The 70026-nt window shown below is 41.2% G+C and overlaps 6 protein-coding genes across 8 annotated transcripts in view; 3 read left to right on the top strand and 3 right to left on the bottom strand.

Annotated features, from left to right (window-relative positions):
* LOC146713254 (uncharacterized) overlaps positions 1 to 6022 on the bottom strand; it is a 7896-nt gene extending 1874 nt beyond the window's left edge. The window contains exons 1-4 of the mRNA XM_085437763.1: positions 5982 to 6022; positions 1974 to 2087; positions 1300 to 1381; positions 1014 to 1160 (exon numbers count right to left, since the gene is read on the bottom strand). Of these exons, the coding sequence (XP_085293889.1) occupies positions 1014 to 1160; positions 1300 to 1381; positions 1974 to 2073 (329 nt within the window). The 5' untranslated portion in view covers positions 2074 to 2087; positions 5982 to 6022. The remainder of the gene's footprint in view (positions 1 to 1013; positions 1161 to 1299; positions 1382 to 1973; positions 2088 to 5981) is intronic.
* An 18766-nt stretch (positions 6023 to 24788) lies between these two features.
* Positions 24789 to 35462, bottom strand: LOC146713253 (uncharacterized). Its single transcript, XM_085452308.1, has 10 exons — positions 35355 to 35462; positions 34681 to 34728; positions 33997 to 34257; positions 33672 to 33917; positions 33420 to 33593; positions 32613 to 32699; positions 31520 to 31591; positions 31024 to 31107; positions 29035 to 29127; positions 24789 to 25001 (listed from the first exon to the last, which is right to left on the bottom strand). The coding sequence occupies exons 1-10, from the start codon at positions 35383 to 35385 to the stop codon at positions 24913 to 24915; spliced, it is 1185 nt and encodes a 394-aa protein (XP_085308434.1). The 5' UTR covers positions 35386 to 35462; the 3' UTR covers positions 24789 to 24912.
* A 3740-nt stretch (positions 35463 to 39202) lies between these two features.
* Positions 39203 to 43972, top strand: LOC146713252 (uncharacterized). The gene is made up of 3 exons (XM_085452355.1): positions 39203 to 39356; positions 41390 to 41731; positions 43120 to 43972. Exons 1-3 carry the CDS (start codon positions 39278 to 39280, stop codon positions 43353 to 43355), a joined length of 657 nt encoding a protein of 218 aa, XP_085308481.1. The 5' UTR covers positions 39203 to 39277; the 3' UTR covers positions 43356 to 43972.
* Positions 43973 to 46123: 2151 nt separating this feature from the next.
* On the bottom strand, positions 46124 to 51533 carry LOC146713251 (sialoadhesin-like). Of its 3 annotated transcripts, none has more exons than XM_085452320.1 (8): positions 51152 to 51533; positions 50638 to 50673; positions 49008 to 49271; positions 48683 to 48928; positions 48434 to 48607; positions 47432 to 47509; positions 46717 to 46809; positions 46124 to 46347 (listed from the first exon to the last, which is right to left on the bottom strand). In XM_085452320.1, the coding sequence occupies exons 1-8, from the start codon at positions 51180 to 51182 to the stop codon at positions 46262 to 46264; spliced, it is 1008 nt and encodes a 335-aa protein (XP_085308446.1). In that variant the 5' UTR covers positions 51183 to 51533; the 3' UTR covers positions 46124 to 46261. The 3 variants fall into 3 exon arrangements, with proteins under 3 accessions (XP_085308446.1, XP_085308447.1, XP_085308448.1); XM_085452321.1 differs by having other exon boundaries at positions 48434 to 48604; XM_085452322.1 differs by lacking the exon at positions 50638 to 50673 and having other exon boundaries at positions 51152 to 51532.
* Positions 51534 to 52174: 641 nt separating this feature from the next.
* Positions 52175 to 55559, top strand: LOC146713250 (uncharacterized). Its single transcript, XM_085452364.1, has 3 exons — positions 52175 to 52515; positions 53862 to 54209; positions 54677 to 55559. The coding sequence occupies exons 1-3, from the start codon at positions 52362 to 52364 to the stop codon at positions 54883 to 54885; spliced, it is 711 nt and encodes a 236-aa protein (XP_085308490.1). The 5' UTR covers positions 52175 to 52361; the 3' UTR covers positions 54886 to 55559.
* A 2657-nt stretch (positions 55560 to 58216) lies between these two features.
* On the top strand, positions 58217 to 66224 carry LOC146713249 (uncharacterized). Its single transcript, XM_085452336.1, has 4 exons — positions 58217 to 58484; positions 59447 to 59794; positions 62605 to 62967; positions 63206 to 66224. Exons 1-4 carry the CDS (start codon positions 58427 to 58429, stop codon positions 63316 to 63318), a joined length of 882 nt encoding a protein of 293 aa, XP_085308462.1. The 5' UTR covers positions 58217 to 58426; the 3' UTR covers positions 63319 to 66224.
* The last annotated feature ends 3802 nt before the right edge of the window (positions 66225 to 70026 follow it).

Raw genomic sequence — 70026 nt, 5'->3', positions numbered from 1 at the left:
TGTATAGAGAGTGACAGCACTGATTGGTGAGTGATGATAATTTGTGCACCAATTCCTCTGACATCGTCTTATTAATTGTTAGCTTACTACGCAAACATGACAAGTGAAATCTCCCGCAGCAAGCTTAAACATGTGAGAGGTTGATCGCGCAGAGAATCGCTGAGCTTATGTGAGTGCGTGTGTAAAAGCAGCAGGATTTATATTTGACTACAATGACCTGGATGACTGAGAACCTTCACAGACAGATATATATTTTAGTTCTGCTGAGCCAAATAAGACAGGTCAGGGTGAAGAAGTGACAGCCAAAGAAAAGCTTACCACAAAACGGAGAAGTTATGACAAATCAGACTATAAGGCGAAAAGAAAGTGCAGCTTTATGGTTTCATGGACAAAATTATTTCTGTGGCTGCAATATGACGAGCTAAATAACCAGGGCTGCACATAAGTGGTCCGCAGGTGCGCATTCGCTGTCAAAATAAAAAACACGCACAAGGGTTAGGGTTAAATTTAAAAACTGTACTTTTGAGTTAAAATATATATTTATAATTTTAATAAATGACCAATTAAAAAGGCATGAACATTTTTTTTGTATCGAAAAAATATCGAACCATGACACCAAAGTATCGAACCGAACCGTGAATTTTGTGTATCGTTGCACCCCTAATATTCATGTGGCACACCACATAAAATCAGGGGCAAAAAAGACTAAAAGCTCTGCATTCATACAGAGATACTTAAAGATAAAATCTGCATGTCCAGCTTAGAGGAGACCCCATTATCAACTAAAATTAAACTACATGACTCTCCATGTTAAACCATGTTAAAGTAATGAATGTTGCTGTAAATATACTGTTGTTGTCTTCAGAGACTGTATCAAAGAGCATAATTTTCTTGACTATTAACAATGCTGAAGGTTTTCTGCAGGCAGAATCTGATTAGCTCTACATTGTTTGCACACATCAGACATAAAATGAGAGGTTTAAGAGCATTTACACTGTTGTAGTTGTACGTACTTGAACTCCTTAAAAAAATGCACATTTTTTTCTCGTTGAAGTTCTAGAGCAAAGTTCAGGTCCTTGATTTCAAACTGGAGACCAATGTTTTGCTGAAATTTTAAATCCACCTGAGTAGGATCAACTTGTAGTTTAGTAAGGGTCACGCTGTGAGGAGGATAAAAATATATTGTACTATAAAATACTTAATAACATGTATTAACCGTAAATTAACACATTTACATTTTCAAATTAAAATGAAGAAACAAAATAATAATAACCCATAGAAACAATAACTTATTTTTACCTTTTGATTAGCAAATCTTTTTTTTCTATTTGGAACTGCTGGTTAACCAGCCCCTTTAAGTACATCAGACCAAGATCCTTCACTGCAAAACACAGTAAATGTACTACAACTTCATATGCTGGTGATACAGCAAAGACATATTAAATAGTAAAATAGTCTTTTCTACATATTAAAAAATGATAAAGGAAACCTACCAAAGATTGAAGGGCCAGAATCTGATGAAGCTAACATCATAAATTAAAGTGCTAATCGCAAAAAAATTACTAGTATTTATTTTAATAATAAATAATAGTATAATAACAAAGCAATTGATAATCAATGGCATTCCACTGCTGATGGTTGACTCGCCAAGTATATCATATCTGATATATCAGTTTTGTGGGTTTTTTAAACTTCTACGTCATCAGTGTGACTCACCGAAATAGCACAATACAGTTTTTAGCATGAACATTTGCAATAAATTGTATTTGTAATGCCAGATGTAGCAAATATGATACAAATGAAAATTCATATATACAAAATAATATTTAATTATTTTCTTAATTCTTAAAATTCTCAATAAAGTCTATTTTCAAAAAAATTGAACTTTTCTGGCAAGTATTTCACAGTTCAGGCTTTAAATGGTTAAAAGGTATAAGTGTTTATTGTGTTAGTGCAGCTCTTACAGACCTTACCTTTTTCCGTGATTCGTACTTTGATGCCGGGGGGAGGGGCAGCAGTGTCAGAGGAAATCAAAGACACCAAGAAGAAGAAGTAAACCAAACTGGACTTCATCCTGTGCCAAAAACCTGAATCATCAGAAGCAAAATGGAGCCAGGTTATTCTGACAGAATTATGTGTTCAGCGCTGAGAACAGCCATAAAAAGTAAGCTAAAGTATGCCCAAAGTCAAATCATCCAGTTAAACTTTCAGTAAAACTTTATCTAAATAGAACCAACTGAAAACAATATTTTCAGATAGTTATATATTTATTATTGGAGAAAAGATTCAATATCCTGCCTGAATTAATCATTTGTTTTTTTTGTTTTTTTACTTAATCTAAACAGCCACAAACACAACATCCTGAAGGCTTTGTTTGTTAATTATTCATAATCCAACGTCACTGCTCAGGTAGTAGCCCATGTGGTGCAGATTTGAAGATATAAACATGCTTAATAACTCATCATTCAGGATGACTGAAACATTTCACCTGGTACAACTAATGAAAAAAAATGTGGGGAGTTTCAGCTTTAATTCAGTGAGCTGAACAAAAAGATTGCATGTAAGTGTGAGGAACTAAAGCATTTTCAACACAGTCTGTGACCCAGCATTTTGAGTTTATTTTATATTTTTGATTTTCCTATATTAAGTTTGTGATAATATTAAGTTCCTGTCTTATTATTTAGTAAGCGTTTAGATGAGTTTTATTCTTGTTTTTGTTTCGTCGATTTCTCCTGTTTATGAGTCTTTCCTGTCTTCTGTTAAAGTCTGTCTTGTCCTCTGTTTCAACCGTTCATTCAATTTCAACATGGATATCTCAAGCCCTGCTTAGAGCTGGGCGATATGAGATTTTTTCATATCACGATATGTTTTTTTCATTTCAGGCGATAACGATATCTATTACGATATAAGCCACATAACTATATTTGTAAGATTTAAATGTGCCGTTGCTCACAAGTAAAATGTGAAATAATCAGCAGCTTGTTTTTAAAATATTTATTTCCCATAATAAGTTCAACAGGGTAGATGTACTTAAGGAACATGAGACTTTTTCAGATAAATAAAGGCAAATATTGCAAACTACACAAAAGGCAGCCGCTAAAGCGTTTAAGTTTCAAAATAGAACAAACGAAACAGACTAAATTGTCAATTCCACTTAGAAACAAAATATTAATTCTAAAAATAAATCTTAGTTTGTTTTACAGAAGAACAGACAAAACTGACTAACTTTTGTCAATATCAAATAAACTGAGAACTAAAAGGAAATTCTCAATCTCTCCTTGTTGTATAGCTTAGCTTTTCAAACAGTTTTAACAGTTACTTTAGTCTGACAAAAGCCGAATGACGAATTAGCGCTTCCAGTCAGAGACTGAGGCTACGTCCACACGTACACGGGTATTTTTGAAAACGGAGATTTTCCGTTTTCGTTTTAAAAAATAATCCCGTCCACACATAAAGGCAGAAATGAAGGAAAACGCTGCTATGAACATGCCAAAGCAGCAGGTGGCGCTAGATTCCTAACCGTGCAGAAATGTTGGCCAATCAGAAGTCTAGAAGCCTCGGTGGGAAAAAGTAAACAAAGCTGCGGCATAGAAGCAGAACCGAGTCGTATGTGTGGAGGGACAGTAACGTTGTGTATATGTAAGCATTTAAACACTGCAGAGAGTAGAATTAACAGTAACAGTATTGTAGAAATTCATTTCACCGAAACAATAACGTGGCACACAGTGTGACGCATGCACCAGTTTATTGTATTTCCAGACTTGCTTTCGGCACAATTTACAGTGCACGCTACTCTGTTTTTTGTCAGACTTGAAATAGCCGAAATACCTTCACACTACGGAACTTCTATGGCTCTTCCATTCGACAATCTCTCCGGCATTGGAACCATCATCTGTTTTCTCTTCGGTCACGCTCGGTTGATTTTTCTAGTCGGCACACTCATTTCCTCCATTACGCGCTGGCTCCATTACCAGCTGGCTGCTTCCCAAACAAACACACGTGCGGCTTGGCACTTGTGCTGTACGTAACAAGTCATGCGACGTGACGCTGCGGCTGTGATTAGTTCGGCTCTGCGCTACTTAATTTGGATTGGCTGGCCTTTTTTTTTTTTTTTAAGAGGACAAGAGCGGCGAGGTCTATCGCGATAGCTTAATTTCTCTATCGAGTAAAAGTTATATCGCGATACATATCATTATCGTTCTATCGCCCAGCTCTAGCCCTGCTGCAGGTACATCCACCGAGGGCTCAGGCGAAACTTCAATACCGACGACACTAACTCAATAGTGTCCATCTGGTCAAGAACTCGTCGTCCTTCAGGGAAGACTGACCGGGCTGTTGACCACAATGTGCTGGCCCACCTAGTTAGGTCAGCTCTCATAACTGGTATTACCCACTCTTACCTTAACACTGGAATTGCTCATTCGTCTTTGAAAACTGCTTATGTTATTTCAATTCTCAAAAAGCCTGGTGCAGATCCCAATAATTTTGATAACCTTCGCCTTATATCAAATCTCCCCTTTATTTTGAAAATCCTTAAGAAAGTTCTTGCCTGCCAGCTTCACTCATACCTCAATGACCATCTCTATGAACAATTTCAATATGAATCCCCCCCCCCCCCCCCCCCCCATTCTAGTACAGAAACTGCTTTGTTAAGGATTACTAATGACCTTCTGATGGCAGCTGATTGTGGTCTTTCAACCATTCTCATTGCTCTCCCCAACAAGCCCCATATTACCCAATTTCTTCAACAGCTCCACTAATTGCCCATAGAAGCTAGGATAAATTTTAAAAATGTATTTCTCACATTTAAGTGCATCCATAACCTTGCCCCTGCTTATCTGTGTGATCTTCTTCATATCACCACTGTTTCCCGCTCTCTCAGATCTTCATCTGCCATTAATCTTGTTGTTCCTTCTGCTCATCTTATCACAATGGGGAACAGAGCCTTCGGTCACTTTGCTCCTCGGCTTTGGAAATCACTTCATTCAGTCATAAGAAATATAGACTCGCTTACTTTATTTAAATCACAGCTCAAAACACATCTGTTCAAAACACTCTGGAAGGCACACAGAGTCTTTGCAGACTACTAAGGATCAGACATCCTATCAATACTCAGTCGATTATACAGTATACCTCTAAGCATATATGAGTATATGTATCTAAGCATAAATGACAATCCAACAATATAAACCTAACAAGCTCTTTTCTGACAGAGAATCTGGACTCTGACTGAGATATGGACCTAACAGTATCCTTTTCTCTCAATGGAAATGCAGTAAAAGGCAATTATTTCATGTAAGAATGAAGAAAAGAGTTCAACTGATGCTGAGTGTTACATTTTGACTTTCACAGCTGGTGTTACCTAACATCATGACAAAGCTTAATTTTATCATTATGTCATAGAAAGAATGAATATGGGTACATTTATATGGAACAATAACAGAAGTGTAAATGTAGCAGCTCTAGAAATTCCTGGTCTTCAAGAAGTTTGACACTCACAGAGTGTATTTTAATACACGTAATATATAGTTTTTAAATATATATTTTTTACCTCAAATTGTCTGAAAAAGCCAAAGCAGGTCAAGATGAAACAAAAACATGTAAATTAAAAAACATCTCTTAAAGTTTAATGGTACTTTATTTCAGCTTGTTTTATTTCTCATTATTATAGGTGTTGTGTCTCTATGAGTGGTCTAGAGTTTGAAGTTGTGTGTGTGTCCACATCAGGTTTTAAAAACTGATCTGATTTAGCTTTTACATAACACATAGTACATTGAGCAATTTTTTTTTTTTTTACAGAAGTCTTGATCAACAAAACTCATATGGTTTTACTATTTCTAGTATTTTTTTACTATGTTTTTAAAGTAATTTTAACTATATTAAAAAAAAACAACCTTGCTTTATTCTTAGAGACAAGTTAAAAATAAAGCCACCTCCATTAATTCTTCAAACAGAATAGAAAAAAGAGCAAGAAGTGTTACCTGTTGCTGTCGTTTGCAGAGTCTCCAGCAGCTGATCAGAAATTCCCCAAACCCCCTGATACTTATACAGGCATTTTCCTGTGCATACTAGAGTAAGCACCTGCAGCTTTATGACCCTCAACAGTTTGACTAAAGAAAGATATGATGTCTGTGGGATCACTGCATCATTCCAGTACATTCAAATTCCAGCTGCTGCTACTCTGGCTGTAGTTCAACAATTTACATACTGGATATGCGATATCGCTTACTACTTTAACTGTTCAGTTACACAGCTGGTGTTAGCTAACTAACACTAATATGGAAGTTCCTCCATACCAAAGTATACAAGCATTCTGCTTAGTTAGAGCCATGAAACAATTTGGTTTTAAGCAATTAATGAGTAATGTATGTAATGAAGTATGGTTATTTAAAATAAGACATGAACCCACGCATTTTCATTTCATACAGCCATAATGACAGTTGCAGGTATATTACTTTTTGTAGTAAAGCTGTTTGTAATTGTAATTGTCCAGAACTGAAGAAGTTTCTCTGATGAGAAGTCCAGTCACTTTTCTTTCCAAGCTCCTTAGACTACGATGACCTGGATGACAGAACCTTCACAGACATAGTCATTTTAGTATCTCCCTTTTACCATATCACCAGTCTCCTGCACTATTATACAAATTAAAAACTTTAGCACTCTTAGTGACAAGCTTATCTTCATGCTGACATGCCAATAAATTACTATAGGAGATACCATGTATTTGTCTATTCAAATGTGAAGATAGCTGCATTCTGCAACAGTTAGTAAGTAATTTATTTCATTACAAGATATTTAGGTATTTTACATTAGTTGAATGTATTTTGTCCAGAGAAAGTTGAAAGATGTCACCATGTCAATCGGAAAAAATAAACCTTAACTGTTTGTATTTTCACACAAATCATGATCTTTTTCTAAACCCATCTATACAAAAAATAAATACTACCGGTAACATAAATAATAAGAATAAATAAATGAAATACATTTCTATTCAATGACATTTAAAAAAAAATGTATGTGTAAGTCTGATATGATCCTCCCCTCCTCCAACTATTCACTACACATGACCGATGCAGAAGTGCAGAAACATGTGTCAACACATGAAAAGTCACGACTATATTTCACAAAATCCTATAAAATGGCTTTTCTTTCTGATTATATATTTTATTCAAACTGACCAGCCAGACTGCATCTCCAGTCCTAAAAATTCTTTTGAATCCAGGCAGTACACAGGTTGGTCAGTCTGGTCTTACAATCTCGGCCAACTGCTGTACCAGTAGCTGGTGTTTCGCTCCTTCCCTCCCCCTCCTTCCTGCTCCTGAACAGCTGGGTCCACTGTTTCATTCACACTTTGTTTTTTATCCATTTGTATGTCACTTATAATGTCCTGGACATTTTTTTTTTTTTTTGCCTGTCCCATTTGGTTCTTTAGCCATCAGAATTGTTGTCTGAAGACCAACAAGGATACCCAATGGATTTACTTTGCCAAATGGATCATCGTGGCATTGCCGTATTGGTCCATTTGGTCGATCTTTGTTTTTATTATTTATTATATTTTATTTTCAGATGTTACAGACGGGACAGACATGAGTGAGGGATAGGAAAGGAAGAAAGAAAGAGGAAGGAAAGGAAAAACAGAAGGGGAGAGGGACAGTGAGACGGGGGGAGAAAAAAAATCTCCTGGATCACCTGTTGAGAGAAAAATAGAAAACAAGCAAAAAAAACAAAGCAACATACTAAACACAACACCATCGCATTAATCTAGCTAAGTGTAAACAGCAGTAAATACTAAATATTCAATGTTGTTGTGCAGCACGCAGGACAGATGTGCTTCGAAGTAGCGGCCAAGAAAGGTGTAATTTGGGTCTACGAGCAGTGAACACCCGTGTGCATACCTGTGTGGATCAGCGCGCTTGTATTCCAAAGGTTTCTCCATGTAACGATCTGCTAGGGAGTGTGGGGGGGCCACAGCCCCGTCCTCCAGGGTGTGAAGCGGGTATGGAGGAGATCAAAACTCCAGACATCCAGAGGCCCCCAGAACACAAGAGACCATGGAAGACCAACAGAGGGGCAGCCGCGCCACTGTTCCAGTAAGAGCTGAGGAGAGTCCCAGATGAGGGTTCACTCAGCAGCCGCGGAGCAGAAGCCAGGGGGAGTTGCAGTGACGCGCCCATGAGCTCCGCCGGCCCCCAGCTGTGCCTGAGTGACCGAGCCCCAGGCCGAGAGGCCGGGGGCACCCCACCTCCGAAGGGGCCCGAGCGAGCCCCAGGCCCCAGGCCCCGATAAGCGGCCGCCAAGGAGTGAGCCGGTGTGTACCTGGACACCCACCCCCAGACACAAAGAACCACCAACGCACCGACACCTTGGAGGGCCTGAGGTGTCCCCAGAGAGGTGGCGTCTGATACCCAACCTGACATATAGACACAGACATACAGGCACACACAGACACAAACATTCATTCCCACCCTCATGCTCTCATGTGCACTTACTCCACACTCAACCAACGTGGAGACAGACATAAAGAGACGCTGTACACACGATCACACTCCCCAAGCGTACTCTACAAACCGGGTCTAGGTACCCTTGCCCCTGGAGGGGGGAACTGCACCCAGACCCAGGTGGTGTTACCCTTTTCCCTGCGGTGGGGAGAGGCAGACCACCCCGACTCCGTAGCAGCAGGGAGGCCCCACACCCCAGACCGCAGTCGGACGGCCAACTCCTCCTAGCCCTCCCGCTCCAGCAGGCCGCAGAGAACGGGGGTGGGAGAAGACTCCAAACCTCCCTCCACCCGCTCATTGTAGTGTTGATGCATGTGTGTTCTAAGGTGCAATTAAAACCCAGGAGGGCAAGGAGCTACCTGCCAAGGAGCAGCAGGTAAGCGCATAGTCCCTCCTGATAGCCCTTAATGTCTAAGTGTATTTAAAATTGAGAGGTGGGCAACGACGCCAGGGGTGAGGTGTACACCCTGATGGTAATTTGGACTCCGTGATTGTTCCCACCCCCAAGATCCTAAATGTATGTGTAATGAGAGTGTGAATAATGTGAATGTCTAAGTTGTGGGATAAAATTGAGGCAGAGGCAGCCAGAAGGGGACAGAAGGGGGGGTAGCCTCCTCTGCACCCTGGTGACATACCCCTACTCCAAGGCCCTGCATGTGTGGGTGGTTGTGGTGGAGCGGGAAGAGGGAGGCAGCTGGAGATGGGGAGGGAAGGAAGGGAGGGGCAGGTAACCCCTCCCTGGGGCCAGCTCCCCCGCTGACCCCAGTAGGCACTCCCATACTCCGCGACCCGCCAGGGAAAGGGGGCCCAGGCCCAACCAGACCGGGGCCCAGTGCAGCAGCGCCCCCCGGCCCCACAGAGCCCGGGACAGTCCACCCAACCCCACCACAGAGAAAACTGCACCCACCCCACCATCCACTCATCTTCCAGACTACATAAGACAGTAAACGCCCAGGCTGAGATCTTCCTCCACCTCTCCTGTATCTCCCCCTCCTGCAGAGAGAGTTCCTGAAGAGAGGAGAGCTCCTGCAAGATGTGACCATCTCCCCCACCAGTTGAAGAGCCCCCCATGCACCCACCCGCCCACAACCCCGGCAACACACCAACCAGGACCCAAGCCCCCAAGGCCCGGCCCGGGCCCCAGCCCAGAGACGGAGCACCCCCAGAACCTCACGCCCATCCCGGACCCACCCAGGGCCAGCCAGGCTACCAGGTCAGTAACCCACGTCCATCAGCACAGACCCTCCCCTAGCCCCGCTGCACGCAGCCGCGAGGAAACAGTCACCTGAGAGCCAACAGAGCCCCCAACCGGACATGACCGCTAACCCGGGTTGAGCCCCCCAAGGAAGTTGCCTCCGGGGAACGCCCCGACGCCCTAAGCCTGTCCCTACCCCCACACCAATCACAACAGTGAAGGCGGGACCAAACTATGACCCCCCACCCCCACTAGGTGATGGAGCTGATAAAAGGAGCCCAGAGCAACATGCCTTCGTCCTCTGTGCGCTCAAGGTGCTTAACTAAACGTGAGACTAACTGACTGCGCGTTTTATTAATCACAAACTCTTTTCCTGGTCCTGAGATTTGAAGTACATCACATAATTTAATCAGCTGCTCTAAAGTCAGTTGATACAGTGTTCCTTTAATCTCCAGCTGTAGCTTTTCTAATTCAGACTCCATGTTGTCAGAGGAGTTAGCACAAGCAGTTAACTGAGATATTATCAGACTTAGTTGAATTTTACTGCCCCCTAGTGGTCACTTTTTCACTTCAGGCTACAAACGCCAATGTAGGTCTAGCGATGCCTCTGCTGCTTTGCTATGCTCCTTTCTGATGCCTGGGTCGTCTGGGGGGGATGACCAACGAGAGGGTTTCTCTTACAGGTCAGGGATGGTCCTCAAATCAATCATCCCAGTGGTGCCTCCAAATGTTGTGCCCTTAAACAGGGGAAATAGTGAGGAGAGGTGAAAGAATGGCACCGACACGCAGCTCTCACTTTCACTCGTCTGTATTGAGTTTTAGAAGCAATACAACCAAAACAATATTCTTATGGATGCACTCAGTCTCAGGACAACTGTATCCAAACTAAGTCACTATTGTTCTCTGTATGAGCTTATCAGAATACGTTAGATAAGATTAACTTTAACATTAGACAAAAACATCTTTTTAACTCGCAGCTGTTAGCTGACACAGTCACTAACTTTCCACATCAACTAAATCATACTTAAAGTACTGTCTGTCGTTCAGTAGTTAACCCTATCCGGTTGTTCAGTGATGACGCGATGAATCCTACTTCCGGGCCTAAAGTAGTCTGCGTTTAATATGGCTTTTGTGTTGTTAACATGTTTGATGTTTTGTATTTTCTTTTATTTGATCTCAAAAAGCTCCTAAAACAGTCAGTGATCACTGTTGACCTCCCTCGGCTTTTATTACTTCTAATCATTTATTTAAGCTCAGTTTTTAAAACCTTAGGATGTAGCTACAGCCCAGCCCATGCAGCAGTATACAGTGGGGCAAAAAAGTATTTAGTCAGCCACCGATTGTGCAAGTTCCCCCACCTAAAATGATGACAGAGGTCAGTAATTTGCACCAGAGGTACACTTCAACTGTGAGAGACAGAATGTGAAAAAAAAATCCATGAATCCACATGGTAGGATTTGTAAAGAATTTATTCGTAAATCAGGGTGGAAAATAAGTATTTGGTCAATAACAAAAATACAACTCAATACTTTGTAACATAACCTTTGTTGGCAATAACAGAGGTCAAACGTTTACTATAGGTCTTTACCAGGTTTGCACACACAGTAGCTGGTATTTTGGCCCATTCCTCCATGCTGATCTTCTCGAGAGCAGTGATGTTTTGGGGCTGTCGCCGAGCAACACGGACTTTCAACTCCCGCCACAGATTTTCTATGGGGTTGAGGTCTGGAGACTGGCTAGGCCACTCCAGGACTTTCAAATGCTTCTTACGGAGCCACTCCTTTGTTGCCCGGGCGGTGTGTTTTGGATCATTGTCATGTTGGAAGACCCAGCCTCATTTCATCTTCAAAGTTCTCACTGATGGAAGGAGGTTTTGGCTCAAAATCTCACGATACATGGCCCCATTCATTCTGTCCTTAACACGGATCAGTCGTCCTGTCCCCTTGGCAGAAAAACAGCCCCATAGCATGATGTTTCCACCCCCATGCTTCACAGTAGGTATGGTGTTCTTGGGATGCAACTCAGTATTCTTCTTCCTCCAAACACGACAAGTTGAGTTTATACCAAAAAGTTCTACTTTGGTTTCATCTGACTACATGACATTCTCCCAATCCTCTGCTGTATCATCCATGTGCTCTCTGGCAAACTTCAGACGGGCCTGGACATGCGCTGGCTTCAGCAGCGGAACACGTCTGGCACTGCGGGATTTGATTCCCTGCCGTTGTAGTGTGTTACTGATGGTGACCTTTGTTACTTTGGTCCCAGCTCTCTGCAGGTCATTCACCAGGTCCCCCCGTGTGGTTCTGGGATCTTTGCTCACCGTTCTCATGATCATTTTGACCCCACGGGATGAGATCTTGCGTGGAGCCCCAGATCGAGGGAGATTATCAGTGGTCTTGTATGTCTTCCATTTTCTGATGATTGCTCCTACAGTTGGTTTTTTCACACCAAGCTGCTTGCCTATTGTAGATTCACTCTTCCCAGTGTGGTGCAGGTCTACAATACTTTTCCTGGTGTCCTTCGAAAGCTCTCTGGTCTTGGCCATGGCGGAGTTTGGAGTCTGACTGTTTGAGGCTGTGGACAGGTGTCTTTTATACAGATGATGAGTTCAAACAGGTGCCATTCATACAGGTAACGAGTGGGGGGCAGAAAAGCTTCTTACAGAAGACGTTACAGGTCTGTGAGAGCCAGAGATTTTCCTTGTTTGAGGTGACCAAATACTTATTTTCCACCCTGATTTACGAATAAATTCTTTACAAATCCTACCATGTGGATTCATGGATTTTTTTTTCACATTCTGTCTCTCACAGTTGAAGTGTACCTCTGGTGCAAATTACTGACCTCTGTCATCATTTTAAGTGGGGGAACTTGCACAATCGGTGGCTGACTAAATACTTTTTTGCCCCACTGTATGAATGACTAACCTCGTATTGTGGATGGATTATCTCAGTTGTTCTCCTGGCTGAAGTTTGGTCCTTTTACAGCATCCTGCCATGCGATTACATTTGTTCCTGACCACCGAGAACACTCACGGTAACTTTTATCGAGTGGAAAAAAAAGTTAGCTTGTTTATATTATGCTAACATAGCTGTGTCGCTAGCGGTCACGTAGCACATCATTATATACCAGCTAGCCAAACTTCAGTAACCCTACAAATGTCACTGCTGTTTAGTTTTGTCTTCATTTATGCTGGAAGTGATAACAGAGCTATACGTTTTAATTTGTTTCCAAAACCCCACAGTCAGGACATGCTATATTGTATTTAGATGGAAGCTAGCGAGCTAACTCCCTGCTAACTTCTAACTCCGTTAAATGTCATAAATTCCCTTTTCATGGATGCCTGGATGTTAAACTCAATTGTTACACCTGGTAGAGCAGAACGCTGATCATTTTATTAAAGATGAAAGACTTTAGACAGTTTTTCAACTCTCAGTAATGCCATAGTGATCGTTTGATATATGGACCTGCAGCAGAGTTTAGACCCAGACACGGCTAGTGACGTCAGACTGAACAATCGGATACAGACAGTAACTGAAAAATCATGACACAACGTGACGGAGTACTAGCGAAAACTAGCATACACAGCAACGGCGTTTAACTGGAACTTCTCAGGAAAAACAGTGCACAATTCACCTCTTTCGTTGCAATGAACAATGATAATGGCTAATAATCAACAGTAACACACATTTGTACAGTTCTGTGCATGGCAGTTAACTTAAACAGGGGAAATAGTGAGGAGAGGCGAAAGAATGGCACGGACATGCAGCTCTCGCTCTCACTCGTCTGTATTGAGTGAAGAATAGTGATGTGTCGGTCGGAAACGAAATGGCTCTTTGAAGTGAGCGAAGCGAGGCGTGTTTTTTTTTGTTTTGTTTTGTTTCTCTCACCCTTTCTCTTTCTCGCACTTTTTTTCGCTTCACTACGCACGTGGGAGGGGTGGGGTAGTTACACTCGCAGTGGCACAGGAACAGAGCGGGAGGGAGAGAGAGGGAAAGACAGCCAGGGGCAACAATGAGTTGCAACACATTTTCAGTTGCAGATGATAAATGATTCAGAAAGTGTATTCATGCAGTGAATCCTATGTATGCAATTCCAAGCAGGAAAACACTCTCCCAAAAAATCATCCCAGGCCTATATGACAGAGAATGTACATTTTCTTTTTGTTTTGCATATTTTAATTTAAATTGACTTCTGTTGTGGTTTGCAGTGTTTTCTGTTGTTTCACTTTAAATTTGTTTAAAAGGAAAAAGCTGAAAATTTAAATAGTTATTAGTTGAAATGTAAATAGTTGTTTTTTGTATTTTATGATTTATTTATTACATTTTATGTGGAGTGAATAAATAGAAGTATATTTACGGTGGCCCCTACAGACAAAGCACCCTGCAAACCTGCAAAACACATTGCTAGTGTTAACTGATATTCCAAAACAACTTTCTAAATCCTTTATCATCCGCAGCTGAAAATAATTGTGGATGATTACTATACCTTTTGAATGTGCCAATGTTGTCTCTTGTTGTTGTCCTTGGCTCTCTTTCTCTCTCTGCTTTGTCTCTAGGGGCCACCATATATATTTATATATAAACATATATAAATAAAACCATTGTTTTTATTACATTAGTAATTCCTTTTGTGTATAATTTTATATCGTTGTTAATAATAACAACAATATTAAAGCAACAAAACAACCTGAAGAGCCGGTTGGGAGCCGAAAGAGCCGGCTCTCTAAAAAGAGCCGGAATTCCCATCACTAGTGAAGAAGGAGGCGCGCGAACCCATCTACTGGAGCCCTGAGGCATTACCAATGGATCGACGCACAATCAGCCCAGGCAAAACGTTCACTACTTATCTCCCTCTATATTCCCACTGTATATTCTATTCAAAAACACAGTCAAAACAACAAATAACACAATAATAAAGGCATGACACGAAATGTAAGGAACAGAGATGTACAAACTAATCAAATTTATGATCCACCACACAAAGTTAAACTGACAATCTAACAAATGACTTTATCTCACAGTGGGTAAATCCAGGGAATTTCCTTGTTATTGTTAACAAGTTGATATGAATTAAAAGAAGGAAAAATCTCCAGCTTCAAATGGACAACACTTATGACATTTGCTCTTACATTGTGTTCAATGAGGCAAAAATGTTGACTGACAGGAGGCGTGACAGGGAATGTTGGCAGAAAAAACACACAAGGATTAATTAACACTAAAACAAACACACACACCTGACTATGACTGGAACTTAGTCTTAGTCACGTCTTTCACATCACTCAAGGTAAAGTCACCTTTTTTTGTCTCTATGCATGCAATGGGGATAAATAGAGAGTCCAGAGAAGTACAGAGCTGCTTTATCAGGACTGTGTAACAGTTTATAGACATTACATTGCATAAAGAAAACACTTTACTTTGCTTAACCTGTAAAACATGTGCCAAGTCACATCTATAATCTTTGATGTTTTTATAGAAGAGATTTAACTGTCAGCACTTCTCATTTATGTCCCTTTGTTTATATGATTTGAGGCCTGCTCCTATGGCTCTGGGTCAGTAAATATCAGCTGTTATATATATATTAGCAGTAAAGTGAAACACGATTCATATATTACTATCACAGGGGTCACAAGGGGACAGGGCGTAAAGCCTATCCCAGCTCGATAAACTAAACAGGTCACAGTTACAAAGATGCGTGTCTAGGATCGGTGAGAAGAGTAAAGAGAGCACACAGCCAATCAGGAGATTCAAACCAAGAACCTGTGAAAGGTGAACTTTCCCTTTAAACCCTCCTGTCGTGCCCCTTACTTTAGTGTTCTCAGTCAAAATTTGCTGCTCTGTTTTAACTCCCCTAAAATGAGCACAAACGTTTTTTTCTCTCGCAGTAGCTCCCTTGGAGGTATCGCCAGTCTCCTGCACTAGTAGTCAAATTAAAAACGGTAGCACTCTTGGTGAGAAGCTTGTCTTATGCTGAAATACCAGCATAAGTTATTGTAGGACATACCCTATATTTGCCTATTCAAATGTGAAGATGGCTGCAGCCAACAGTTACAGCACCAATGTAAAACAGTCTATTCAATAATCTTTTTTTTTAATGTCCACGTGGGCAAAAACTCTAGCTTTGGGGGCACGCAGAGGATTTTCAGTCAGGAAAATAAACCTCAACTGTTTGTATTTTAACACAAGTCATGATCTTTTTCTAAATCCATCTATACAAAAATAAACAACTAAATATTAATTGAAATAATGAGAATAAATAAATGAAATACATTTCTTGAAATTAATAAAAGAAAATTATGTGTAACTCTGATATGATCCTCCCTTCCTCCACTTCTATATGAAGGCTTTCTGCTTTGTGAATTTGGACATAATTCACTACACATGACTGATGCAGAAGTACAGAAACACGTATCAACACATGAAAAGTCACGACTATTTTATACAATACAATGAAACTGACCAACCAGATTGCATCTCCAGCTGCTTTGGAAGAGTCACAGCAGCTAAAAAAGCTTTTGATTCCAGGCAGTACACAGGTTGGTCAGTCTGGTCTTACAATCTCAGTTAACTGCTCTGTCTACCAATAGTTGCGATCGCTCCTCTGGTATTCCTGCCAATTCCTTTCTGTGCCCCGCTCATGTATTGAGCCATATTGCATGTTAATCTTGTTGACTAAGCTGTTATGATGCATGACAGGAGCTTCCGTGTGGTACTGAGGCAGGTTATTGGCCAGTAGCTGGATGTGACCACTCCCTTCTCCCTTTCTGCCATTCTATTTTGCCTTGTCATGACGCTTGTCACATGCATTTGCTTTCATGCTTTAAGTCCATGTAAGTGGAAGTGGCAAATCTTTGCTGTTGAATTAATTTAACCTTGATACAAGTGCCTTTCCAAATCGAAGGTAAAACTGGAGGCAGCCACGCATTTCCAAAAAGCCAACATACATCAGACACTTTTTTCTGGGTTTTGTGGTGGAATGATGGGCACTTTTCCATCTGTGTAGTCTTTTGTGATTTTTAAGTTGTAAGGTCAGTTCAAAATCAAATCACTTTTATTGTCACATCACATGTGCAGGTACTTATATATATATAATGTTCTTCCTCTACACCCCCCCCCCCCCAATTTTTGCACATGTCGAGGAGCGTGTCAGGCCACATTTCACTGTGTGTTATACTTGTATAACTATGCATGTGACAAATAAAGAACCTTGAACCTTGAACCTTGAACCATTGGTACAGCACATGTGAGTGAAATTCTTGTGTGCGAGCTTCACAAGCAACAGAGGTGTGCAAAATACAATAATGTAAACAAGCAAAATACAAGAATGGCTAAATCTGAAACTAATAAATATATGTACAATATATAATAGTATATGCATTTCTGGATGTGTATACTAAATATTTTCCTACGTGTGTGTGTGTGTGTGTGTGTGTGTGTGTGTGTGTGTGTGTGTGTGTGTGTGTGTGTGTGTGTGCACATATTTTACAAATTAAATAGAGTAAACAATAATAAATATATAAAATATACAGAGTTGAATATGTGCAAAACAGTGGCATTACTGTACAGTATGGAGTGCATAATGTTGAAGTTCCAGTAGTGAAGCTGAGGTGTCTATGACGTGTTCAGCAGTCTGATGGCCTGGTGGAAAAAGCTGTCTCTCAGTCTGCTGGTACAGGACCGGATGCTGCAGAACCTCCTTCCTGATGGAAGCAGTCTGAACAGTTTATGGCTGGGGTGACTGGAGTCCTTGATGATCCTCCCCGCTTTCCTCAGGCAGCGCTTCCTGTAGATGTCTTGGAGGGAGGGAAGCTCACCTCCAATTATCCGTTCAGAGCACCGCACTACTCGCTGGAGAGCTTTGCAGTTGTAGGCGGTGCTGTTGCCGTACCAGGTGGTGATGCATCCAGTGAGGATGCTCTCAATGGCACAGTGATAGAAGGTCCTGAGGATGCGGGGGCTCATGCCGAATCTTTTCAGTCTCCTGAGAAAGAAGAGGCGCTGCTGCGCCTTCTTCACTGTTTTGTTTGTGTGTACTGACCACGTAAGATCCTCAGCCAGATGTACTCTAAGGAACCGGAAGCTGCTCACTCTCTCCACAGCAGCGCCGTTGATGGTGATGGGGGTGTGTACTTCTCTGCACCTCCGGAAGTCCACTATCAACTCCTTTGTCTTTGCGACGTTGAGGGTGAGATGGTTGTCTTGACACCAGTGGGTCAGGGCGCTGACCTCCTCCCTGTAAGCCGTCTCATCACCGTTGGTGATAAGACCCACCACTGTAGTGTCGTCCGCAAACTTCACAATGATGTTGGAGTTGTTGTGCAGTCATAGGTGTAGAGTGAGTATAGGAGAGGGCTCAGTACACACCCCTGTGGAGCACCAGTGTTCAGTGTGATGGGGGATGAGGTGATGCTGCCCAGTCTGACCACCTGGCGTCTGTCAGACAGGAAGCTAAGGATCCAGCTGCAGAGGGAGCTGCTCAGTCCTAGATCCTGCAGTTTTCTGTCCAGCTTCGAGGGAACGATGGTATTGAATGCTGAGCTGTAATCTACAAACAGCATTCTCACATACGTGTCTCTCTTCTCCAGGTGTGACAGGGCAGTATGTAGTGTCAGGGCTATGGCATCATCAGTGGACCTGTTGTGGCGGTATGTGAACTGTAGAGGGTCCAGTGAGTCGGGTAGTGCAGAGCGGATGAAGTCCCTGACCAGCTTCTCGAAGCATTTGCTCACGATGGGGGTCAGGGCTACAGGTCGCCAGTTGTTCAATGAGGAGATGGTGGAGGATTTGGGTACAGGGACGATGGTGGCCATTTTGAAGCAGGCTGGGACTACAGACTGAGAGAGGGAAAGGTTGAAGAAGATGTGTGTGAACACTCCAGCCAGCTGAGCCGCGCATGACTTGAGGACGCGGCCGGGAATCCCGTCCGGACCAGTAGCTTTGCACGCGTTCACCTTCCTGAAGCACTTCCGCACATCCTCCTCAGACACAGTGTGCGCACCGCGGATGACGTCAGTGCGCACACTGTCCGGTCTCATGGTGTTCGCTGCGTCGAATCTAGCGTAGAATACGTTTAGATCCTCACACAGAGAGGCCGTGGTCTGATATAACAGCATCAATAACAGTATAACAGTGTTTTTTAGGTATTTACAATTGGCATTTACTGTGCCCACATCAGTGGTGCCATTGGGGAAAACAAAACAATCAGTTACATTTAGCTGTGAACAAAAGTTCATTTTTTGGTGGATCAAAGCATGTTTGGGGCCTAGTAAAATCACTTGATGAAGCACAATGATCCCAAAATTCTATTTTTAGAGTTTTGGATGATGTGTCAGAATTGGATAGAAATCACAAAGGAGATTACAGCTATAGTTAGTATATTTACTGGGGAAATGCGGATTTGATGATCAGTTTTCTGAGGTGTTTGTCAACGTCTGAGAGAGTGCCTGGTGTTTTTTCATCTCCTCCTTTTCCTTGATCCACTTGGTTTCCTGGTAACTCTTACTCAGCTGCCACTCATCAATGACATTCAACGTGCTTGCATTTAAGCCGCGACTTGGTCATCTCTTCTTTGCCAGTCTATCAGGCACCTATGATGAAAACATGGCCTCAGTTTGTTGTGATTCAGTTGTTCCTGATTGTGTACTTAACTCATCTTAATGATGGTCAATTGAAGCTTTCTGAACCATTGAAGCTTTTCAACATAGTCATCTTTGGTGGCATCTGGTGGCCAAAAATATGAAGAGGAGCATGAATCTTGCATGTGAGTTGTCTGAACTGCAAGCTACGGGGATGGAAGCTGACAAGACAGCTGCAGTTAATAAAGTACAGCACAAAACAGGACGTGACACCACAGCTAGAAACAAAGGGACACCCTCATGACAGCCGAATAACCGCCGTCGAAACTGTGGAGGCAGGTATCCTCATGAGCAAGGCTGCCCAGCTAAAGGCAAAATCTGTAATGCTTGTGGCAAATTCAATCATTTTGCAAAGCAATGTTGCTCAAAGAGACACACTGTGGAAAGAAGTATAAGAAAAACTAACAGATAGCGCTGCACATGTGGAGACAGGGCACACGTCCAGCAGTGATGACGCTTATGTATATTTGGTGAACACAGCTCAACATCCTAAACTCCCACATATTGAAGTCAGAGTAATGGGCACCCAGATACCGGTGCTAATCGATTCTGGGGCCACTGCTAACTGCTTAACTGAAGCTACCTACAACAAACTGACACCACGTCCTACGTTAACATCTACAGACATCAAGATTTACCCACACCACTCATCTACGTCTCTCCCTGTGTGTGGTGCATTCAGGTGCAGTGTGGAAAAACAAGACAAAACAGTTAGGTGTTCCTTCTTTGTCATTAGAGGAGACAGTTTCAATATTTTAAGTTTTGAAACCTCAAAAGCCTTAGGACTCCTTCATATTGTCACTGCGGTCTCTTCTCAGTCTCAACGTTCTGTTGCAGACAAGCTAGTAGAACAACACCGAGAACTTTTCCAGGGAATTGGGAAAGATTTTCAAGTGAAACTGCACATAAACACAGATGTAAAATCAACCTGTCAACCACACAGACATGTTCCCTTTCATTTACGTCAGAAAGTGGAGGACGAACTTCAGAAATTAGAAGCTGATGACATTATTGAAAAGGTTACGGGACCAACACCGTGGGTTTCACTCATTGTAACACTGCCAAAACCAAAGAACCCAGAAGAAGTACGGATATGTGTGGACATGAGACAAGCAAACACTGCAATCGAACGAGAACATTTCACGCCCACGATAGATGATGTAATCCATGAGCTGAATGGATCTACAGTGTTCTCAAAACTTGATCTCAGGGCAGGATACCACCAACTTGAACTACACCCTGACAGCCGCTACATTACGACGTTCACTACTCATCTGGGACTTCGGAGATATAAAAGACTGAGCTTTGGAGTCTCTTCTGCAGCTGAAGTGTTCCAAAATGTTATTCATCAGACACTGCAAGGACTGGAGTCAAAAATCTCAGTGATGACATTATAGTCTTTGGCAGGGACCAGGCTGACCATGACAACAATCTTACAGCTCTCTTCAAACGACTATCAGAGTCAGGTCTTACTCTGAATTGAGAGAAGTGTGAATTTAATAAAACAAAACTTGAGTTTTTTGGTTTCATCTTCTCTGCAGGTGGCGTTTCAGCAGATCCTAAAAAGGTTGCAGCAGTTCAACACGCTCCCAACCCAAAAACACCTGCTGATATCAAAAGTCTCCCTGGCATGGCCAATTATTGCTCGAGGTTCATCAAGGACTTCTCATCAATCTCTGAGCCGCTGCGCAGGCTCACACACAAGGACACCCCTTGGACATGGCGTCAGGACCAGGAAACTGCGTTGCAGGCACTCAAGGTCAGTCTCACAAGCGACACAACGATGTCCTACTTCTATCCCAGCAGACAGACTGAACTGATTGTTGATGCTAGTCCAGCTGGACTGGGCGCCATTCTGAAACGGGGATGAAGCACATTATTGCATATGCAAGCAGAGCACTGAGTGATGTGGAAACGAGATACTCGCAAACTGAGAAAGAAGCACTCGCCATTCACACTGGTGACCGATCACAAGGCACTCGAAATCATCTGGAATAACCAAGGTCAAAACAACCTGCCAGAATAGAAAGATGGGGACTGAGACTTCAACCATATAGCTGAGTGGAGGGAGTATGATGTGCAATGGATTTCGTTAAATCAGCTGAAACTACTGTTTCCATAATGTGTCAAAAATGATGTATCACCCCATGTGTTTACCTATGTTCTGCGATCACTGCACATCCTACTTGATATTAACCGTGGGCTTGGTTGTGTGATGCCAAATCATCCACAAATACCCTCAGATTAGAATTAGCCAGTGATGCCTCCTGTGGGTCAGGTCTGGATGAACAGATTTCAGAAATGGCTGCAATAAAATCCTGTCGTTTACCATCTGCTGCTGTGGGAGTAGTGATGCTGGTACGTCTTTTAACTGTGACATTTGACATCATTTCAGCTGTGACAACTTCTGGTCTCTGTTGTAATGCACTCATCTCCACAATAATTTGTTCGTAGATTCATTCATCTACCTGTGGATTTTCCTGAATTAAAATGAAAGCAGAGAAGAAATCGCTTGATAAATCCCATCCTCATTGCCAAAATTGTTGTGGAAAAATAATATGAGCACCAAAGCCCAACAGATTTTCTGAGATTCATGAAAGAAGTTAAAACCTTTGCAAAGGGATCAACACAGCACGAACAGGGTTTGTACCAACATTAATAAAAGGCAGCTCCTTTATAGCCCTCGTGTGGATACGGTCTTTCTCTGTTCAGCAGTTAGCAAGAAATTCAGACTATCATGTAGGCACCAGCTCAATAATGTATTGTGTCATGACCTTGAGCAAAGCTTACGGTCAGTTGTTTTCTCATCTTCATACACTGTCTTTGTACAAAAAAGTTACAATTACATATTGATGGTGCACAGAGGTTACATGAGGTGAAGCACTAATTTTCCATCACAGAGGTAACACTAAAAGCCTGTTGTTGGCCTGACTGAATCTCCAGTGCTGCCACCTGCTGGTGATATGCTGTCAAAGTGCTTAACTTAAGTGATGACGTTCACACAGCAGTCACTGTAACTACCTGACTAACAGTAATAACCTTATAGAAATAAGATGATGTAAACTACACACACACACACACACACACACACACAAGAGAAGTGTAAAAATGAATAGGAACATGAAGACGCCTGAAAAATGTCAAGGACTCAGACACTAACTTAGAAACTAATTTTAATAAGAAAAGGCTTAAAAAGGATAGAATACGTAAAATAATCAGTTTCAGTTCAATTCATTTTTTTAATGGATGGAAAATTATTAATATTGATGTAATGTTGATAGAATATGAAGCTCAGTGATATGTTTTGTTTATGTTTGACCTATTCATGTATTATAAGTTGTAAAATATAACTTTGTTATATGGTCTACTGCTGGAGTGATTCGGTTTCAGTTTTACCCATGGTTTCAATTTAATGACTTTTTCTGCTCTATTACTAGAATCAGAGGACTTACTGAAAAGCTGTTATACTCTAAAAGACAACAATGGGACAGAGGTGTGTCTTTTTTCTTCAACAGTGGGCCTTTTATTACTCACAAAAAAAAAATGTTTTAATAATAATGTATTTATGCCATCTGAGTCAGCCAGCAGCAGCACAGAGACAAAAAGGATAAACAGGTCTGATGTCACACATATTTCCTGCCTGTTCTTCCTGTTTTCATTCGGTTTCAATAACACCTCCAAGATTAACAAGATTTCTAAAAATGCATTACACAGGCTGCATCACATGTTTTCAATATGTGGAAAAACTAATGATTAGATATCTTACTGAAACAGTGTGATGATTAACTGTTAGCAGCAAGGCTCCAATCGTTGTAGGCATTGTTTTTAATCAACATACAGGTATGGAAGTTGACAAGACGGCTACAGTTAATAAAGTTAACTGCAAGTTAACAAAATACTCCAGCAACATAACATGGCAGCTCTGTGGAGCACTAGTGGCATCTACCATCAGCACTTTAAATTAGCAATTGGCAGTCCTTCATACCCATCTGCTGATAAACACGCCCTCCTCATAAAATGCCAGGGGTGTTTCCACACTTTCCAAAAAAGACCATTAATCGTATAAACATGTATATATTATATTTATAATTAAAACTATCATCCAAAACTGTCCATAACCCTAAATATAAACCATATAACTCTACAATGAGACTTAGAAAACCCCAAGCATCTCTCCATCTCAACTTCCTCCTTTGTCTCTCCTGGAACCTTTAAATAGTTCAGAGACCCAGGGACAAAAACTACAGTTCAATAAAGCATTTGCATTTTAACCAATGCCCCCTGGTGGCCACATTTATTAATGAACCAGCAACACTATTCCTTAAATTCAATATAACGCAGGTGAAGCAAAATTGAACATGATGCACACAGACTAAGTGACTATCAAAATAAAACTGGAAGCCACACACTGAGACGCAGACTGACAAAATACAGGAAAGAGGAGGAAGGAGACAGACATGACTAGGAAGACACAGAACAAGGGTGAGAGAGCCAGGGACCCAGAGAGCCGGGGACACAGAGAGCCGGGGACACAGAGAGCCGGGGATGCAGAGAGCCGGTACGCAGAGAGCCGGGGACGCAGAGAGCCGGGGACTGGGGAATTTGAAAGGTAAATAAACATGCAGACAAGACTGACTAGGGAACGCAGGAAGAGATGCAGGGAGAAGAAGAAGATAAGAAAGCGAACTGACTAAACTAAAACAGTAGACTTTAAACTAACATTTGATACAAAAATGTGTATATATAAATTTATATCAGTTTATGGAGAACATGATTCAAGAAATCATGCACCAATGCCCATGAGTACCATTCACAGAGAGTTGGGGAATGGCTGCAATCACAGCATTGTAAGATGGTGACAGATGTACCCTTAGGCCCCCTCCTCGATTCAGAGATGATATTTCCCTTTTCACGTAAATGACCTCCTTGACTCTGCGATCAAACCAGCGTTCCTCCCTGTCTTATCCTTGAAAGACTGTCCACTGGCCTGTAGGTGTAAATAGACTGCAGAGTCCTGGCCTGACGAGGTAGCTCTTCTGTGTTGTGCCATCCACTTCGCCAGAGGTTGTTTGGTTTCCCCGATGTATAATAGATCATATATATAATATATCATAGAAATCCTCCTGGCACTCAACAGCACTATGGCACTATGTTATAAAATATGCAAAAACTGGTCCACCTCTAGGATCCAGTCCCCTAGATTTCATCTGAGACAGCTGCACTCACCTCCTTTAAACATGCATTATAAACAGCAAAGTGTTTTCTTTACCTCTATCACTGATACAATATCTGTTGTGCTAAAACAACCCAGCATGTGTGGAGGGGAGTAGGTGGAGCTGGATAACATGCAGTGACTGTTTTCAAATATGAACTCTGCAGGCATGGACGTGCACGCTCCGGTCCGTTGATTCTTCATGTTTCCAGTGATTGGCCAAATGGAAAAAGAAAAAAATCCACCTCACCGTAAACTGTACATTCAAGTTATTTATTTCAGTGCAACTATAAAACTGCAAACACACACAGCATGTAATTAAATAAATAACATGTGCTGCACAGAGGTGTGCAGGACTGTATTTAGCAGCCAGCCGTCATCTCTGGTCAGACTGGATCGGCTGTTTGGAAGGCGTCATTGTTGACTTCAGTGCGGAGTAGATGACCCCTGGCTCTGGTGAAGGATCTGAACAAAAACACACAGATTAAAGAAACTTTTAAATTTCAGGTGATAAAAACTTCTGGGACACATCAAAAAAATAACTGCACACGCAACATTTTCCACAAAGAAAACATCCACTGAAGTGTAACAGAGCCGGGACACTTTTAGTCTTGTACTCACATGAATCCTCACAAAGATCAAGACAATATATTCATTTTTTCACTGACTTTGGCTTTGATAAAATAGATCAAATTAACCCTTTAAAGAGACTCAGATTCGTTAGCTTTGACTCAAATGAACTGTTTTCATAGGCCCAGGCTGCTGGGGGTTTCCCATGATGCACTGAGAGTGACTTACTCACTATGTGTGTATAAACCTCTCTGCACTTAATTATCAGTTATTATTAATCTCTGACTTTCTTCCACAGCGTGTCTTTTTTCCTGTCTCCCTCCCCTCTCCTCCAGCCAGTCACCAGAGACTCCCACCCCTCCCAGAGCCTGCTTCTCGTGGAGTTACTTCCTGTTAAAAGGGAGTTTTTCCTTCCCACTGTCTAAAAATGCTTGTTTATAGAGGTTGTCTGATTGTTGCTGTTTTCTCTGTGTTATCCCTGGGGGTTTTTTTTACCTTGCAATATAAAACATCCTGAGGTGAATGTTGTTGTGATTCAGCACTATATAGATAAAACTTAATTGAAATTACATTATAGAGCTCACAGTTGAATCTGACAGGACAGTAAACTGGTTTAAATAATGGAAGAATCTCATCACTTTGTACATTTCACGCTCTACTTTTAGAGCAGAATGTCAATAATAAACTGCTGCTTATTTCTAAGATTCATTTTCAGTCTAAGAATATAAAACTATTACAGTTACTATTACACTCTGTGTCATAAATGCAGTTATAACATCTGTACCAAATCAAACCCTTGAAAATTCAGTGGAGCACTTTAGGGACGTGTTGGATTCACATCATCAATGTACAGCAGCTGTGTGATGCTATCATCTCTATATGGATGAAAACCTCAGAGGAATGTTGTCGAGCACCATGCTGAGTCTGTGAAGGATTAAGACAGTTCTGACGGCAAAAGTGGGACTGATCCAGTAATAGCAAGGCGTACCTAATAAAGTGGCCAGTAAGTGCAGTGCATAAAAATAATAATAATAATGGATACTTTATTGATCCCCATGGGGAAATTACTTGTTTTTCTCTGCATTTGACCCATTCACTCAGTGAAGCAGTGGGCAGCCCACTAAGCAGGCGCCCAGGGAGCAGTGTGTAGGGACGGTACCTTGCTCAGGGGTACCTCAGGGTAGCCGTTAAGTGGATTCGAACCGCCGACCTTCCGATCATGGGGCGACCACTTTACCTACTGAGCTATCCCTGCCCCTACGAGTCACAAAACGATATGAGCCAGTAGGTGGCAGCAGAGGAACTCAAATTTGCTCAACAAAAGACTTTTTTCATCTGACCTTTGACCTTTTTCCTGACACTAATAATGAGTCTGGCCCAAGCTGGGCCCCCTTCAGCAGGCTCATGTCAGAGATTTCTGGCTCCTCAGGCTTGTTCCCTTTAGGACATTTGTTCTTGCAGGATTCTTCTCCTTTAATAAAGCAGGCCTGGATCAGGTGACCCTGAACCCTGCCTCAGTTACGTTGGAATCAGTCTAGGCTGCTGGGGGGCTTCCCATGGTGCACTGGGGATTTCTTCTTAATCACTCACCTCTCTGTATTTAATTATTAGTTATTATTAATCTCTGGCTCTCTTCCACAATGTGTCTTTGTCCAGTCTCCCTCCCCTCACAACCAACCACTCGCAGCAGATGGCCGCCCCTCCCTGAGCCTGCTTCTGTCTGATGTTACTTCCTGTTTACAAGAAGTTTATTTTTCAGATGCCAACAGACTTAAAAAAAAACTGATCCCCAAGTCCAATAACGTCGTGGTGATGTATCTGTTGTCGGGGGGCTGGTTGTCATGATCCTGGTTTTTTAATTTATTAAACTTGTCGTTTATTTTTGTAGTATAGTGGGATTCTGGTGATTCTGATTCAGGATTGTGTCACTTCACTGTTGACACAATCCTGTTTTTTTTTTACTATTTATTTTTGAAATGTTATTGACATATTCTTATTATCATTACAGGACAGTCTTGGTGATGTGATACCAATACATGCATTTCCTTTATTGATATGTCAGCTTGTCCATTATTAATTTACTGTGTGTAACTTTGATTTTCCTTTTTTTAAATATGTATACCTTTATGAGTCGACTGTTTCTTTGAGGCAGAAAAAACATTTAACAACTTATCAAATTTGAAGTCATTTCCTTTGATTTATTTTCCTAAGAACATGAACACTAATCATTCAGGAACTGAAGATGTGTCAGCAGCAGCTGGTGACTTTTTTCTGTTCCCCAAAAAACCCTTCAGTGATGATCTTTCACTGATCATCCGCCTGTTTGTAAATACTTGGTATCCATAGAATTTCTAAATGTCCTGTTTCACCAATCCTACCTTTATCTGAATGAAACTTATTTAATGCTGTTTTATGAAGAGACGTAGGCATACCATGCACCACCCACTTGTCCCTGTTGTGTCCATGTGGGGCTCGTGCTTTATTAAATGCACTAAGTGTGCGCACTTCTTATTAGCGAAATGATTTTATGCGACTAAACATGCTGTAACTGCTCCTGCTGCCTCTCTTACTGGGACATTTCACATCAGCAGTAAATTATCTGCAGTCTGTTAATGTTTATCTCTGATAGTGGACTCAGAGGAAAGCAGCTCGCTTAGCTCTGTCCAAAGTACCAAATCTACCTGCTCACACTGGCCACACTTGTTGAAAACTTGTATGAATATTTGTTTAATCTGTACAAAAACCTAAGCGTAAAAAACATTTTTGGTTTGGTTATAAAATATTCCCTCCACACACTTCCCTAACACTCGATCCAACTTAAGCTCACACAGGATAGAGCTCTACAAACTAAACAGGTCACCAGTCCAGCGTAAAAACTGCACACAGCCAACCAGGAGATTCAAACCCAGAGCCTGTGAGGTGTCATTAAAGGCATAATGTCTTCAGATCTACAGTACAAAGCAGGGTTAAGGGCTGAAGAGCAGGTTATGGTCAACCTAAGAGATCAGCAGGTTAAAACTGCCACCAGATCTCTGCAGGATCCCGCTGAGCTCAGAGCACAGATAACACGATGATCTGAAATCTCTGTCTTTCCCAGATGAGCATCAGGAAGTTTGTTATAAGCATCTTTATATTTTCCCTTTTCATCCTGTTGGCTGAAGGTTAAAACCATTTTATTATTCTATAAACCTTACAACAGTGATATGATCCTACCTGCTGAGCTCATAAATAAGCCTCTGATTTATGTTTTATAAAATCAAAATGTGCTTTTTTGTGTTGTGTCCCAGCAGATGAAAGTATAAATTAATAGATTCATAGTTTATAATAATTCTATGAGAAATATTTAAATTTTCCAGTATCTTAAAAACGATTCATGATCCTGAGAGATGTGTGCTCGTACACTGTCCTCCTTTTTTCTACCTTTCTTTCTTGGCTTTAAACAAACATTAGATCTACTTTCAGTAAGTGAATAAATGATTGTGTTTTTTTAATGGTTCGTTAGGCTGTGGTTATGTTTGCTCCTCCTGAGCACTCAGAGGTGTAAGACACTCACACGTTCATATAGTATGTCATACGTACTGTGGGTCACACTCTGCTGCTTCGTCTGCAGCAGCTCTGCTACTTTCAGTATTTGTGTTAAACCTCAACATTTTCCTCATGTTACAGTTTGAGTCTCTCCTGTCTGCTTTGTGGAGCTCTACAGTGGAGATGCTGTCACTGCATCATCATCTTTTCACAGTGTTTATCACAGTGCCAGCAGCAGGATGAATCTGACCCCATTCTTCTGTTGCATTTAGGCTTTGATTAGGTTTTACAGTGTGGAGGGATCAAAGTGATCCGACTTCCTCCTCCTCTGTACAAACAGCATCTGTGCACTTAAACCAGATCCTGCAGAAGATCAGTGAGTATGAAAGAGGAGCAGCTGTACCTCTGTGCCTGCTGTTTTTCCTGATGGCGATTTCTCCATAACTGACTTCGCTTGTTATGTGCATCGAAGAGTAACCTGCAGCTGGATCGCACACTGAAAAAACAAGATAGAAGTCACGTGAGGGAAAATGTGGACTTTTCATGAGTAGGGCTGCACATAAAGTCACAGCACATCCTCTCTTCAACCTGGAGTGACTTTTTTTAGCACCTCTGCTGAGTTTAGTGCTCGAAACAGGAAGCTTAATGAGTGCAGAGCTACTCACATCTGCCAAGCCCGTTTAACACTTTGCAAACTTAACGTAACCCAAATAAAACACTTTGCTAACCTGTGAAAGCTGTTTCAAAGAAAAATTGACTTTTACGGTGAGTGTAGCTGCCTCCACCGATATTCACCTCATATTGGACAGATGTGAGTTTTTGCCATGACTTCTTGGCCTCGTTTGGCCCAATTAACACTGGTCAGTCCTACAACGGAGTGAAAGTATATGCAGGGAAACTCTGAGGAAGAATGACCCAGTTTAAAAATCTGAATGAAAATACTGCTGCTTTATTATCAGTGCACAAAGTCTGAAAGCTCAAAGCCCCATGAGTCAAAAGGTTTGAACCACTTAAAGACACCTTCACCACATCAGAAGGAGTTCCTGACTTTATAGTAAAAGTGAGAACACAAAAAAAACCAAAAGTTTGTGCTCACTCCGAGAGTCCGGTGGACACACTTCTGTTTTTTTCTTGCACACAAACAAGAGGGTGAATGTGAAGGCGTCTGAATCCTGTTGTCTGCATTGAACGTGCACAACTGTGTTTGTGACCCACACCCATTTTCACACCTTGGCTCATGTGATTAGGTAGAGGATCATCAGGGGGTCCTTTTGTCCCAAAATTCCTGCAGGCTTAACACTGGAAGTCCCAGGCTTCTACCTTTCTACCTTTAAATCTGGGACTCTCCACCATTTGACTCTTAGAACTGAAGAAGCTTCTTGGATGAGAGGTGAAACGTCTTCAAGCAGCTTAAAGAAGTCCAGACACTTTTCTTTCCAAGCGCCTTAGACAACAGTGTTGTTACCATCATTAGACGGGACCAGCTTCCAAAATATCAAATTATCCAAGGTTACACTTTCAGTTCCCACCAAAGGATGCAGAAGTGGATCAGAAAGAACGTGAGCAACAGCACGTGCTTATCCAGACTTTCTTCTTGTTTCTGTAGCACAGAGACGCCACAGATCTGCTTCACTCAACAGCTGTTTGTGTTACAGCTCTGTGTGAGGAGGAAAATCATCATGGACGCATTATCTGTTTTTGAAACTGGCAGCTGCACTCAAGATATAACTTGGAAGGAAAGCTCATCTTGAAGTGGATCAGTTGTGTTTTTCTTTATTTCCTGACATAGATCTTGTTCCAGCCATGGATAATCACGTTAAACATTTCTAATAATGTGGTCAGGAGGGAGAGAGAATGAACTGAGGGCCTGCACCAAGACTCCATATCAAATAAAGAAGGATTATTTTGAGATGTGAATCATGCTAAGCTACTCAAGCAGAGTCAAAAGATAAAAAATATGGACCTGGACATGTTAAGAGTCTAAGATTCCATGTTTGGAAAGTTGGAAAGTCTCCAAGCACCTGGAAAAGTGAGGCTGATGTTCAGTGGACTGAAGATTTGAAAAGAGTTGATTTTTTTTTGTCAGCTGATTCTTGTTTAGTTTAGTTTAGTTAAAGTTCGTACCATGTTGGAGCAATTGTGGCCACATAATTCCCTCTCGGATTACTAAAGAATTCTGATTCCGATTATTAACAACCATCATAACGTAGTCGTGCACTTCAGTTTAGTGCTTAGCTTAGTTGCTGATCCAGAACACCAACATATGGAGCAGATTTCATCACAGATGCATCCGACACATGTTCAAAAGCAATCAACCCCAGAAAACCTCCTGTGGAAACATCAGAAAACCTTCAAAGATTTTTGAGTTTGTCGTGCCGGGAATTTTTCATACCTTTGGTCCCGTTTGCTCCGTTTTGCTCGTCTGCTGCTGCTCGTTTCACCGATGAGTAGGTGGCAGCCGTTGAGAGATCTTTTTCTGTAAAGTCAATTTGAAACGTTGGCATTTGTGTCATTTGTGTCAATTAAAATGTCAAGTGGAGGAAAGATTGTGTTTGATAAAAAGCTGGATGACTCTGACATACATTTCTTCAAATAACATTTGAATTAAAAAAGTGGAAACTGAAGTGCAGCAGAGCTTCTTTGCTGTTGTCGCTCTTCTAGTACGCTGACGTGCAGAAACATGGATATCTGGCCGCAAACTAACGTAGGCCCAGGGCTAACAGTACTGAAATGTTGAACTGATGGAAGAAAAAAAAAATCAAGGCACCTGCAGTTACTTTCTAAAGGAAGCACCAGGCTTTCGTCTGAAACCCCAAACATGAACCTTGTGGAACTTTTTAGGAAACATCACACGTTTTAAAGCTTATCTTGCAGGAAACTCGGCGTACCTCTCGTCCTGTTTGAGGCTGTTCTTCTCACCGACGAGTAGGTTGCAGTTGCAGCTGCTGGGGGATCTTTCTCTGCATAAATCAAGTCAGATTTTCCTCTGAGAACAGATAACTGTCACTGCTGCTGCTTCAGCATTTGAAATAATGATATTATTAAATCAGCAATCAGTGGGAAGGGGAAAGTGCAGTCGGGATGAATCTGATATAAAACTGTATTTCTTTCTTTCTCTGAGTCTTCCAGTGAAACAACATGTAAAAAAAATGGGGGGTTTAACACAAGATAAGATAACTTTACCTAATCTGACACAGGGAGGAGTCGCCTGTTTCAACAGCACAACAGTCAGAAGGACCCTCAGCCTCTTAGTAGGTGGGCCAAAAAAAAAATGGGGCAACTTGTCCGTTTCTTGTAATTGTGTTTACCAGACTTTCAGAAAACTTGACCTCTGACCTTGATTTTAAAATCAAGGTTCCTGAGATTTGAATTGATCCCAGATTTTTTAGATGTATCTATGGTATCAACTTAATATTAATCACTTTGTCAGAATCAGAATCTGACTATCCCAGCACTCTTTTAATCCCAGAGGAAATTATGTGGCTATGCTTGCTCCAAGGCAGTAAAGAACAGTAGCTAACCAAACTAAATTAAAGAAAACAACATATTACAAAGTTACAAAATATAACAAAGTAGCTCTAATTATAAATATACCGGTAAATAACACATGATTGAGTGTAATGTAATAATATATTTTTGCGTTCTCGTGTTCACACAGTTGGATGTCCACACTGCCTGCTGGTCTGACGGTGTGACAAAAATAAAGATATATTTAAAGTAATGTGTAACATATACGCTTAAAGCCACGTCACAAAGATTTGTTATATGTCCAGTGCAGTGGAAATGATAGCATATATACACATGATAAAATAGTAGCATGAGGACCTGCAGTTCACCCTAAAAGTATCACCGGTGTCTGAACAAGCACATGTTGGAGATTCTCTTCAAAAAAAACCCAAAACACGAAACTTGAGTAACGTTTTGAAGAAACGTTGGATCATCAAAGAATCTAGATATTATCTAACAGGAAATGTTTCCTACCACTCGTCCTGTTTGACTCATACTGCTGGTTCGATACGGTTCTTCTCACTGGTGAGTAGGTAGCAGTGGCTGCTGCAGGATCTCTTTCTGCAAAAAATGAGATGAAAAAGATTTTCCACTGATAACTGTACTGTAACTGCCGATGTTTCGATGTTTGGAGCACTAATATTCATAATCATCTAATGATGATTAAAATGCAAAGTGGAGGAAAGACTAAAGTCAGCATTACGGTGGGTGATCTTTGTGAGACCTGCGGTAAAACATGTAAAAGAAAAAAAGGTTTTATTTTCTCTTCTTTTAGTCAGAAAACAGGAAACTGGACGGCGGTGAAGCTTCTGTTCACTTCGATAGACTCTGACCACAAAATCTCAAGTGCAGCATCACGGTTCACCCAGAGCAAAACAAAACATTTAGTGTAAACTATATTAAAAGCATGTTATTGAAGATGAAATGCAGAAGCAGAAAATGTTGCAGAACTGCAGTGTGTAGTTTCACTATAAATATCGTAATTTAACTGTTTAAAAACAAGTGCTCACAAAGTGCAAAAACAGCACATCCTGTGCATCATGTGACTGTTATTAAAGGAACAGTTCACCCCATGGTCACACCTACATGTGTGATTATGTTTATCCACTTCAGTTACTTTAGTGTGAATTTCCCACTGGGTGAGATATCAGCGTCAGTGTAACAGGACTGACTTTCACCCACTTTATACCACTCAGAGAAAAACACTGTAGATTGTGTTATTTTGTCACTTTAAGCTGATTTATATAGAAACATTGAATGTGAACAGAATGTGTGTCTCACCTTCAGGTTTCCTCCAGACACATCTTCTCACCAGTACAACCAGTACAACCAGCAGCAGCAGCCCAAATATGGAGGAAACTGACAGCACCGCGAAGAAGGAAACAGTAGAAAGAGAGGAGAGGTGGAGGGAGGCAGTCGAGGCTGATGGAGGAGGAGAGGTAGAAGAACCTGAAACTAAAGAGAAACACAAGTCTTTGTGGTCACTTTGAGTCTCTTTGGGTCTGAAATCTGTAAAAGAAACAGAAGCCTCACCTGTGACAGTGATCCAGCTGGATGGAGACTCTCCATGACCGCTGATGTCACACTTGTAGAGGCCTTCATCAGACCTGGAAACATGCTGGATGGTCATGTGACCTGTAGGCTGCTTCCTGATGAGGGAGCCATCTTTATAGAAAGCAGCTGGGAGGTTGGAGGGAGTGGTCTTTGTTTTACAGAGCAGAGTGACGTCATCTCCCTCCATCACAGGGAGGACAGGACTCTGCAGGATCACTGATCCACCTCAACACAGAGACAAACTACAGCATTTCATCCATTTACACACAGCTTCATCAACACTAACTCCACACACTCAGCTTACCAGTGACTGTCAGGTTAACCATGTTACTGATGGGACCCTCTCTGGACTCACACCAGTAAACTCCACTGTCTGATTTGTGGAAGCCAGTGATGTTACAGGAAGAACCAGCTGATTGTCCCCACTCCTCACACTCAGCTCTGGTGTCTTTGCTCGTGTTTCTCCTCAGAGTCCATCCAGCAGAGCTGTCGTCCTCCTCACAGCTCAGAGACACAAAGTCTCCTTCAAAGAACTGAGAGCTGCTGGGACTCACAGTCAGACAAGCTGTGAGAGATTATAGATTTTTCAAATGAACAGAAAAACATCCCGATGTCTGTTGTGGTGCAGGGTCAAAGACAGATAGAACATATGAATCCAGTTTAAGCAACATATGCTTGAGTCTAAAAGTTAATCTGAAGCTAAAACAGTGCACATTATTTTATTAAACTGTAGTGACTTATGTACTGGAACATTTCTTTATTTGAGTAATGGTATCAGTTTCAAAATCCAATTCTTAGCAAGCACGAAGAGTGTATTTCCCCAAATTTTCCTCTGTTTTTAATTGCACGCATTTTCCTGACCGCTGCAGACTTTTTAATGTAAAAATTACTCAGAAAAGGAAAAATACTGATGTCAAATCGATTTTCTGTGAAGAAAAACTTTGATACATTTAACATCTCTAGGATTCCAAATTATGAGTTCACTCACCTCCATAGGTTATGCAGCTCAGCACCGAGAAGAGAAGTAAGCCGCAATCTGAAATTTGGAAGAAAAAAAAATTCAAATCACTCAACTTAAACTGGTGACTACCAGCTAAAATTAATCTGGACATGAAACCTGGACTGAAAATTGAATAAGTGACAATTAAATGAGTTGATATATTTAAAGGCTTGGCAGGTGCCACTCTTTGCAACATAGATACACACAGAGATAAAAACGGGGGGAGTCATTGCTTAAAAATGCAGCTTATACCACAAAATGTAGCTTACCAAGACCTGTGACCACAGAGCACATGTATGACTGGTAATCATCAGTAAGATTGGTAAAAAAGGACAAGAATAAGATAACAGCATGATTTGCAGGAGACGGTGAAGTAGACGTTTGAACCCTGCTGCGGTTTGTCTGCAGCAAAAACCTGAAAATCTGAACTTTAAGAGTTTAAACAAGTAAAAGCTTGAATCTGGTGAAACCTTTAGTTAAAGAGAAGCAGCAGCTGTTCGAGCTCAGTAAAGTGCACGGATTAACCACTGATATAATTAAAGTGGAATCCAGTTGTTAATTCATTCCTCCCTGTAGCTGCAAACATCTCTGTGTCCCAGATCCACTGCACTCCAACAAGATCAACATTTACACATTTTACATTCAGTACATGAGGTACTTACAGAGCAGCCACAGAAGCGATGCATGTCCCATTCTTCTGCACAGTGTTGTGTGATTAAGGTGTTTTTTTGTTTCATCACAGCAGTTAAACACACCTCCTTCCTCTTGACTTCAGCGGCTCTGTGGTTTCTATTCTGCAGTTCCAGGAAAAAGGCGTTCAGTGTTTTTTAGTTCTTAGTTTTATAGCTTTGGTACGAACACAAGGCCTCGGTAGATCACAGAGAGACACTGAGTGGGATTAACACCACACAAACCCTGCAGAGTAGAGGCTAGAAAACAGATCTGCGTTACTCAGGGATCTACATAGTAAAGCCTGCATGCATGTTTATAAAATGAGGGAATGTTATCATTAACCAGGTTGGGATGAGAACTGCTTTACTGCACATATTGCATGGGATGAATAGCAGATATCAAGTAAATAGTAAAAAAACGTTTTTAAATCACACAAGATGCTTTCAAGTGTCAGAGAAATGACAAAAAAATATGAAATTCACCTGAAGTGACGTGAATGCAACATTAGAGTCGAAAGTATAAAGCAGGGCGGGTTTTGAACCGGTGGCTCATATGAAGACAAAAAAAAAAGAACTGGGGCAAAGCGGAGGGGCGTTTAAAAACATAAGGGAGGGGGTGCAGCGGAGCAGAAAGGGTTAAATGTGGCTATGAGCTGGAGAGCACATCAGAGGAGGTGTGAGGGATGCAAAGAGGGGAAACTGTGTGTGGTGAAGTTTTAAATTAACACAGAGAAACAAGTGTGTGCAACAGCTGAATTTACTGGATTTTAGCAGCAGCAGCTGAGGGGAGAAGGAGGTGAACTATAAACTGTATGTATCTGTGGTCAGATGGTTAGTGGGACGGCTTCCTCTCATCCCTTGCAGTTAATTTTCAAATTAGAGCCTTTTACTAACACAAGTAGGCGGCGGTGCGTGAAAAAGTTAGATGCCAGCTGCTGAGAAAAAAAGGAAGAAAAGGATCAACGTTGCTCTCCACTTGTCCGCATGTTGCATCTCCGTCTCAGAGAGACCACTGTGGTTTGCCAATCACCGTTAATGCCCATAGAAGGAGGTGAAGAGGAGGAGGAAGAGGAGGGGCAGCGACAGTGTCAGTGTTCTGAGCTGGAGTTTTCCACGGCTGGGTGTACCCGTTTTTGGATGTATCAGTTGTTCCCCACGGGAGATGGATGTAATCAAAGGAATTTTGGATCGCCGTTTGGATTTACTGAGCACGGAGTTTCTGGATTATCTGTTCAGACAGCACCGACAGACATGGGCCGAAATACCCGGATATCTCGCTTGAAGGATCGGAATAAATTCCAGGTGCGCCGAGGGTAACAAGGGAGACCCGACAATGCCCCTGAAAACCCGTAAAAAGTGGAATTTCACAACTGTTGGTTCGTATGCGACAATGAAGCGGTGAGTAATTTTAAAAAAGAGGGGGGGGTAATGGCATGTGTGACATGCTTATATACACGTCATTCCTGCAGGGGCAGTATCGATATTTCCGACGTATTTGGCAGCAAATATAGAAAATCGGAAGTTTCTAATATTTCTGTCAAAACCGCTTCTTTCAAGCGGGGGTTCCTGGAAATAAAACAAACAAACAAACAAACAAAAAGCTGCTGCGTAAACGCATTCATTCATTTAGATAGACCGGCTGGTGTACGGAAGTGGATTTGGGGGGGGGGGGGGGGTCATTCTTTTTGTTTCCCCAGAATTCTGAGGTTAATGCCAGAATTCTTTAAAAGAAACAGACGCCCCCGTTTTTTGTTTTTTTTTATTTGATTTGCTTCTTTTTATTGTCCCCAATCGTCTTCGGTACTGGTGCCATAAGCCAAGGGCGTAGATTTGGTTTTGGCATTGGTGAGGACGGATGATTTAACCACCGAACCCTGCCCCGTTTCTTTTTTTCTCCTTTGTGCGTTTGATAACAGAGAAATATACTTGCCTACATATGCTATTCTACATGCTTTTAAACCATTTAAAATAACAATTCATAGTTTTAAATGTGATTATATAATGTTAAATTAATATTAAAACAAGTATTTTAGACTTTAGTTTACTTCAGCCATATCAAATACAGTCATGAACCAACAAGTCATCATCCAACTCCACCTGTGATCTTGTGTCACCATTACTCTCTGAGCTTTGTGTTGGTTATTCTGTCACCTGACAAATAGGACAAACATGACAATAAGAATAAAATGTGGAGCTGCTTCAGTGTTTCTGTCAGTTTGTGCAGATCTTGACTCATCAGTAATGTTTGTGAGTGCATTTTTAAAACAATTTGTGCAAACTGCACTACGAGGTGGATATTTGCAAAATCATGACTACCTCATGATATTTTGACTCAAAAATGAACCCTATGAATATGTCAGTGCCATTAGGATTAAATTATTGTGTCACCAACATTTTAACGTTAGACATATAATTTTAACAGCCTCTGTAAACTAATATCCTGGCTTACTCGAGGCTGCCATTACTGTGTAATGTAATGTGTAATGTATTTGCTTATATTGGTTTAAAAAATCCTTCTATGTAAAACAAGGTTTACGAGGTTTAGTATATAAAATAAAGAAATGGCCAATTTTGCACGTATCTTGGTTACTGCATTACTGTGCATTATAATCCAACCAGTCCTCTTTTCCTTTTTTAGTTACTTAAAATAACTTTATCGAAAATATTTGTCATAATTTCCGCAGCCCTCATGATCAGATCTCTCTTGAAAAACACTTTTTTTATTATGTCAGTGACACTTTTACCTGGATAAATGATGGATTTATGAAAGCAACCTTTCCAAGAGCAAACAAACAAACCAGATGTTAGATGAGCCATCACAGCTGTTTTCCGGCCAGTGTAGCATGGGTAACTGCAGGTTCACTCAGTTTATTTAAACTAAACTGTGACCTCTGATCTCCCCTGACCGTGAACACCAGAGGATGCGGTGTAGCTGTGCAGCTGTCCCACATTGTTTATCGAAGCTGCACCTGCATAAAGAGACGTGTCACAATGATCTCACCAACACAGATCCAGTGAAAATCCAACATGAATTAGAACCTTACAGGTACTCTTTATATTTGTAGTTCTGTAGTACTTACCTGTCAAGATAACCCTCATCTTCCTCTCCTTTCTTCTGTCTTACATCTTAAAACAATTAATGTTTCTTTTTCCTCCCTGATAATTACAGCCTCAGTCCTGCAGACACGCTGCGATCCGACTGCACAGAAAGTATTATTCCAGCAGAGGGCGCCATACATTAAAAAAATAAAGCGTTAAACATCCCACTTTTAAAAAGAACTGTTGTACCAAATCCACTTAGCCACGAAAATGCACAGGACACCAGTTACAGAAACGACAGTCTTTATATATCATTCCTGTGCCTTCTGTTCATTTAACTGTATCGTTAGGAAATCTAACTGGAGCTGCATTAATATCTCACCTAATAATAATAATAATAATAAAACTGGATGTAGGCCTACGTGAAAGCTGTGACTATGATTTATTTTCTGGGGGATTTCTGTCATTACAGGAAGTGAAATATTGTTTATTTATTTTTTTTAAAGCGGGAACTGACTTACAGGGTTTTCGGTTTTTTTTTAACACATCTTCAGTTAAAATTCACATAAAATGTAACAAGTCAGCAGTTTATGAAATACTGTTCGCCGCATTCTTCTTCCACATTCATATTCCTCTCACATACTTGGAATTTCTTTCTTTACACCCCCCCCCCCCCCCCCCCCCAAAAAAAAAAACAAAAAAAACTGTAAAATGTCAGAAAATAAGTAGATGATCAGTAGATGGCGCAGTCGCTTGTTGTGATGACGCAACAGGTTTGGGCAGGCGTTTTTCGAAAACTTTCAAGTCTTTCAACTCCGCCCTGTTCGTCCTTCCTCTGCTCTGGTAAACAACTTGTCGCCGTGCATAAAGCTGTCATGGATTTAACGGCAGACATGGGTTTTCTGTGGTTTTTTGCACATTTGCTGCTCTTCCATCGCGCTTTTGCTTCTGAAGGTGAGTTTTGTGCGTCTGTCGTTGTGTGTTTGTGTGCGTTACAAACAGCATATGGAAGAAATGGGAGTTGGTTTCCGTGATCCTGCTGGTTAGTATTATTCTGTACAAAGGCTTCAGTGGCATTATCTGCCTGGTAACTGCAGGCACTGCGCTGCAGGATATTTTTAAGCCTTTCTTTCTTTCTTTCTTTCTTTCTTTCTTTCTTTCTTTCTTTTTTCCTCCTGCCCTAATATGTGTTTGAATTTGCAAAATCCCAGGCTGTGGTGCAACCTATGCTGTTATCACACTCAGTTTTCTGTGAGCTGGCAGTATTAATAAGTTAGAAGTGCCTACAGGATGTTAACGCATTTTTGTCGGAAGTCCAGCGGGCACACAAATCACCTTTGGACTTGTGTCATTGAGAACCTTTGGAAAGTCAAACAAACCCCACATTAAGCTTTAATCAGCTCTTGCTGTTTTGTAGTTTCGTTCTCACTGTGCTAAATAGACCTTTGGTCAAGTTGTTGTCTGTGCATGTGTTTTATAGATAAACCTGACCATTGCATGTAATAAAAATATAATTATAATCTTCAGTTGCCTGTGTTTGAGAATTTTTTACAGTCTTATTTTATGCAGTGTATTTTGTTCTTGAGTTTTTGTTTTTCAAACTGAGCTCGGCATTCATGTAAAAATGCAACCGAAAATGTTTGTGTTATGACAGGTGTGTAGAGCAGAGTTTACCGTAAACCTGTGTGTGTGCTGAAAATGTGAAATATGTTCCACACTAATTACAATGTCTGGGATTCAGCAGCGCCACAGAATTGTTGAGTCCAAACTGAGACCACTGATGTCAGTGTTTGTGTGAGGAGATCCAGATGTTCCTGCAGAAACTACTGTCTAATTTCTGCTGATCAGCTGCCAAACCTGCCAAAAGATAGGCTGGTAATTAAAAGTGCATATAGCTGGCTGCGGTCCAGCTGTGTTGTTAGTGTTTGGAATTGAGACCCTGGGAGAAATCACAGCACTGTCTCTGGGCCTGATAGCAGAGCAGCCCACGTTATCGATCAATCCAGCATGGGAATGTCATTTTTGTGATCCAGACAGAAGTGACCAGAATGTGCAGGATTAGAAACGAGTGCATCTGAGGGACCGCTCATATCCAGCAGGTTAGGAGACAAAGTTGGAGAAGTGAGTCTAAGACATTTTGGACCTCAGAGGAGGTTAATGGATGTAGTGAAGGAGGACATGCAGGGGTTAGTGTGACGGAGGAAGATCTTGGGATGAGGTGAGAGGGAGGCAGGTGATCTGCTGTGGCGACCCATGAAAGGAGCGCCTGGAAGATCAGTCCAGTCATGACTGACTGACCGCATCATCAGACCTGTCACATGTGTTGGGTTTCTGTCCCTGACATGACACAACAAGAATTTTCCTAAAGAGAGGATTTGATTAAAAAAAACCTCACAGCTTAGTCTCCACTACGCCAGGCTACATGATGCTTCTGATAACTGTAAATGTTCCTGACCCAGGTGGGCTCAGGTTTCATCATAGACTGGACTTAATCACTTGACGGCACAGGTTGGTTTTGGACTCTGCATATTCAGTCAGTGTTAGAAAAGAAACTGTACAGCAGATAAATTCTTTCTTTTTTCCCCCTGAGGCAAATATTTGAATAAGAGAGTACAGTCCTCCCTTTTTCAGTTGGTGTTATCTGCATGTGTGTGTGTGTGGGTGTGTTGCACTGATAGCTTCTAAATGCTGAATTAAATAACTGACTTAGGAAACACTCCAACTTCACTCACCAACACTGAAGCACAGACATCTTGGACAGTCTGTGAGCACATTTACGCGCACAGTAAACAAATTATTAGTCTCATAATTGCATTAAAAATGCTTCTAAAGGCTCCAGTAGGAACAGATATGGTCCAGAGGCTCCAGTACAGAGACCCCAATTTATTCAAAATGAAGAAATCACCCCATGTAGAGTTCTTATAAAGAAAGAAACAATCTATTAAGGGTTAGTTGAATTATATCTGAATGTTGTTCTCTGATTTTAGACCAGTACGCAGCGACGATTGGAGAGGATGTCACTCTTCAGTGTCGGGCTCCCAGAGATGCAGTCGTCACCGTGCTGGAGTGGAGCAAACCTGACCTGAGTGTGGACGATTACGTCTTCTTCTACCGCAACGAACGCTCATACGAGAAGTACCAGCATTCGTCTTTTAGGGGTCGAGTCACGCTGCGAGAGGCCTTCATGAAGGACGGAGACGTTTCCATCGTGCTGAAGAACGTCACCGTCAGCGATGCTGGAAGATACAAGTGCAGAATTATAATGAGCAACGCAGCAAGCAGCGAGAGAGTCTTAAGTGAGGAAAGATCCCTCAGTGTCACAGAAGCAGGTGAGGTTGAGTTTGTTTTTGATGAGACTTGTTCGAAAGCTGCAGGGTTTTATTCCAGGAAGCATGTGAGTTTATAAACCCTGAGATGAAGGAAACTCAGGTTTTCTGCTCCTGGAAGAGAGCCAGCTTCAGTCAGTTACCACGGTAACAGACTGAGCTTAAAATCCTGGCGGGATTTCTTCAACAAAGTCTGAGTGTCCCTCTCGCTTCCCCTCGTGGTTCACCAGCTGACTAGTTTTATTTCCCCTTATTTGTTCTTATCAAAGTTCAGAGCAGTTTGTTTGTGCAGTGAAACCTATTTTGTCCCACTTGGACATCACTTTTCTATTTTTTGTGCTTTTTAAAATAGTTTTCGTGCAAATGAGTGCTTTTTCAGTCATTCACAGATTTATTATCAGCTCAAAATAAAATCTGCAGCTGTCGGCCAGTTTCTCTGCAGGGAAGGATGAGCTTCAGATACATGACAGGCTCATGTGTCGTGTTCAGCCACACTCATGGAAACATGTCTGTCACACTTGGATCTTGTAGACTACGTGAACCGGCTGTAGTCAGTCTTACAGTAATCTGATTACTTTTCATGTTGAGTTTTGTTCGCATTTTCGATTGAGACATTATTCAAAGAGCATTTTTAAAGGAACAGAGTCTGAAGTTCACACTCGGTGTCAGTGACCCAGATCCATCTAACGTATCACAGGATCTTGTGTGAATCAGTATCAGCTCCATGTTGGAGTCCGCTTACACTGCAGGATGCAAAGCAGATCATGATCATGGACAGAGACCAGATCTGACCAAAGGCCTGAGTTTCTTCTGGTCGTTTCACAGCTCATCCCGTCTGGATCTGTTTTGGATCCAGTCACAGTGTCTTATTTTGTCCTGACATGATCTGTTTTCCATATTTTAATGACTCTCAAAAGTAAAATGAGACTCAGTAGAACATCCCTGCTGTAGCTGCAGGAGAGCCATCGACTGTCAGTGAAGGCTGGTTAGAAATGGTTAAATTGGAAACGTTAGTATGACGGGCGCGTCAGTAAACTGTGTCCCATCAGTTTCACCAGGTTTTCAGCTTCAGTTTCAGGTAAAAAAAATCAACTGTAAAATCAGGATGCATATAATGAAAATGTAACTTGGGTAAATCACGGCCATCGAAAGTATAAAAAAAAAAAAAACCCAACTAATTCTGAGCCCCACTAATTTCACTTTCTTTCTGTACTCGCGGACGCATTTAACTCGGGGTGAATGAACTCGGAGCTGTTTGAGCAGGACACAGAGTTGCTGATCTAAGATATACTCAGATTTTTTTTTTTAAGTCTGAGTCTGTTGAACAGGCTTCCTGGAATAGAAACTTGGTCTGAGTGCAGCGTGTAATGTCTGATCTTTGTGATCTGCAGAACACATGGATGAAGTCAGCGAGCCCGTCGGACGCCTCGAAAAAGCAATTCAGAGCAATGCGAATCACGAAGGTGGACAGAGTGTCGCAGTCGCAGTTGGAGCCGGAGTGGTTAGTGTCCTTGTTCTTGTTGCTGTTGCTGTTGTTGGTTTGTTGGTGTGTAAAAGAAAACGGCCATCCTCACCGACTTGCAACGAAGCCCCGAAAAAGAAAAGGGGATCAGAAGAGATGATTTGAAAACCTGAATGTGAAACACTGAGAATCCTGGCTACGTGTATATAACAGTGTGATTCCACTTCTCAGAAAAGGGGACCATGAATATTTCTCTGCTGTGAGAAACTAAAAAAGCAGATGCAGGTCATGAGACTGTCCACAAATATGTAGCATTAAGCACTTTATTCCTGTGAAACTGACCACTAATCAATTTAACAATGACAGAGCAAGTTTTATTTTTGTGTTGATTGAGAACGAAACCTCTTTAAACTGTGGAGACTGGAGGTTAGACTTCCATGGGTTTGTGGGATTTTGATCACATGTCAGTAACCATGACTACGGCACGTGAACATGAGGATTTGGGGTTTAGCGTGTCTTGTGTTTAGGTCTAAGCCAGAGATCTTATGTATACATATATATATATAACTCAGATATATGTACATATGCACACATCTCCCTTTTAATACTAATGACATGTGTAACACTGACTTTTAATAAGAGTTATCTTGTAATGTGAACATTTTCTGTAGCTTTCTCATGTTCATGTTGATCTTTCACTTTTGTTTCTTGGCAATAGCCACAGATTTAACCCCTATGTGTACAGCATTATGTTCTGATGTTAATAAAACACTTCAATCAGCTGGTTTGGTTTGGACGGAGTTTGTTTCATGATGATAAAAGGCGTCGGTACAACGTGAAATAACTAAAACTGGTCAGAGAATGAATGTTTTCTGCTGTGGGCGGTGCTGGGGGAGGGCAGGATCGCTGTGTGTCTGAAACAGCCACAGGAATGCAAACGGCTGCACAATAACACAGCAGGAAGTCTGTGCTGGAAGAGCTTTCGTTCTTCCTTGTGCTGTTAGTAGGAATAATGGGTAATCAGATTACTCTGCAGGTGTGGCCTGGAAACGCTGTGTTGCGGAACAAAGTCGTTGTGGCGTTGGCTTTTTTCCAACATCTGGAAACGGTGAATTCAGCTCCACAGTTTGAATATGCAAGAAGAAGAACAGCTGGAATCCCCCAAATATGTTTTCTTCTCCTGAGGGTTAATGATTTAACTCTGGCAATAAACAAAAGAAGTTATTGTGCTCATGTCAGCTGACTGTAATTGCGGGGCCAGGACCGCCACCTGCTGGCTGCTTTTAGTCACTGCTCATCACTGAAAGAAAGCTGTGTGATTCACATCCTTTATTAAAACACTGTTAAAAGTTTTAAGGTAAATGATTGAGTCATTGCAGTTTGGCTTCTCTGCACTGTGTCATTCACAGATGTGCTGTTACCTTCAGTGTATGAGAGAGGTGTGGAGAAGCAGCTGGATTATTCAAATGCACTGCCACACCTTTAAACGGTTCTGTGTTTTTAAAGAATGAAAAACAAGACCTGAGCTCTGCAGGCTCAGACATGCAGGTGGAAGTCTTTCGATTCTGCTCAAGGCGAGAACACAACCAAATAAAAGCTGAATGGGTGCGTTCAATGACTGAGGAACTGCATTTAAGATGTTTTATTAAAGGATGTTTCCACTTGATCCTGAGCTCTGAGCGGCTTTGCAGCAATTCTTTAAATGTTGTTCTGGGTTCTTTTGTGACCTGCTGAATGAGCCGTTGATGTGTCACTCCTGTTTCCACAGGCTTCCTCCATTTGTGGACGTCTGCTCTCATATTGGTCCCAAAACCTTAGAGATGCCTTTCTAACACTTTCCAGACTGATAGTTGTCAGTGATTTGGTTTCTCGGCTATTTCATTAGATCATCATCATGTCTGCAGCCTGCTTTACTTTGTCAGACGAGTTTTATTTAAATGATTTCCTGATCCAGCGGGTCTGGCAGTAGTCTGGCCTGAGTGTGGATGTAGTGAAATTAAACTCAGCTTTCCAAAATAAAATGTGGTTAATCCCAGTTAATTCACAATTTAACACCAGGTTGCAGTCAGTCTCACACAGGGGCCTGTAGGGTTGGACAGCTTTCAATCCTTAATAAATGAAATCGTCTGCATTCAATCTGGTTTTCTTAGTCTAATATTAAAATGTGCTTTATGGCCTAAAACATTTATGTATGATAATGTAAAAAAGAAACTAAACAAAACATAGAAGTCACCTCCTTATGACCTCACTGACTAATGTGCTGTAACTGTCTCCTGTTTTCATGTCTTTTCATTGTTTCTGCTGCTGCAGGCTGAGATCGGAGCCTTTTTCATTTGTGCATCTACAGTTCATCCATAACTGACCTCACTTGTTCTGTGCCCTGAAGAATAAACTGCAGCTGGATCGCTCCCTGCAAAACTAGACAAAGCCACGTGATGGAAAATGTGGATTTGAAAAGCGACTTCGACACCTCTGCTGACTGAGTTTAGTTTTCAAAACAGGAAACTAAATGACCAAAGAGCTGCTCACTCACTCAAAACGTTTACACAGTGCATCACTTTCACAACAACCTGTGAAGCCAGTTTCAAAGACAACCGTTTACATCTTGATGACATTCCCACGTTCACCCTCTAGCACAGCATCTCCACAGAGCTGAACTGCTCTCAGTTTATTTGAGACACACAAAACAAAGACTAAAGTGTCCTTTAAGCGAGACTTCAAGAGACTTCTGAGGATGATACCACTCCTTAAAATGATTCTAGGCGAGTTTCTTCTCTTTAAAGAATAAAATGAAATGATGCCTGCTGATGTGCTGCAGCTGTTTCCAGAGTCTGTGACTCTGGATTCATGTGAAGAAACAATTTCCCTTTTTGAATCTGTGATTGGCCGATGTTGCACAGGTGTGTTCAATGACCAGGAAACTGCTTTGTAAGATGTTTTATTAAAGTGAAAATTAAACTTTCCATTTCATCCTGACCTCTACATTCAAACTGGTCCAGCGCAGCTGTACAACTGTAAACACACACAGAATATGATTGAATAAATAATACAGAGAGGAGTGCAGGGATGTGTCACTGGTTAGACTGGTTAAGCTGTGGTGAAGGTGTGCGGGTCTGCTTCAGTGAGGAGTAGATGACCGCTGGCTCTGGTGGAAGATCTGAACACAAACACACAGATTACCGAAAGTTTAGATAAACATGAGAAAAAAAAACACACACACTTTGTTTATTACAAAGAGGATATCCACAAAACTGTTTTACACAAATATAGATAAATGAATCTCAGAATTCTAATAATTAATATTGAAATATATAAATATGTCTTAGTAGTAGTCAGATCTTTTGTTTTTGAATGACAGAACTGATGCTTTGCTGAATTATATGTCGCCCCTGTTTCCATCGCACGTCATCATCAACCTTCAGCTGGACCATCTCTGATTTGCAATAAAATAAAAAATTAAATAAGAGGCATTGACTAAAGAGCTGTTCCAGTCTTACTGACCACTCAGAGAATTTCACAGCTGTACCTCTCTGTCTGCAGTTCGTCTTGATGGGGATCTGTGCGTAGCTGATCTCAGGTGTTCTGTGCACTGAAGAGTAAACTGCCGCTGGATCGCTCTCTGCAAAACATGACAAAGTCAGGTGACTGACCCAGAACCTGTGTTTTACGGTGAGAAAAAGTTTGACATTCCAGGAACAACAGCGGCAAATGTGAGGCCACAGCACAGCCTGTCTTTAACATGCAGCAACTTTAACACCTCTGCTCGGTTTAGCTCTCAAAACAGGAAACCTGATGACCACAGAGCCGCTCGCTTGGCACAATGATGTAACAGTCTTACACAATGCATCATGTAAAGTAAACACTTTGCAAAAGTGTGAAAGTCTTTTTTTTTTCAAATTTAACCTGACCTGACTAGCATGTGGCAGTAGTTACAGAAGTGCTGCACCAAAGATCATTATAACCTGTAAATATTCCAAACTACACTAGTGTAATCCAAAAATGAAAACATGGAGCTAGAAATAAGAATAATAAGCCTGATTTAATGTGAAAAGCACAAGACCTCACTCTTTCTGGCTCTGGTTCAACATCTTTAATACAGGAGATTTTTAATGATGGACTGAAATCTTTGTCCCTTATGTGCGAGCAATTTACAAACTGATCAACCTGACCTGATGAAAAACCAGCCATGCATCTCACAGAGCCTCATGTCGAAACACGAGAGGATTAATGCTGTCCTTTACCTCTCATCATCTTTGACCCTTTTCGATCATCTGCAGATGTTCTTCCCACTGATGAAGAGTTGGCAGCTGTTGCTCTCTCTGCAAAATCAAATGCAAAGATTTTCCATTAATAGCAGAACTGTAAATGCTGCTGATTCAGCAAGATTAATATTTGAAAGAAGGTGAAATGTGTTTAAAATGCAAAGTGAAGAAAAGACTGCGGTCAGAATAAAGTTTTTTTTTTTTTTTAAGTGTTTCTGTCTTTTCTTTCAAAAAACAGGAAACTGGACTGAACCGCCCGCATCAGCTTTCTTTGACCACAACTTCTCACTTCACACACACTGGAAAAACTAACCAAACTGTGTACAGTGTACAAATGTATATATTCAAATATGACATTAATCATAAAATGCTATTGTAGAAATTGATGCACAATTTAATTAATCACGATTAATATTTATAAGAAGGCGAATGTGTTTAAAATGAAAACTGAAGAGAAGACTGCAGTCAGAATAAAGTTGGGTGAAGATGAAATATAAAAAAATTCTAAATTGTTTTATTTTCTTTTACAACAAGTCTCACATACAATGTCTAATTTCACACACACAAGAAAAAATAACCAAACTGTGTACAGTGTGCAAATGTTCATGACATTAATCATAAAATTCTATTGTAGAAATCGATGCACAAGAAGTGCGTGTAGCTTAGTCATAATAAGCCTTATTTAAGCCTCAGTTAATAATGTAAATGGTCTGTGGCTCAAACTGGTCCTCACAGAGACAGATGTGTGGAAATAACACGTGCAGCATGTTGCAGCTTTTAAAGAAAGCGATTGTGTTTGCTGTTTCCACTTAGATGATGTTAGTGTGAGCTCTGACTGTTGGAGATGTGGGCTGTAGAAGTGAGGCTCAAAGTGCCAGAAACACAAAAATGGAGATTATAATTTATTGATTTTTTTTAGGTGATTTGTTTAAAAAAAACAGTGGTTTGATGTGTCATCATAAAGCGCAGAATGTGTCTCACCTCCAGCTTTTCCCTGGATGCATCGTCTCAGCACTAGAAGCAGTATGACCAGCAGGAGCAACCCAGTTATGGAGGGAACAGACACCATCACAGAGAGAGGAGGAGAGGAAAACGAGGAGTAGAAGGAGGCAGCGGAGGCTGATGGAGGAGGAGAGGTGGGAGAACCTGCATCTACTAAGAAATACAAATCGATGTGGTCAGTTTGACTCACTTTGGGTCTGAAATCTGTAAAAGAAACAGAAGCCTCACCTGTGACAGTGATCCAGCTGGATGGAGACTCTCCATGACCGCTGATGTCACACTTGTAGAGGCCTTCATCAGACCTGGAAACATGCTGGATGGTCATGTGACCTGTAGGCTGCTTCCTGATGAGGGAGCCATCTTTATAGAAAGCAGCTGTGAGGTTGGAGGGAGTGGTCTTTGTTTTACAGAGCAGAGTGACGTCATCTCCCTCCATCACAGGGAGGACAGGACTCTGCAGGATCACTGATCCACCTCAACACAGAGACAAACTACAGCATTTCATCCATTTACACACAGCTTCATCAACACTAACTCCACACACTCAGCTTACCAGTGACTGTCAGGTTAACCATGTTACTGATGGGACCCTCTCTGGACTCACACCAGTAAACTCCACTGTCCAGTAGGACAATGTGGTTGATGATGCATAAAATACCGTCTAATCTTCCAAACTCATCTCCACACTGAGTCCTGTTTCCCTTGCTTGTGTTTCTCCTCAGAGTCCATCCAGCAGAGCTGTCGTCCTCCTCACAGCTCAGAGACACAAAGTCTCTTATAAAGAACTGAGAGCTGCTGGGACTCACAGTCAGACGAGCTGTGAGGAGAGACGATTAAAATAAAGCAAAACGTAAGGAAAAAGCTTTTTCACAAAGAAACCAGCAGAATCTTTGTTGGTGTTTTTCAGATGAGGGCAGAAAATGATCCAGGAGTTTAGCTCATGCAAAAGATAATCTTCTAAAATCCTGCCCAGGTATCATGAAATAACTTTTTAGAGATGTCGTTCTATGATATCATACAGATACAAAAGTCTAAACATGTCAGTCTGCATTCTGAGCTTTAATCTCACAGGGATTACTTGTGCATACACTGACCTCGTGGTATCTATTATGAATATTAACCATTAAAGACAGGATATCAGGAAAAGGACAACATTTTCTCTCCAAGTTAAACAGAGATTTGCAATCTGTCTGTAGGTAAAAACTTAACAGATTCATTTACTTTTTACATTATTTATTTTCATTCCTTCCTTCGAGAAATTGAGCTGCTGGTAGCCGTGTGCTCGTCGTGTGTCACAGGACCAAGAAAGCCTCATTAAAAAGCTAACATTGATGGTCACGTTTTATATCATCCACCCTTTAGTCCTCTTATTTTTAAGTAGGTTTTTATTAGGATTTAAACATTTAAATCACTTTATGTTTATGAATCTGTTCCTTTCTGCTCATTTTAAAATCATTAACTACTATTTAGGGACTAGTCTACAGAGAACACTTAACTAACCTCTTCCCTCTTTTTTACTGAAAAGTTATAAAGTTTGGTGAAACTCCAAAAACTCTTTTATATAAAGTCTGGAACTCTTTTGCTAGATCGATAAAACTTTATTAATCCGTCAGGTAGATTCCTCTGGGAAATTCAGTTTCCAGTGGCAGAACACCGACAGAAATTTGCATAGTAAAAATTAGAATTAGAAAATAGAATATAGAGAGAGTTTATATATATATATACTATACTATATATATATATATATATATATATATATATATATATATATATATATATATATAAGACAGCTGAGATAGGCTCCAGCCCCCTGCAACCCTGAAAAAGAATAGGCTGAAGCGAATGGATGGATATATAAATATATATAAATAAGCAATGAAATATTCCCATTAATGAGATGTAGCAGCCAAATGTCTATTGCACAGTGATTTGTTCTTCTTTACTGTTGTGTTTGTGCAAACACTACCGTCCGCTCCCCTGCTGATAACACAGGGGCAGAATTTTTAATCAAACATTAATAAAGCAGGACATTTTTAAAGCATCATCACAGCTTTTTCGGCCTGTTTCATTTCTCAGAGACACACATTGAACCTGATCTGTCTCCATTGTTGTGCTACTTTGTGGTACTTTTTGGGAGTTGGTGTTTTATTGTCTTTTATTTGTCATAAAAAAAGTTCCCTCACCGTGGTTTGTTGCCCAGCTGAGCAGCGACATCAGGACTGAAAGGAAACCCAAGAGATAAAGAGTGAATAGATTTTCACGTGTTTTTGGTTTAAATACTAAATATCCACTCGACCTGTGGGGCAGTGACCTCAAGCTGAATGTCAGACCGATAAACAGGATGTGCTCTGTAGGGGGAGGTGAGGATGCAGTTTAACACCGCTGTAGTTTATCTGCACCATCGACCACTAAATCTGAGTTTTTAACTAATTTAGTGACGTGAAACTGTGAAGCTGTTAAAATTTCACCTTAAACACAAAAAACCCAGCTGGATTAAAGCACCTGAAGCATCCACCTGTGCTTCCTTTTATACTGTGTAACTAGATTTACTGTTACACCCTTTTCCCTTTTGTTATTAACACAGGTTTTAAGTCTTAAGTAAAAGCAAATACCTGTGGCTTCAACCCACTGGAGCCAAAATATCTTAAATATACACATCACATACTAAGGTTTCAAAAAAGAGCATGCGGTACTTACAGAGCAGCCACAACAGAGGTGTTCGTCCCATCGTGTCACACAGATCTGAGATCGTTTCGTTCCACTGCAGCCCTTGAACCCTCCTCCTTCCTCTTGGTAGCAAAGTTTGGGGGGTCTGTGGTTTCTCTGCAGCACTTCTAGGGGAAAAAAACTCCTTTGACCTTTTAGTTTTAAGATAAGATGTAAATCATGAGGTTTATTACAGTAACGAACTGAAAGTGACAGTTTTATTTAGTTTAGTTTATTTATTTATTGCATTTACATCTATCCTGCATTCTTTGAGGGTTGTATTTGCATTAAACATCATGACATGAAGGCTCTCTCTAGTTAAAATAAGATTGATAATAATAATCTTTTTTTAATACGGCTCCACGGCACAATTGTGTCACCTGCTTGTCTAAAAATATTTTAATAATAAGTTAAGCAAAGCGGAAAGAGATCCACACAGAAACACGTGTTTCTTTGCAGTAAAAACACCACATGTAGGCTACACAGCTGTGAGAGCTGGAATTTTATTTCTTTCTAAAAAAAAAAAACATCCTTATTTTCAGTGTTTGTTGTTTTTAACTTCCTAAGACCCGAACTCTTCCACAGCATGCATTTTAATTTATCTTTGATATTTGGGCACATTGGGGCTCGATGAATGTAAAAACAAAGAATTACTAGATTTTTTTTTTTACCTGATCTTTCGTTTCTAAGAGAAATGAGAGCCACATGTGAGGATATTCGTTTAAAATTGCGATAGAACAATAGCAACATAATGTCCTTGTAAGTGGATATGAGGCAGTTGTAGAGCAAAATTGAGTGTTTTGGTCTAAATAACCCAAAATGTGATGTCTACATATAAGGACGCCAGGTCCTGGAAGGTTAATCAAATATTTTGTTGTTGTCACAATAAATGCGACTTCCTGTCGTTTGTAGTCTGAACGAAGCCTGGATGTCTTCATCGTCATAGCCAGTAGGGGAGCTCTGTAGCAAAAGAGTCACTGAAGCGCTTTTACAGACGCACTTCTCTAAAAAAATAGTCATGTTTCGGTCATGGATCAAAGTTTGTGTTTGTTGCCACTTAAGATGGATTTTCTTCTAGGCTAGCAATAAGAAAGCATCATTTCAAAAATTAGTTATATAAAGCGTGACTGTGGTGATAAACAGGAGTTTGATCCAGGAACTAAGAGAATGTGATTAAGCTGTACAAGCTTACATAAGCGACATGTCAAAAATGAAACCAAAAGTACTTCCTTTTCAAAACAAAACAACCTTCAGCTTTCAAATTGTGCGCGCCTCTTCTCGTTTAATGTCTGCAAAAATGTCGTCAGTTGTGGTCTTCTTCTCCCTTCACGTCTTACTGGCTTCTGGATTGAAAGGTGAGTTCATGCGTTTAGAGACAGGACGAACTAGCAGTGGAGGAAATGACTCAACCTTTGCTAAAGAAAGTGGGCACTGCTTGATGGTAGTAAACAATGCATGATTAATAATACCGTGCAGTGCATGCATGATGTTGTTATGTTGCAGTGTGTGCATGCACTGCACAGTTGCATCGATAAAAATGTTAGGAGCTGGTGTATGAGTAATTGATCTGATGCCAAAGATGGAATAAAATGTTACTTTTACTTCACGGTTTGACTGTACTGGGCGTCATCACCACAAACAGAAATGATTAGCTTATAAAGCACATTTCAGACAGACACAATTTGCAATGAAGAGGACATCAATACAGGTTAGTGGAAATCTCACAACAGTGGCATGAAAGGTGTACAAATCCAAATATCGACAATGTTGATACCAATGTTTGTACTGATATTGAGATGACACCTTAGTTTCTGTTCCTCTCCTGTATATAATGCTGCGGTTACATAGAAGAGGAGACCCCGCTGTCTGTGTAGCAGCTGCTGCTCTCACATGTCACAGCAAAACCTTTCTTTTTTCAACCGAAAATGTTCTTCACTGCATCTGGTGACGTCATCTCAGCAAAATGTGTTGTAGGATACAGCAGGCAGTATAAAGTCAAAGTCATGATTCAGAGGTTGTTCAGAGGGTGAGGATGATTTTAAAATGTACTGATTAAAGAGTGTGAAATCATGATTACATATTAAATCTAGAAAGCTTGAATGCAAATATTGTACTTTTCTTAACACAATTTATTTTAAAGCTTGTTTGACTTAATATTTTGCAAATTTAAAACAAAAATGATTAAATATGACTGTTTACTGTTATAGATCAAGCTGCCAAGCAGTATGTGAGTCAGTGCAGTCCTCTCCCGCTGTAACATTAAAGCAATAGACACATTAATGAAACATGTATACTATTTGTTAATAATTAATAGTTTTATTACTTTAGGCACTTTAACCACATTTGGAAGCTCCCAAGTTTTGTTTTTGAAGTTGGATTGCAACTGTCACTTAAATATTTATTCAAGTATTGTTTTTGCTGCTTCATACCAGGTTACCATGGTGACCTCACAAGATGAGAGCCATTATTGTGACACTGTAAACTTTGACCTTCTACCTGCTACAACTCAAGAACAGTTCAGTACTTGCTGTGATCCATAGTGCTGCTGTCAGAGGTCTCAGGTTGTGACTGTCTGCTGAAGTATAAGTGGTAGAAATGGAGTCCAACGTGTTCTTCTGCATAATGCATGTCCATGATGTGCAATATAACATGCTATTAATGTTTTGGGGGTTTTTCTCCTCTTTCTTTTTTCTGGACACAGAGCTCCGAGTGGGGCCTGGACAAGCTGCCACTCTTCAGTGTTGGGGTCCCAGAGATGCACACGTCACCCTGCTGGAGTGGAGCAGGCCGGAGCTCATCTCACAGGGTTATGTGTTCTTCTTCCAAGACCAGCGCTCGTACGAGAACTACCAGCACGAGTCCTTAAAAGGCCGAGTGCAGCTGAGAGACTCATCCATGAAGGATGGAGACGTTTCTGTGATTTTGAGGAATGTCAGGGTCAGCGATACAGGAACATATGAGTGTGAGATTACAACCAGCAGCATCAGAAATGGCGAGAGAGTCGTCAAAGAGTTCAAGCACTCCATCAACCTCACAGTCACAGACACAGGTGAGTTTGTAGAGGTTGAGCTTACTGCACAGCCGTTTATAAGGGCATTCTTCACACCTCAGAGGTATGATGTTGGCTTTTTCCATGCTCAGAGTGGTCGTCTGTGGATGGTAAAAGCAGTGCCTCATGAAATCCTTACAGCAGGCTCCAACAGTGGGCTCATTTTCCTTCTGCTTGTATGTGATGCAGCAGTTTGAAAAGCTCAATCTAAAGCTGCTGAATGGTATTTTTCCATTTGTGTTAGAAACATGGTATGAAACATGAGCACAGAGATGCTACCCTGCAGTTATTAACCAAACGGCTGCAGACACATTCACTACTTACTTTTCTGGCATCCAGCTCACTGCCAGCAGCTTTGACATCACCTCTACCGAATGTTACAGAGATTTCAAAATGTAAAACAAGAGCTATTTTTAGTCTGCCTGGTACCAGAGTCCTCAAACCTTTGTTTTGATTTTTCTCTGCAGATTTCACAGAAGGACAATCCAAAGAAAGAGGACACAAGGATGGAGTAGACAAGGATATATCTTCTTTTGTTATTATGTTCATTGTGACGTGCGGACTCCTTGGTGTTATGGTTATTGTTACTGTAGCTGTAAATATCTACAGGGAAAAAAAATCAATCATCAAAAACCCAAATCATACCAACATGATGGAAAGTGAACAGCTGGCATGAAATGTGTCAGATCTGTCCCAGATCTGTTTTGAGAAAAACTAATTATTTCAGTTGTTCAGTGGTCCTTTTTAAAATTAAGGCTTCTATCCAACGTGACGTCATTTTTATCCTTTAAAACCTCAAATGAGCAATCCATGCGTTCATCTTATCTCAACTGGATTACTGTAATTCGCTTTACTTCAGTGTCGTTGTTGATGTTAATTAAACTGTGTAATTATTACTTTGTGTAGCATTTCTCTTCTCTGATCCTGTAATCACAGTTACAACTTACAGCAATGTCATGTTAGCAAGCGATGATACTAACAGCCTTGCTGTGGATATCAGAGTCACAATACTTTATTAACGCCTAAGGAATTTTCCTCTGTATGTATTATTGTAGTGTCTAACTTACAATATAAAGCACCTCGAGGCGGCTGTTGTTGTGATTAGAAGAGAACAGAACATACTGGAGTTTTCTGCCCCATCTCAGCAGGAGCAGATAAGCAGGGAGCCAAGGCCGTAGCTTAGGCGCCGTGTGAGAGAAAGAATGTGAATGTTTAGGCTTTTATGATAAGGTGGGGGCCACTAGAGGCTATAAGAGTTTGATCAATGCTCCACCATTTTGAGATCTGAGGCTGTCTGCATCAGTGTCCATCTCCCACGCGTGTGATCATTAAAATCATCGTTTGACTCAACCCGGCCGGACCAGTGTTGTTATTGTGGTTTTTCCTCTTGTCTCCATCCCCAATATTTGAATCCGTAACAACTCACCTGTCACGTGTTTTATAAGGACTGCATTCACTTTTGGCTCACTCTTTCTTCACTCCCACACTGGGCGGCAGTGGAGGTGAGGTTCTGTTTGGGTTTTTGATTTCATGCGTTGTTTAAGGTAATGAGTAACTTAAATCTGTTTTCTTTCAGCGTTGGCAATTCAGTTTTTCCTTCCCACTGTTGCCACAGTGCTTGCCCATAGGGGGTTATAGGATTTTTGGGTTTTTGTATGGTCTACCTTACAATATGAAGTGCCTTGATGTGTCTGTTGTGAATTGGCGCTGTATAAATAAATTGAAAATTTTCTGTTCTATCCTCTCAGCTACAGCCTTGGTGCTGTTAAAGGGTTTGAGAGCAGCTGTTGTGTGGATCAATACTGAAATATCGATTCTAAGAGATATTTATGTTCTAGGTCTGATTCTCATATTAAAATATCGATGTTTTAGTAACGTTGGGGTAAAGTGTTAGTTTATGATTTACGGGACACAGTGGAAAGTGTCTAAACGATTGGTAGGAACTACTTTCTTCCTCCGTCTGTCAGTAATATGCAAAATATAAACTGTATAAATGCATCGCTGCTACGTGCTCCTTCACTCAGTTCATGATAGTAAGCGGAGTCACGCGTGAAGCAAAAGTGCTGATGTTTTAAAAAAAGAGGAACATCCCCGCATCCTGTAAACGACAGATTCTCATTGTTCAAACTGTCTAACTTTAGCGTGGGTCGTATGCTGGGTGTCATGAAAACATACACATACAGCAGTAAAACAGCCACTGTAGGCTTTAAAAATAAAAATACAAGTCAAAATATTTCATACATGAGACAGAGGCTAGATAACGTGTATCTATAAGTGCCATCGTCGTCGATGCTGGAGGAGGGGCAACAGCGGATCTTCCGCTGTAGGCTGCTGCTACCGGTCTGAGCAGGTTGGTACTCCTCTGCAACCTGGTGAAAACGGTCTCTCGGAGGACGTTCTAGTCTTGGATCACAGCTTCTGTTTTTTGTTTTTTAAACTGAACGGATTTGTTCTTTTGTTGTTTTCCTTCTTCGGAGTTTCTTATCTGGTTGCGGAGGCGCCTGACCTGGAGATGGTGTGGCATGCTGGCGCTGGTGTGATCTGGCTCCAAGGCGAGCCTGTTGACAAGGGGAAAGTTCAGCTCCACCTCGGGACAGCGGGAGATAAACTCGACAGTGGTGTGAGAACGGAGCGGAGAACTTACACCTGAAGCCCAAAAACAATGAACAGGTGAGTTTTTATTTCTTTATTCAGCGCAATGGCACCAACGCCAAATCCCCGAAAATCCCACGTTGACTTCCTGGCATTTGTATCTGCTCCAACTTCTTATAACAGCCTTCATCCTTTACCATCACACATGTGCTACACGTGTCTGTGGATGACCTTGGTGAAGCTGTGGGCTCTATTCCGTGCTCCCTCTGGTAGTGGACGGACGTCGATTTGAAGAAGCAGCGGCTTCATTTTGTGAGGGAGGGTTAACGTGTTGCGCTTTTCATGTGGCTGCTGTGAACTGCGTGATGTTTCTCTCCACTTTAAACTGTGAACCGTGTTTGTGGGAGATGTGCTGTATCAGCTCAGCTGCTTCTTCTCGCGGTAATGAAGCTGAATTACAGTCAGCTTGTGCGCGTAAAGTGAACTTCTTGACTCTGGGAACACAGTTTCAGATATAATAGCGACCTTTCCTTATATTCATGTGACCATCTCATGCTGGTATCTCATAGTTTTATCGTGTAGTGTAAGTCAGCATTTTATCCGTTGGGTAAAAACTGCACCCCTGGCTTTAAGAGCCGATCAGCAGCAGCAGAGGGCGTCAGTGACCAGCTTTGGTTTCAAGTCAGTTGAGCTTCGCTGTTTCTTTTATATATTTGTACGCGCAGCCTGCCCACAGTTGAGAAAAAAGGAAGTACTGAAGTTACACTGTGTGCAGGTCTCTACGTGTATTCACTTGGTGGAGCAATAAACGAACAAACAGTGCATGCAGTTTTAAGTCTCGGAGCTGTAATGTGCAGCTGTCACTGTGGTCACTGTAGAAGAGCAACGAGCAGCAAATGATAAGCATGTGAGAGCGTTATGATCAGAGTACTGCTACACAAACAAACAGCATCACCTGAAGTATAGCAGATTTACACTCAGCGTCCAGTATGTTAGGATCACCAAGCTCACACTGAGTCAGTCTAACTCAGAGGTCCTGCAGCTCATTTAATCCTCACTGATAAGGGTTCAGCAGGATCGCTGCTTATAACTGCTGCGGTCATTTTAAAAGCCAGCGAGGATTACTCGCACCAGGGTCTGTGTCCTGATTTTAAATTATTTTGAACTTCGATCTTTAAATCCTCCGCCTGTCCCCACCCTGACAAAGAGGGTGGGGACAGGCAGATGTTGAAACAGACGCTACCAAAATTGGCCCATGTGCTTGTGTTGTAGTCACAGACTATATTAAATTTAGTCACAGAGTGAGGTAAAGAAGGAAAATAAAAACTACATAAGCTGCCCGGTTATTCTGTACTTTTTTGCTGGGGGGGTCTTTGTGAGGGATTTCCTTCCTCCTCTCGCCCGTCCTCACTGAGTCACGTGACATTAGGAAAACAACAACTGGAGGAAGGAAATCCCTGCAGAGACGCATATCCTTACAGAGTTTACAGAGCAAAGTAAACCACTGATCCTGTCACATTAGTATAGATTCGCTACCAATATCGGGGTTGTATGTGCCATCTATATTTGGATCGATCCGCCCACCACTACCAAACAGCGGGGCGACCGTTGGGCGACCTGCAGAAATGTCGTCGGTTGTAGTTTTCTTCTCCCTCCCGATGTTGGTGGCTTCTGCGTTGAAAGGTGAGTTTCTTGTGTTTTGAGGTAACATGAACTGACAGGCTGCCAAAAGAAATGACTCATCCATCAAGGATGTAAACAGTGAAACTACACACTGCAGCATTTTCACGCTTCCGGGAATGCAAACAGCTGCTGCAGCTCGTCTGATACCGTAGATGGAAGAAAATGTGAGCGAGTTCAGAAAGAATGTGGCAACAAAAAGAATGGATGTGATACTAACATGGTGCCAGGCGGTGGCGGTCCGGTTTGGCTGTGTCAGGATTTCTTAAACAACATCTAAGACAAAAACACAAACTAGTGGTGTGTGACACTGCAAATCTTGATGAACACAGTGACAGTATTGCAAATTTACTAAAGTGTTTCTATATTTTACAGTTTTCCAAACTACTCCACTCTGTATTAGATGTAATTTGTTCTCGATATCATTTATTTTAAAATGTCAATTTAAAATTGTGCAGGTTTTAAAAAAATAAATCTAATGTATGTCATTATACTTTAAGCTACCAAGCAGTATGCAAGTGAGTACATTTTCTCCAGCTGCAACATTAAAGGAAGGAACTCATTATTAACAACACGGTGTACATTTACATGTACATTTCTCCTGCTTTGCAGTAAAAGCCTCTGTTTAACGTCAGAGTTTAATTACTGACAGACACTTTTGCAGCAGGTTGTGAAGAGGATTCCTCTCTGGTCTTGAAGGTTTGTCAGTGCAGATTCACTGCTGGGGTTTGTTGCAACACTCATAACTGAAGAACAGTTCACAGAGTAAAATGCACGTTCGTTTATAGAGACATGAGTATCATGTCGGAGAGCTGCAGGTATCCATTACTCTTGAGTAATCCACTGATGTGTTTTAGACTTCCTCTGCTCAGTACTTCCTCGCTGTCCACAGATTTCCAACACGTGCAGTATAACATGCTATTAATGTTTGGGTTTTTTCTCCTCTTTGTTTTTCATTCATACAGAGGTTTGTGTGAGGCCTGGACAAGCTGCCACTCTTCAGTGTTGGGGTCCCAGAGATGCACACATCACCCTGTTGGAGTGGAGCAGGCCTGAGTTCAGCTCACAGGGTTATGTGTTCTTCTTCCAAGACCAGCGCTCGTACGAGAACTACCAGCATGAGTCCTTTAAAGGCCGAGTGCAGCTGAGAGACTCATCCATGAAAGACGGAGATGTTACTGTGATTCTGAGAAACGTCAGCATCAGCGATACAGGAACATACGATTGTCAGATTACAACCAGCAGCACCAGAAATGGCGAGAGAGTCGTCAAAGAGTTCAAACACTCCATCAACCTCACAGTCACAGAGTCTGGTGAGTCTGCAGAGGCTCAGCTTACTGCTGAAGCTCTGCACCATGTTTACAGCACGAGTGTTTATGAAAGAGTGCTATGGATATCTGAAGTGTGCCATTTCATTCCAGCTCAGATGAGTCTCTGGAGGCAGTTTTATCAATCCTTGTTTGGTGAAGGAGAGTTTTGTTTTTGTGTAACTGGAAACTTAAAAACACTGCAGAAGATTTTAAATGTTTTCCCTTTGGTTTGAGGCATGAGTCTTTATACAGAAAATAAATATGATTAATTAAATAAGACATTCGCTCAGACTTTAGTTTGGCTCATAAAATCTTCATTACATGTTTGTACAGAGGCACTGTGCTTGTTTTCTATCTGATGTGTTAATATTTTGATCAAATGAGACACTTCCTGTTTTGGTGGGTGTTGACATGTTCGATACGGACTTCCTCGCAGTTATATTTATTGGTGGGTTTTTTTTTGTTTTTTTTTTGCATGCTATGGTTTGTGAGTTGTCTTTGCATGTTTATTTTCATGCTGACAAACAGCTGTAGTTGTGCGTCTGCCTCACTGAGCTCAAACAAAGGCAAAGCATGCAGCAGTTATTATTGGCCGAGAGAGCGCTCAAAATACTCAGTCAAACAGCTACATTGCTCTGAGCTCTTATTGCTTATCAGTTTTTGCACGGTGAAACCAGCTGAGTGCATTTCACAAGTCCATGTGCAAGGGAACAAGAACCAGTCAGGAGAAACTTAGGCTTCATTTTTCAGGCAGTGACACTGTGACCTGCTCTGCCCTCTTTGGATAGGCTCCACTTGTTTCTGTTACGTTATTGTATTATTTCTTAGTTCCGCTGTTTGTGTTACACTTTTAATGTGAAGCACTATTGCAGCTTTTGTTTTGAAAGGGTCATTACTTAATAAGCATATCGCAGTTTGGGAAAGAAAGTAAGTGCTGTGTGCAGTCAGTGTGACCTGACCCAGCTGAATGGTGGGCTTTTTTCTGCTTCTGTTAGCAGCTAAAGCTGATGTGAATCTTGACCACAATGATGCTAGTCAGTACTTATTAACCAAATCCTTGCAGATAGTTTCATTACTTTTCTGACAACCAGCTCAATGCCAGCAGCTGCGACCTCTGCTGACTGTTAACGATGTTTTAAAGTTAAAAAAACAAAAAAAGAAATATTCTCAACATTTCTGTTGCCTTTGGATCAACTACAGCCAATCAGCAACCTTCCTGCTACCTCTTCCTCCATTAGACTAAGATAAATCATGGCATGAATAATAGAATGTTAATATGTATATATCTATATCTATCTATAAGGTTGAGGAAAGTTTAAAAGTGGGCTACTAGAACAAGAAGGCATCGGTGGGCAAGAGACGAGAACAGGGTGTTGTTGGAATGCTACTACGCAAGTAACCCCGGCGGAAGGGGCTACTTAGGATGAGGGACCTATGGATTCTTCGATACCCAACATCCACAATGACGGCGAAACAACTAGTAGCTCAGTGTTCCAACATTCGAAAGAAGGGACTGCTCTCACAGCTAGAGATTGACGAGGTACAACACAAATGCTACGGCAAGGAGGAGTCAGGACGCCAGGTCAGGGGGGAGATATCATCACCCCCACCCGAGATTGGGTACATAGCCCCAAGTGCGATAGGAGAAGGATCGTTGAGTGCAAGAGGAACTGACCTGAAAAATAGGATCATGGCCAAGCTTGAAACATGGATCCCCCGTAGCCGGTTACCAAGATTACGTGAAGTTCCCTCAGAAGGTCTGCTAGATGATGTTAATACCTATACCTACGAAGACGACCGTAGTGATCGATGTAGCATGACAGCAAGAAGGAACACGAGAAGCTGGAGAAATACCAGAGAAGAGCTCGGTGAAGGTAACGGTGGTCCCCGTGGTAATCGGAGCACTAGGTGCGGTGACTCCTAAGCTAGGCGAGTGGCTCCAGCAGATCCCGGGAACAACATCGGAGATCTCTGTCCAAAAGAGCGCAGTCCTGGGAACAGCTAAGATACTGCGCAGGACCCTCAAGCTCCCAGGCCTCTGGTAGAGGACCCGAGCTTGAAGGATAAACCGCCCTCAGGGGCGTGCTGGGTGTTTTATTTATATATATATATATATATATATATATATATATATATATATATATATATATATATATATATATATATATATATATATATATATATATATATATATATATATTTATTTATTTATGAAAATGGTATATATCTGTAAGTATCAGTGATTTCAGTTCAGCTGATCTCACATTAATGGTCATTAAACTCTGGATTGTTTTCACTGCAGTTGCTGTTTTTAGATCTCAGCAAACATCCTGTTGTGTCCACAGGAAGTCGTTCCTGTATCTAGTGAGTAGACAAAGTGACATCTGGCAAACAGAGTTGGTGCAGATTGTACAGGGATTTCTCTAAAACATGTGTTGATCCTAATTTTTGATAGTTGAGTATATAAGAAAATAACCTTGTTTAGAATCGTCCAACAATTTTGCGCCTCGTTGTTTCAGAGTGGCGTTATCAACATGTGGCTATGACAAAAGTATTTGTCACTGTGGAGGTGGATTTGAGATTTATGTGAAACTTTATTATAATTCTGGCATAAGTACAAAAAGCCTCAGCTGGCCATCCCATCACTCCTGTCGCCTTGTTTTTCTTCCTGAGCTCCTTGGTTTGCATCTCTAGTGGGAGTAAGAGGAAAGTGTTCAGGGGGAGAAATCTGTATTTGTAGCTCTTCATGGTGATCAATGCTGCAGAAATGAATGATTGCACTTTGTTTTTGACTGCTCTGTTTCCTCTTTCAGTTCAGATAAACATCACAGCTGGACAGAACGTCATTCTGCCATGTCGAGCTCCAAACATCGACAGCAATTCCAAGGCAGTTGTAGAGTGGAGCAGAGCTGACCTTGGAAAAGATTATGTTCTTTTGTATCGGGATGAGCAGCCTGATCCAGAAGAGCAGCATCCATCTTTTAAGAACCGGGTGGATCTGCAGGACAGAGAGATGAAGGATGGAGACGTGTCTTTGATTCTGAAGGGTGTCACGACTGCTGATAGAGGAACATACGAGTGTCGTGTCTTCAGGAGAAGAACAAACCGCAGGAAGAGAGCTCATCTGGAGACTGACCCTATCAGTGTCATCAGCCTGAGAGTTGTTGATCCTCCAGGTGAGTGAGTAGAGTTGAGTGTGTGTGTGATCAGAGGTGAAGCTGCTTCCTGCTTGTTGATGTTTGTTTCTAAAGATGTTGTTGATGAGACTTTGTAGAAAGCAGCTGGTCTGAGTGATGTGATCAGAGTGCAGTAGATAATGTCTGACAGCAGTTTGAAGAGGAAATGGATTCTGTTCTGTTCTTCACTCATCACCTACCTGACAGCTGACACCTCACACCTGTTTCTCACCTGCAGGTCACACAGGAGTCAGCAGAGGACATGCTGGACTGGTGGCGGCTTTGTCACTCTTTGCTGTGATTGCTGCTTTGGCGATCTTTATAAAACTAAAACCTCCTCAGCCAGTTTGAAGCAAAACAGTTTGTATGTCTTTTTTTTCTGTCTGCAGATAAACCACAGTTGGCTCATTCTGACATTAACCTCCTAAAGACCGAACTCTTCCATGCATGCATTTTTAATTTCTCTTTGATATTTGGGCTGATTGGGACCTGATGCATATTTAAAAACTATTTAAAAAAGTTACCAGATGTTTTTTTTGTTTGTTTTTTTTAACCTGATTTTTGTTTCAGAGAAAAATGAGATCCACATGAGGACATTCGTTTTAAATTTCAATAGAGCAGTGGCATAATGTCCTCGTAAGTGGACATCACACCCTTGTAGAGCAAAGTTTAGTCTTTTGATCTGAATCATTTGTGCAAAAACCTTTTGCATCCCTTTAAAGAAATCATCAGGTTTTTTTTCTCAATCTTCCTTACTTTGGAAAAGTTGCGCAAAAATGTCTGACCTTGATGATGATGATGATGGGCTACAGTTACAGGCGAGAAACTGGGGGCCACACCTGTCAGCTAACAACATGAAACTGGGGCAATATTTCACACAAACAAACTTGCTGAAAACATTAAATTGAAAGACTGAAAAAAGTAATCTGAGAAGTGAGAGATCTAGAGCCATGACTGAAAAAAGTCAGATTCAAGTGAGAAGTGCATTAACACAGCAACAAATACCACGAGTATGGATCTAAACAAAAGCAGTGTGTATAAAAACAATGAGACAGTCTAATGTTTGTGAGGAAATGCTCAAACTGATTTAAGAACTGCATCAAAAGCGGTGAGAATGACTTTTCTCTCTGTTATGGATGGAGTGATGAAGAAAAACTGTAAGGCTGGTCAACGTGTCCGCTTCGCTCCGTGCTCTCGTCACAGTGGATGGTTTTGTTATGGGCATGCAGATGCTCCTTAGGTCATGTGACAGAACATCATTCAGACTATGATCCTCTGATTACTCTGAAATGTTCTGAACTGACTGATGCTGTGATTTTACACTCCATTTTTTATTATTTAGAATTGACCAAAAACACAAATATACTAATAAGACTAGTCAGTATACCCTCCAAGTATCCCTCCAAGGGGAAGTTTGTTTACTAGCACAAACCTCACCTCCTTATATCTTATTTCTTGAATGCATTCAAAATTCAGCCTACTTAATATTAGAATTACAACACCTCCTTTGAAAACCTGAGTACAAGAAGATGAATACTGATTAAATTTCCATTTCCTAAGTTTTTCATGCCCAAACTGTGGTATGTGAGATTCCTGTGGAAGGGAAACTTCTATTCCTTCTCTTTTTAATTTTGACATAATTTTACTTCTTTCAAAATGATTCCCTAATCCATTTACATTATATGATACTACTTTAGTTAACTTACGAGTAGGGCTGCCACGATTAGTCGACTATTAAAATCGTCGACAACAAATTTAATAGTCGGCAAGTCATTTGAAGCTTTGTAAGATGAGGCGCAAGAATTAGGATTTAAGAGTGTAATAACAGACTGAAACAGAAGATGGCAGCAATGCATCTACAAGGATGCCAGCTGCCGTTAAACGCCAAAGAAGAAGAAGTTGTCTCCAGTATCATAGCTTTGTCCAAATTCAGGGCCAGCATCCTTGTAGGCTGTTTACATTACAGTCACTAGAGCCGGGGGGAACACCGGACTCCCGGCAAATAGTTTTTAAACTCAGTGCGGTCTTTCGTTACTCGGGTTAATCATGATATATAAGTCACTCAGATAACTTAAAAGTGTTATTATTTGGCTTTTTTCAGTGTTTTATTTGTTCCTCAGTAAATCGGTTTGGCTGAGATTAAAGTTATAGTTTTCACACAGCTGAATAAACATCAAACAGAAAACGGATTAAACAGAAGTGTGAGATGCTCGAGAATTTACTCCAATGTCCTGTTATGTTGTAGATAGCAAGGAGCAGACGGCTGAGTTTACTGAGACAATCTGCAAATTTCATTAAAAGTTTAATAAACTATCTTGTCTTTATTTTTTAGTTAGCACACACCTTAAACACTTCAAGCTGAAAGCTAATGATAGTTAATAAGTGCAGATGCATGCTGATGCAAAAAGCTGCACGTTTTATGGCCAATGGATGCATGATCTGATTACTCGACTAACCGCAAAAATAATCGGTGACTAGTTGATTATCAAAATAATAGTTTGTAGCAGCCCTACTTATGAGACAGGATTGTACAACATTATACGATTTTAACCTCTGTACATACCAAGAAATCAAAAAGTACACCGGGGGGATAACATGTGTAGCAAATACAACAAAGACATGCAATCATGCTGACTTCCAAAAGCATAAACGCTATATTAGCTGTAGTTGGTGAGGGAAAAGCTCCTCACTCAACTTGCGGAAGAGTACCCTCTTCGGCCCAGAGGCCAAAAGCAGAGTGGTCTGTAGAGTCCAGCTCACTATGCAGCAGCCTATTTACCCACAGCCATCCCGGTGCCTAAATGCCTGGAGACGCTCCTTGAAGCTCTGCTTTTAAAAACGTGTTTCCCAGTTTCTTCTTCGCACTAGTTCGCACTGTTTTATTTGATCCAAGAGTGTAGCCCCGTCTTTCACAACGTCTACCGATAATCCTCTCTTCACCATATCCGTAGTCGCTTCTTGCGTCACTGCTCCATCATTGCAGTACACTCTCAGCCTGGCCGGGAAAGTTGACTGGAAGCGATGTTATTCTCCTTAAGCACCTTCTTGGTTGCCGCTTATTAGATTTACACTCTAAAGAAAAAGTTAATTATTTGATGTTTGTCTTTTGTAAGCAGAGGAAGCGTTTTCTTAGTGAAATGCAAAGGTATCCTGTAACTCGAGGTGTCAGGTTAACGTAGCACTAACATTAACCATTATCTGCAGCTTCCTTCACTGGAAAATACTAAATAAAAATAATAAAAAGTTGTTACAATAAATTGTGTTCTATGTTTTTATTTTCTATCTTATTTTTCCTGTTTTATAAACTGAATAATATCGTGAAAAGTGTTGAAAGTTTTATCTGATTTTGAGTGTGAGCTGTAGCTTTGGATACATTAAAATATATTTACATTAGTAGCTGGGATTGCCTTCAGCCCCCCTCACAACTCTGATAAGGCTAAGTGAAAGAAAATGGATGGATGGATATTTACCTTTGATCATCACTTGCTGTAATCGTGGAGGAGTTTTAAAGAACAAACCGCTCACACACAAATGAAGAAATCCAGAGACATTTAGTCACAGAGGATTCAGAGAAAATGGTCTGATGTTCATGTCTGAAGCAAAGGCGAAAGTCTAGTTGATGAAATGAGACTTTTATTCCTTTTAAATGGGATGGGAGCTGTCTTTGATATGAGGCTGATGAGCCTCCTCTGTGGCATTCTCTTCCTCCACCTGTTTGTCAGTCTTCTTATTCTTTTGCTGCTGAAAAACATTAAATTCAAATAATATCACAAAGTCAAAATTCAAATCCAAGATTCACCCTGTTCTGCACTAATATTTGATGACAAATGTCATCATTAAACTTAAAAAAAAAAAAAACTTTATTCACTTGCTTATAACTTCAGTTGAATTTTTCCAAGTAAATTCATTCATTTATTTACTTACATTTTTTTCCTTCTTGATCACAGCCACCACAGTGCCCAGCAGTCTGGAATAGGTCTCACTGGTCTCTGCTCCTGCAGGCTGTGTGCCCCTGGCATATTGCCTGTGGTTCGCAGGTTTACGCACCAGTCGGAACTCGCTGTGTCTGATACGTCAGCCAGCGGGTGAGTCTTCTCTGGCCTGCAGCACTAGCTCCCTGTCTGGCGTATTGCCCGCATGTTGTAGGTTGCATGGCTAGCGGGGTCCCCGATGTGCAGCTTGGTGAGCTACGCTTCCTCTTCTCAGTCTGATCCTGGGTTCCAGGTTCGGGCCCTGGGGTTCTCAGGCCCCAGCTGGAGGTCTTGAAGAGCATCCACACAGGGCTCGTCTTCCCTCCGACCGCCCCTGTGCTTTCTAGTATTCCGTCACTCTCTGGCTGTATCCCAATTCAGGGTCTGCAGCCTTAACCCTCCGGGCTCTATCCTGGCCATTTGTGGCCACTTCACTTTTCTTTTTTCAACCATTTTTGTTCTGTTAATGCAAATGGAATGAAACTTCCCAAAGGTGTGTATTTTTTTCAGATTTTTTAATCTTTTTAATTTTTTAATTTTCAACATCAGCTCCTTAATAATGTCAATAATATACACTATACCATTTTTGGCCAATTGAAACCCATTATAACCACCTTTTTTGATTCCTTGTTACTGACAGTACTATATCATGCAATTTAGGTAAAATTGCTTTCATTCTAAAGTCAACACATGAAAATTGTAGTTTTCAATGTTTTTTACCAAATTACATCATTTACCCATTTTTGGCCAAGCAAGCGATTTCATGTAATATTCCGAGTTTCTAGTAGTGGCCTTTGATGGCCTACCACACTCCAATGGACCAAAATAATGAAACAATTTTGACATAGGTTTGATCTTAAGGATCTAATAGTTTGTGTTTGTGCATGACATTGCAGCACAAACATGTATTTGCAAGATGGACTGGAATAAATAATGACGCATAAAATACTACATAGGCTGCAGTGAATTTCTGTGGATGCAGGCTATTGAGCTTTGAGGTTCCCAGTCAAACTTAGCTTTGAAGCACATGTTAAAAGCACTTTTACTCTTGTATTTTTCATAAAAAGAGACCATATCCAAAATGTTAACTCTAGAAACAAAAACAAAAACAAAAAATCCCCAATCACAGGACATTTTGCAGAGTTCAAACCTGCAGCTGGAGCGCAAACAACAACAAACACTGTTTGTAAACGTGTCCTGGAGTTTATGCAGGTGCAGACAGAGCTACTGCTGTAAGTAAGCCTAACAGCTTCCACATCATTTATTCTGGCTATTTGGCAAGAAGGTCATCACTGCTTCAAGCACTGTCTGTATGATCTAGTGAGAGAGCAAGGACAGCAAGCAGTCCTCTGCCCTTGAAGCAAAGACATGTAGATGAAGTGGAGATAAAGCCTACATCAGAATAAAGCAATACATAGCATGTTGGATGACAACACTGGAAGTTCTCAGGAAGTAAAAAAGGGAAAGGGGTTCAGATTCCAACTGACGGAGGAGCTCCGAGGACAGCGTCTTTCCTTTGGTCACCTTGGCAGAAGAACTCCTCAGATGAACTGGCACAGGGGAAACAAACCAGAGCTTCCTCCCCAGCTCCTCCAGATGCAACAGAGGAAGATTTTGTTGTCTGTCTTTGGCTTCACCAAAACTACCACGGCGATATCCCACATGCCAAAGCAACGGAGGAATCTGCTTCTTTTGACAGCAACACACAAGGAACCAGCAGTCAGTGATGGGGAATAAAGGATGCGTGAAAGCAAGAAGCAATCCTGGACTACAATAGGCACAAATATTGCTTGGATAATTTAGAGAGGATGTTGGCACCCCAGGTTGTTGAAGGAAAACTGATGGCTGCTGGCTCTTTTCTCCAATCTCCTGGATGTCTTGGGATACGATGCCTTTGTCCCGCCGGAAACAAGTTCACTGAAGTGGGGGAGTCCTCTACAACCTACAAATGAAGAGTGATCCTGGGAGAGCTGGGACACATGCTGGTGACCTCAACAACTGCAAGACACCCTTCTCCTTAATTCTCAGCCACTTCTGCCATTGATCTCAAGATACAGTAGTCTGAACCAGAGTGTGACCCACACCCCACCAATGAAATGAGAAAAAGGTGCAAACGGCGCACCTCCAGGACTGGAACAGCAGCCCCTTGCACCAGGTGTAGAAAGTGTGCCTACAAAAACCACTCTACTGTGGTTAGCACATCTTGCTGCTAATGAGGATGCACACAGAGGCACGTACTGGAGTATAAATTTTGATCATTTTACTGGTCATTTCAGGGGTTATTTGGTCATTAAACTGCCTTTCTGGCCACTAACACCATGTGTGATTTTCTTTTTGGCCATTCCTTCATTGGATGATCTGATATCGTCGTGTTGGTGTTGTTCCTGGAACAACATAGTAAATGTTGTTTCAGGATCAACATTGCAAGTGACCAATCACATTCTTGTGACGTTATTCTTTGGTGCCCCAAGCCATTCATGCATTTATGAAATTCCAATGTTGCAAGGACAATATCAATTCTGCTTAGCGTTTATTAAAGGGTTAGGGTCAGGGTCCATTGATCGGCGGACAGAGGGGACAATGCAAAGCAAATGTAGCCTTTGTTTTACCTGATGGCGTACAATGTTGCTGTTGAGGGATTACTGCTGTTTCTGCTGCTGATAGTGCTGGAGGGCAGGGCTGTGTTGTTTTGAGACTGTAGACATTAAAAAGTCCATAGGTAGCTGATTAAACAAGTGCTTTGAAATAAAAAGCAAATGTCAGTCTGCCGCAGGGCAGCTGTGGCTACAACCGTAGCTTGCCTCCACCAGTGTGTGAATGTGAGAGTGAATGAATAGTGGCATTGTAAAGCGCTTTGGGTGCCTTGAAAAGCGCTATATAAATCCAATCCATTATTATTATTATTATTATTATTATTATTATTACCATTATTATTAAAAAATAAAATGTAAAAAGATTGGTGACAGCACTTGGAACCATAAGGCAACAGATTTTTAAAAAATGTGGTAAATAAACTGAAACCCTGATAGTACAAAAGACAGGGGTCATGGTAGGGTGAGAATATATTTAAAAAATCTACACTGAACAA

Source organism: Copadichromis virginalis, linkage group LG3 (genome assembly GCF_057382275.1).
Source record: "Copadichromis virginalis isolate Kocher_CV1m ecotype Utaka linkage group LG3, C_Virginalis_male_GT1.1, whole genome shotgun sequence".
Lineage (NCBI taxonomy): Eukaryota > Metazoa > Chordata > Actinopteri > Cichliformes > Cichlidae > Copadichromis > Copadichromis virginalis.
The sequence above is the reverse complement of the archived record's forward strand: the minus strand, read 5'-3'. Positions and strand labels throughout refer to the sequence as shown.

Excerpts from the sequence above, each read along its gene's own strand:
- LOC146713253 (XM_085452308.1), bottom strand. The coding sequence starts at position 35,385 with ATGGGACATGCATCGCTTCTGTGGCTGCTCT. Across the intron at positions 33,918-33,996 it reads GGTTAACCTGACAGTCACTG|GTGGATCAGTGATCCTGCAG; the intron begins GTAAGCTGAGTG and ends CTCTGTGTTGAG. Across the intron at positions 33,594-33,671 it reads CAGCTGGATCACTGTCACAG|TTTCAGGTTCTTCTACCTCT; the intron begins GTGAGGCTTCTG and ends GTTTCTCTTTAG.
- LOC146713252 (XM_085452355.1), top strand. The coding sequence starts at position 39,278 with ATGGATTTAACGGCAGACATGGGTTTTCTGTGGTTTTTTGCACATTTG. Across the intron at positions 39,357-41,389 it reads TCGCGCTTTTGCTTCTGAAG|ACCAGTACGCAGCGACGATT; the intron begins GTGAGTTTTGTG and ends CTCTGATTTTAG. Across the intron at positions 41,732-43,119 it reads CCTCAGTGTCACAGAAGCAG|AACACATGGATGAAGTCAGC; the intron begins GTGAGGTTGAGT and ends TGTGATCTGCAG.
- LOC146713251 (XM_085452320.1), bottom strand. The coding sequence starts at position 51,182 with ATGGGACGAACACCTCTGTTGTGGCTGCTCT. Across the intron at positions 48,929-49,007 it reads GGTTAACCTGACAGTCACTG|GTGGATCAGTGATCCTGCAG; the intron begins GTAAGCTGAGTG and ends CTCTGTGTTGAG. Across the intron at positions 48,608-48,682 it reads CAGCTGGATCACTGTCACAG|TAGATGCAGGTTCTCCCACC; the intron begins GTGAGGCTTCTG and ends TGTATTTCTTAG.
- LOC146713250 (XM_085452364.1), top strand. The coding sequence starts at position 52,362 with ATGTCAAAAATGAAACCAAAAGTACTTCCTTTTCAAAACAAAACAACC. Across the intron at positions 52,516-53,861 it reads ACTGGCTTCTGGATTGAAAG|AGCTCCGAGTGGGGCCTGGA; the intron begins GTGAGTTCATGC and ends TTCTGGACACAG. Across the intron at positions 54,210-54,676 it reads CCTCACAGTCACAGACACAG|ATTTCACAGAAGGACAATCC; the intron begins GTGAGTTTGTAG and ends TTTTCTCTGCAG.
- LOC146713249 (XM_085452336.1), top strand. The coding sequence starts at position 58,427 with ATGTCGTCGGTTGTAGTTTTCTTCTCCCTCCCGATGTTGGTGGCTTCT. Across the intron at positions 59,795-62,604 it reads CCTCACAGTCACAGAGTCTG|TTCAGATAAACATCACAGCT; the intron begins GTGAGTCTGCAG and ends TTCCTCTTTCAG. Across the intron at positions 62,968-63,205 it reads GAGAGTTGTTGATCCTCCAG|GTCACACAGGAGTCAGCAGA; the intron begins GTGAGTGAGTAG and ends TCTCACCTGCAG.